The 72,089-nt window shown below is 38.8% G+C and overlaps 3 protein-coding genes across 4 annotated transcripts; 2 read left to right on the forward strand and 1 right to left on the reverse strand.

The window, feature by feature from the left end:
• The first annotated feature begins 27,134 nt into the window (after positions 1-27,134).
• LOC147631094 (uncharacterized) lies at positions 27,135-30,934 on the forward strand. The gene is made up of 12 exons (XM_086809139.1): positions 27,135-28,167; positions 28,469-28,936; positions 29,015-29,110; positions 29,219-29,356; positions 29,430-29,530; positions 29,611-29,733; positions 29,818-29,988; positions 30,084-30,221; positions 30,295-30,388; positions 30,463-30,564; positions 30,641-30,715; positions 30,809-30,934. Exons 1-12 carry the CDS (start codon positions 28,162-28,164, stop codon positions 30,932-30,934), a joined length of 1,638 nt encoding a protein of 545 aa, XP_086665265.1. The 5' UTR covers positions 27,135-28,161.
• Positions 30,935-32,425: 1,491 nt separating this feature from the next.
• LOC147631095 (uncharacterized) lies at positions 32,426-36,312 on the reverse strand. Its single transcript, XM_086809140.1, has 4 exons — positions 34,665-36,312; positions 34,086-34,577; positions 33,612-34,002; positions 32,426-33,513 (listed from the first exon to the last, which is right to left on the reverse strand). Exons 1-4 carry the CDS (start codon positions 34,701-34,703, stop codon positions 32,426-32,428), a joined length of 2,010 nt encoding a protein of 669 aa, XP_086665266.1. The 5' UTR covers positions 34,704-36,312.
• A 1,840-nt stretch (positions 36,313-38,152) lies between these two features.
• Positions 38,153-49,574, forward strand: LOC147631096 (leucine-rich repeat receptor protein kinase HPCA1-like). 2 transcript variants are annotated; one of them, XM_086809427.1, is made up of 19 exons: positions 38,153-38,371; positions 38,895-39,024; positions 39,322-39,393; positions 39,542-39,616; positions 39,765-39,836; positions 40,615-40,782; positions 40,943-41,017; positions 41,200-41,271; positions 41,464-41,535; positions 41,814-41,882; positions 42,015-42,089; positions 42,584-42,658; positions 42,771-42,899; positions 43,275-43,762; positions 44,339-44,488; positions 47,556-47,698; positions 47,800-48,019; positions 48,463-48,701; positions 48,791-49,574. In XM_086809427.1, exons 1-19 carry the CDS (start codon positions 38,227-38,229, stop codon positions 49,262-49,264), a joined length of 2,943 nt encoding a protein of 980 aa, XP_086665553.1. In that variant the 5' UTR covers positions 38,153-38,226; the 3' UTR covers positions 49,265-49,574. The 2 variants fall into 2 exon arrangements, with proteins under 2 accessions (XP_086665553.1, XP_086665554.1); XM_086809428.1 differs by having other exon boundaries at positions 40,699-40,782.
• The last annotated feature ends 22,515 nt before the right edge of the window (positions 49,575-72,089 follow it).

Raw genomic sequence — 72,089 nt, forward strand, 5'->3', positions numbered from 1 at the left:
ACTATCTTTTATTGATATTGACAGGCCTCAAACATGACTAAGAGGACATCTGACTCAACACAAGCAAGAATCCGATTTTATGATGGAGTTACTGATGAGACAGTTTTTGGGATTGGTACTTAGATTTTCATAATAAAGATGGAAAACGAATGCAGAACATCTAACTTTTTGTTCTTAAGCCTAACATTGAAACCTACAAATGTGAAGGGTCTGTGATTGGATTACAAGAAGGATCTGTTGGACAGCAAGGTGTACCATGTGTCTATGTGGATGTGGGTAAAGACAAGGTTTTTTTGCTTCATCCTAGTAATTATGATGATACATAAATGAAGGCAGACAACACCTACAATATGACAACATTAGGATGGAATGTGGATGATGATGGTGAGGAAGCTCCAATCCAGCAAATAATTGATTCTTATGCTAAAGTGAAGGCAAAGCTCAAGCCCGATACTCATTCAAGAGATTCACCCAACCCAACAAAGAAAGGACGGATAGGACATGAAATATATTCCAGTGCCAAAGGAGGTGGTGTTGAAGGAGGATATGGGTCAAACACATCCATGCCAATAACTATTTCTAACATTGTGTTGTCCGTCACCTTTATCAAATAAAGAAAAACTATCTTCTAAGAGGAGTGCCTGTAGATCAGGGTTGGTAGAGTATGAGAAATACTACTTCATGGAATCAAAAGCAAAATTCCACATCCCTGTGGTTAATTATTTCCAAGCACCTGCACAATATGTATGTAGAAGGCTAAACATGGAGCATGTGAAGAAGCTGGCTTTGGATTTTGGCATCAATTCTCGATCTCTAGCTTCTTGTGCAGATCTTATGCCCTTTCATAAAGTTGATGGCAAATGCATACCCTTGGACAATGTAGTCAAGGAAAAGCTAGAGACATATCACTAGTATTGGTGGTCAACATTCTATCTTTGCTGCAAAGGTGTTTATCAGTAACCCAGATCTATCCATGGATGAACGAAAAAGTTACTACAAGACCAGGGAATCAAGGATTATTATAAATTGTCCACCTAAAGAATGTGTTGAAATATCATTGATGGCAAACTTGGAATCGTAGGACATTATGAGGCAATCAGCCTATATAGATATTCTAAAACAAGTAAGAGATTAATGGATAGGTTTTGAAAGACCACCAAGAGCACAACAAGGCTTGGCAAAGGGGAGTCCACAATGAGCACAATGGGATGTAAGTTCACTACTTTTTTTTAAACTCAAGTTTAAAATCCCCTTCTGGCTTGAAGATTTAGACTTAAGTCCAAATCTCACTTCAAAATCTCTCTAGATTTGGACTTGAGTCCAAATATTCCTTTAATCCCCTTAAATTTACCAAATTTTCCTTCATTAAAAGATTTGAACTCAAGTCCAAATCTCCTTCCAATGTCTATAGACTTAGACTTGAATATAAGTCTATTTAAGCACAAGAGATTTAAACTTGAGTGCAAATCTACATGGATTGAAATAAGATTTAGACTTGAGTCCAAATCTCTCGGCATTGAAGAAAGATTGGACTTAAGTCCAAATCTTTTACAAAATAGTTTGTAAACAATCAATATTCATGTAATAGTATGGTATTTTTGTAATAACAGAGATTCTTGGAGACTGGAAAGGTGGCTTTTGGTGATGGCTTTGCTACAAAGGACTCACACATGATCACATCTACTGATGATGTGTTCCAAAATTGGATCATCATAATAGAGGCCTACATGAAAGGAGACCTTCCCTCACAAAGAAGTCCAAGTGGTGCTCGAATTAAGGGTGGGAGGCAACCAACAGTCATAATGTTCCGATGCTTACAAGGGTTGGATGAGGAGAAGATTAGAGTAATCCAAGGGGAGATCTTTGATGGAAAAACTCTATTGGTAAAGAGCAAATCAGACATTGATAACATTGACATGGCCGATAGATCAAAGCAAATGAAAGAAGACAAGGTCTTGCAAGATGAGCTGGTGCCATTTATTAATGCAAATTTAGTTGATGGAGCTCAAAGGTCTTGGAAGGAGTGTGAGGAGTATTACAACATCACACTAGAACTATATGAAAAAATTATTGGTTGTTGTAATACTTGCATAAAGAAGAAACTAGCACGAGGAAAAGAGGCAGGACCATTGCCAGAAGCTGTAAAGGGTTACATTAGATGGATAATGGGATAGAAAGAAAGCCTAGGTCGATCTTCTGGTACTAATGTTTTGCCATGGAATATCTTTCAAGTGGGACCTAACATGGAAGGCATTGAATTCATTCATAATATTTACCAAGATCCCATGGTAGTTGGAATTGTTGTCATGGATGCAGTACATGGTGCACACAACATCTCTTGGGACACTGAGAAGTTTGAGCAACTACTCAAGGGTCTAATGTCTATTGTCTCTGATCTGGTGCAATTTATTCTACTTGCCTTTTTTTCAAGAAAACAGATGTATGCACTGGAGAATGCTTTAGAGGATGTGGCTGGCAAGTATGTGATGGAGACTAGTAGCGTGGACTTCAAAAATGAAATAGACACTTATGTAAGACTTTTGAAACATAGTTGTTTTGCTTATTGAAACACATTTGTCAAATCCAAATCTCTTCTTTATACCTAGAGATATGTACTTGAGTTCAAATCTCCCATCTTGGTAAATTTTTTTGAGGAGAGGAATGGGCTTGTATCTAAATTTGTTGTAGTAGAATACAAATCAATACTTTAAGTTAAATGCTATTGCTTTGTCTTTAATCCATTTATTAAGTAAGGTGTGCATGTCAATCCATATTAGTTTGAGAAATTATGTGCAATTATTATATCAAATGAAGTTTTGTAATGGGTTTATATATCATACTATTCAATAAAGAGAGATCACCTTTATTATATTTAGTACATGTATTTAGTATTTTGTATTTACATTCTCAAAATCTTTGTAATAAGAAAGTTATCTCTGTGTGAAACATATCATGTCTTGTTAACTTCTCCACAAGACAAAATGGGAGATCTTGCACCGATCGAAACTAAACCAAAGATGGCAATTATCTTGGACCTGAATGGATTAATTTTGCAGCATTGCTTCATGGGATCAAATAAATTCACAAGCCTACGTTGTGGCAATTAATGGATTGTTCTTCGTCCAAGATGCATGGAATTTTTAAATGAATTGTTTATGAGATTTCATGTTAGGATATGGTCAACAGTAATGCAAAAGAATGTCTTTAGTGCAAAAGAATGTCTATAGTGCAAACTTTAACAAAACACACAGGAAAGGACTTGGCCATTTTTCATGGTTTGGGGACAAGAAGAGTGCTACAAATATGATAAAGAGAAGATTTACAAGCCGGATAAGATTGGGGTTGAAGCAGTGTTTAAACCTCTTCTAAAGGTATGGTGCCAATGGAGTGGAAAGTGTTTTGTGGAAAGGACTATGCTCATTGATGACAACCCTTATAAAGGTTGTTTGAATCTAGCAAAAAATTGTATCTTTCCTACCACTTTCAATATTGATCAAGGAGATAACATTTTAATTGAGGATATGTTGCAGTATCTATTGTACTTAGATGGTGCAAAAGATGTGCGTGATGTTATAACCTTCAATAGATATGGGCAACAACCAGTGCAATATGGTCATTCATTATATGACTATTTTCAAAAGGTGATTCTTAAATGGGATGAGATGAACAAGAACATAACAAGGGAAGAAGGACAAGATGCTCATTCAAGCTCATCAACTACACAAACTTCATCGGGTCGATGTCAAGGACACACAACATATACTGATTTGGAAACAATAAGTAAAATTTGTGCTCCATCTGTTCATCTAAGTAGTAGACAGCTAGTGATATTGCAAAGAGTTCCTCCAGTGTCGACATAACATGGAAGCAATGCTCTATGCTCAACAACTAGGGTATAAAAAAAGCTTCATCACAGGAGCTGCAGCTAAGAGTTATATATTGCAATTAAAAGATTTTTATCAACGTCAGCCAGGGGGAAACTAGGTTCTTTTTTCATGAACCCTTCAAATGTGTAGGAGGAAGCATGTAACATTTATGCTATATATGGTATGTAGTTTACATAAAGACTAACTTGTGTTTTTTCTTTTCACAGAATTCAAGGCTTTAAGAAAAATCAAGATATCTTCAATATGTGAATACCATATCAAAGATGATGAAATGCGACTACCGCATTCACCTATCAAAGTTGCAGAGATCTTCTACATTAAAGATGTGGCTTACATGGTTAAACCTTCATCAATCCAAGGGGATGGGCTTGGATTGTTTATACATTCAAATGTGCAAGCTGGAAGGACCTTGTTGCACTATGGAGGGTCAAAATATTCTCATGATAATTGGATAAAATTATGCATAGAGAATCCTAGAGCACAAAAGTACTCGATCATTGAGGACCCTAGTGTGTGTCTAAGGAGAACAATGTTTACATTGTCGGTGATGTTCAAGATGGAAATGTGGCTGGTTATATAAATAGCTCTAAGGATTACAAAGAAAGAGAGAATGTGTGTTATGTATTCTCACCATCATTACCTCCATGGTACAAGCATAGAGAAAGAAATGTACATGTAGATGATTATCGCTACATTTATGTAGAAGCATTGAAGAATATCACTGCTGGAGATGAACTTTTTGCTGATTATGATTTCTAATGTAATCTCAATTATAATTTATAGTTTTTTTCAACACTACTACTTCTAAGAGGTTTTTAACTTTTTTCTAGTCGATTTTTACTTCTTGAATAATCAAAATTTCCCATCATGCTATATATCATTGGAAAGGTCTTGATTAGTAGATTCCAAATGTGCAATCTTTGCCAACTTTAACTTGATTTGCAAAAATTTCACCATGAGCCCATTTTTCTAGAGAGAGGAGGTGTGAAAATGAAAATCCTTAAGGGGCAAAAATGAAAGTCCATATTTCACCTAATGTAGAGCTCTCATCCACATGCTCCATACACCCTTGTGCCATCCATGTGTTCATAAATGCCCACATCCTTGTGCACCCTTGCACTTTCCATGTGCCTAAGTTTTGACCATTGACTCCCTTTTTACATTCATCCATTCATATCCTCTAATAACCTTAGCCTTCATCCATTCTAATATCATGACATCCTAAGCTCCATCTACCTTGCTCCCACATACATGTTCCCTATACATGACATGATGGGCACCATATTTTAACACCCCCCCTTGGTGCCCAAATGGGTCTCATCCCAAGAAGGTAATGTGGCATACATGGACATGACAGTTTTCCCCTCTTAATGGTGACACACACATACATTACTTAGCCTACATCATCGGTGGCTAGAGGTGATTACATCATCATGAACATACATCAAAATAACTGCCTATTTCAAGCTTGTCTCACACTAAGCTCAGAGGTTGGCATACATCAACCATACATTATTGTGATAACATCATGGATATGAACATAGATAGCATCACATCCACATACATATAGGCACATCTTAACCAAGAGTTGCCCAATCACAAAGTTGATCATACATTGTCATAAACATTGTTGTTGATATCCATCATAGTATCATCATGGCATCAACACCCATTTGTAACACCACCATATCATGGTACCACCATCATAACATCATCTACATAGGCATAGACATGGCCTACATCTTGACATAGGCTTTCATGGAAACATACATTGGAGCATTACATACATTGCTTCACCATAACATAGGGAACCATCATCCTTGAACCATATGAGCCTTGCATAGCCTCTTGATCCATGGCTTCATTGGAAAAAACATCCATTAAACATAGCGCACAATCGAGGTATAACATCCATAAGATAAACCTACCATTAGTATGGACATCTTCATGATGGAGTAGAACATTGGGTCTTCACACTCCATCTTCATTATGAGGCATGATATTGGTAGCCTTGTTATCATCGACATGCATCATCAACACAGTAGCATTATTGACATTGACATGTAGCATCCTAGACATATTCATGACATTGACTTCCATGGAGCCAGAGACATGTGCTATGCTGGCCATGTGAACTACCTGTTAAGGAGGGACTTTTTACACTTAAAAAAGATATTTTCAAGAAACCTTATCCTTTCCTTTTTGACCTCTCAGATTGCTGCGGGCCTATGAAACGACTACCGCGTGGCTGTGAAACGATGGCGATCGTGATGGCGCGCTATGCTGACAAACTCGATGCTGCTGAAGCTGGCGTGTGATGACGATGCTCCTCTTCAAGCTCTCCTCTCTGCCGGCTACTATTTGCGTAACTTTCTAAGAGTTGCTGCTTTGCTTGTGTTGCTGTCATTTGTGGTCTGTGCATTGCCGTTGCATCAATTGCGACCTTTGGAGCGCTCCCTTTGCTATTGTCGCCTGGCTTTTTTTTGTAACTGGATAGTCTCTTTGTATTTTCTAACCAAGAGTTCTTTGAAGCTTGCTTGTCTTCTCTTTTGCTGCTTAGATTGTCGCCTACGACAATCTGTGCTGGTTGCTCTTGTCGCTGTTTTGAGGCATTGTGTGTTGTCACCTTCTAAGCTACAAGAGTAGAGTTTTTTGATGAGGAATCTCCCCCGCCCCGCCCCCCTCCATCGCCCCTCCCCCAAAATTAAGTCCTTGCATTCTATGCCTTGAGCTGCACACGGAATAGGGCTTGGGAGAGCCGTTTTGTTATAGAAAGTTTACTCTCTTCTACTCAAGGGATTGTTAACTCATTTATAGGGTTAACAAGAGCTATTGCCATTATCTTTCATCGGCGAGGAGTCAAGGTAGACACACCAAAAGGTTATACATTCAATACATGAAGCAACGATGTTAAGATGAAGTCCCAAGTGATGTACTTCATGGATATATTATGAGAGTAGTCATTTTAATAGCATTAGGCCTCTTATGGGCCTAAAGTACCCAGTCGGCTACAGTTTAAGTGAGTGTGAACACTTATGGCCATGTATATAAGTGAAAATCTTCCATAATACAAAGAACTCTTTCATTGAACAATTGAGTGTGTGGTTTGCTAATCCTCTTGCTTATCTTTCTCTAATGCATGCTAGTGAGTGTGTGAGTGAAGTGAGGTCAGAGGAGGAACTAGTGCACGTAGTACAACGTGGCGGTGTGACAACGCATGTGGGAGGCTATGTCAAAATTGCTACTCAAGGAGTGGTGGAGCTTGGAGACCTCAAGGAGGGTTATGAGCTCCGCCATCGAAAAGATCCCCACGATAGTTGCAGTTTACCAAGTAATCTTCTTGTTGGATGTATTTCGGTGAGGGTTTGGGTGAGCCATAACAGGGATTGCTTGCAGAAATGATACTCTCTTCTCTCACTAATGAGGCTCATTATGAAGAAGGCTAGAAAAGAGAAGATAATGGAAATTCTTACTAAATACTTACTAATGAACCACCCATAATCATGGCATAACCTAGCTCTGATGCCATGTTGAATAACATGAATCTAGGCTATTCTCTAATCATAGTCATATTATTTTATTAACAAACTAATTAATAAGTAAGTATAAATGATCAAGAACAAGAGGAACGCATAAGATGAACACCAAAAAATCACATAATCTCATTGTATTAGCTTGATCAAAGCTTGTGCTACCTATGTGTTCATAAATGCCCACATGCCTTGTGCACCCTTGCACTTTCCATGTGCCTACTTTTTGACCATTGACTCTCTTTTACATTCATCCATTCATATCCTCTAATAACCTTAGCCTTCATGTCCATTCGAATTTTATGACATCATAAGTTCCATCTACCTTGCTCCCATAAACATGTGTCCCATACATGATATTACAGGCACCATATTTCAAAATCACGTACTATTCACAAAAAGTTTTTAAGTAAAACATTGATTTTGAGCACCTCTCAAGTAAAATTCTAGATAGGGGCCACTGGCATGAGAGAATGGAAGGAAAAACTTTCTTTCTTAACACAGCTTGCTGCTTATGATCCGGGGGAGCACATCTGCGTAAGATCTAGTCTATGCCTCTTTTGTAGAGCTACCTAGTAATCATGGTGAAATTTTTACTTCTTAAGGCAATTCTCTTTTTCGTGTCAGTGGGTATCTTTCCAGAAAAGTCCTATCTTCCAGAAACTGCATCATGTCATAATACTAGTTTTCTTCCACTTCAGTTGTGCTGCTACTGTGAATAAGTTGGTGTCTAGGAGTTGATCTTCTACACCCCCCAAGGCAGGTTTTCCAGAATCTAGTTTGGACAAAAAATCTACCACTGCATTTTCTTTTCCAAGTGTGTGCTGGATCGTGAACTCAAATTCTTGAAGTAGGAGCATCCATCTTGCCATTTTTTCCACTAGAAAAGCTTTGTTCACTAGATAAATGAGAGCTTGATGGTGCACATGGAAAACAAATTTGTTTCCCAAGAGATAGTGCCCGGAACTTATTCACAGCATAGATCATTGAAAGGGTTTCTCATTTTGTTATGCTGTAGTTCCTTTCTGCCCTTGTTTACTAGCATAATGGATGGGCTACATATAACCTTTTTGTTTTTCTTGCATCAATGCATTGCCCCCACTGCTTTGTCTGAAGCATCTACATAAACATGGAACATTAAATTCCATTCCGGGTTGATCATCACACTAGTGCGGATGACACCATGCTTTTCAGCCAATGGAATGCCTTCTGACATTCCAGGCTCCATTCATACTTTGCATCCTTCTTGGTAAGTGCATATAATGGGTAAGATATATGTGGATACTTCAAAAATCTCACATGCCACTTCACCTTGCCAAGAAATCTTTTAAGTTGCTTAATGCTCTGGGGAGCAGACATTTTGGATATGGCCTCTACCTTAGTCATATCTATAGCCAATCCTTGGGCTAACACAATGTGTCCTAACAGTGTTCTAGATTTTGCTCTGCAAAAGCACACTTCGTCAGATTCAACTTCAACCCTGTATCTCTGCATCTCTACAAGCATAGCCTTAAATGATAGATGTGCTTTGCCTTATCTCTGGACACAATGAAATCATCCACAAAATCTTTCATGAAGTCTGCCAGATAGTCATACAAAATCTCCTTCACCATGCTCTCTTGCACCATTCTCTGCATCAGAACTATGATGTCTGTTAGCAAATGGGTCAACCTAGAGATTCTGATATATTGCCCATCTCACCTATACTGTCGCTATCTCTTGTGGCTTACTGACTATTTTACCAAGTGGCCGGAAGCTAGAGCTATAAAGAGAAACTCCACAGAAGAGGTGGTGAATTTCTTCTTCAAGGACATTATTTCTAGGCATGGATTGCCGGTGGAAATAGTCAGTGACTAGGGCATGCATTTCATGAACAAAGTAATGAAAGGGTTGATGGAGAGATACCTGATCAATCACAAGAAGTCCTCACCCTACTACCCACAGTGCAACGGCCCCAGGCGAAATCAACCAACAAGGTTTTGACCAAGATTCTAAATAAAATTGTAAATGTTAACAAAAATGATTGGGACCAGAAGCTAGATGCGGCCCTATGGGCATTCTGCACATCCTACAAAGCCTCAGCTAGGTAAACACCATTCAAGCTGGTTTATGGGTTGGAAGAAGTTATGCCCACGGCATTCGTGGTACCCAGTTTGAGAGTGGCCATTCAAGAGAAGCTGTCAATGGAAGAATCCTAGCCTTGCATTTCATTGGCAAAGGATTTCCATGAACTATCTCTGCTCCCTTATCAATCTAGAAATAGCCTCATTTATGCAAGAGATAAACAATTCATCCTTAAGAAAAAGGTTATTCACTCAGAATTTCCTTGTGGGGAAATGTCTAAGTTTGTCCTCCCCCCAATCATTCACATGCCATCCCCATTTCAATGGGGCATATGATCACATAGAGCTGAACAAGAATCGATTTTGATATTCAAAGTGTGGGGAATCCACGTAGCCTGTTGGCTAAAGAAGACCTTGCCAATTCTTGAGGAAGCCCCAAAATACTATAAACTAAAGTAGGTGCAACTAGGTTGAGAACCGTAGGTCCCCAAATTTCAACCATCAGCGAAACCCAATTTCCCTCTAAGATTCTCCCATTTCCTTTTCTCATGCTCCACATCTATCCATTTGTCTCTCAACCATATTAAAATCCCCCAAGAGAATGCAAGGACATTGAATATCCAATTATGCAATCCACTCCCACATCTCCCCTCTCACTTTATAATTATGGGCCCCATATATATTAACCACCCATAGCCTCTCCTCTTCTATTTGAATCTCAACTACCAAAGTCCTACCATTTAGGTGATTAGATATAATGCTCAGGTTTAAATTCTTTTTTTATAATAGTTAGCACCCCACTATATCTTGAGTTTACTCCCCCTATATAGAACCAACCAATCCCAAAATCTATCCCTCCTATAGCAACTCTGCCCAAAATGGTTATGTTCTTGGATATCCATAATTGCCATCCCCCATTTCATTACTTAACCCCAAAAGGTTGCATTCTTTTTCTTATCCCTAAGTCCCTTCACATTCCAGGTGCAACCTTTCATATCATTTTTTCTAGTCATACTAAGGCAGTCTCAAGGACCATCTCCACCACCTCCTCCCCTTCCACTTATAGAGCCCCGAACTGAATCTCCCACCACATTGTATCCACCTACAAATTAAATTTTCTCATAGAGGAAGTTTCACTTTCATCCTCCCCTCCTAATGGACTAAATGGGTTTGAGTACATCAGAGGGCTCAAATTACTGTTGGATTTGTTGCCCCCAACTTCTTTGTGCAAAGATTTGTTTTGCATCCTTCTAGATTCCTCCTTAATTTGCCTCACACTATCTATTCGTCAAGCAATGCCGTGGGAGACATGCAGTCATCCACCAGAGTTTCCGGGTATGAACACTAACTCTCAGATGGTCATGGGGACACACACAAGACAACTCTACTAAGCAAACCTTCACTCTCACTCTCTCAGTTCTCACTCTGCATCTATCCACTAACTATCTCATTCACTCTCTCATACATGGACAGCATGTTTAGTAGAATAGAGACTGCATACTTAATCCACATAACGTAGAGAACAAATCAGAACAACAATGAAATGGCAAGCTTGCTCTTAGTTATATTCCAGAAGCATTTCAAACTAATACAAAGCAATTTCCAAACACAGACTAGTACTATCCTGAGTACTATCACTATAACAAGCTTCATGACATAACTGTCAACTATCAGTTGAGAGCATACAATGACTGTACCCTTCATACATTCCTTCTATCTGAGCATCTATATCTATTCTTGCCTACTAACACTGCATTATCCTCCATCACTATCTTTAGTGACCAGTTGCCCTTTTACATTGAGTCTTCTTGTTCTTGACCAACGGCTCTTGGGTGGTTACAGTTCACCACCTCCACACGTGATACTAAGGTGGTGCTCATGACGTGGGGAGTGGGTTACCAACGCTTTCTGCCACCACTGAGCTATTGGGCGCAACAGCCCCCCCCATTCCTTAGACTTTAGAATCTCCTTCCCTTTCTCCTCTTTCCTCATGTTTTTAGCATTCTTTTCCCAATCCCCAACTTTATTTCCCCTGTTGGATTCATCTTCCTTCCTTGCCTACTTCTTCCCAAGTCCGCATGCTTCACTACCACGATTTCTAGCGATATGGCCGAAGCTGTGACACCTAAAATAGGTCCCAGGAAAGACAGCAAACCTAAGTTCCAGTTTCATCTTCCCTTGCTCACCCAGCTCCACTTCTAGGGTTTTAAGAGTTTCTACCAAAGTATTCCACATAATACAAACACTATTTGATTGCCGACCACTATCTTCTTCCCTTGGGATATACAAAACAAGGCCTAAGGCACCAGTCATCTCTGCGAGTGCCGGTCTCAAATGACAAAAGGCCTAGGATTTCTACCCAAAATGGGCAAGCCTCTTGTAGGCTTCTATTTACATCAAAAAGTGGGTCAAAAGGCAATGCATGCACCAACTTCTTCCCCAAGAACAGTAGAGCCCTTGTGAATAAATCTGCCACAATGTTTCCTTTCGTGAACAAGTCATTAAAGAAACCTTTACCAAGGTAGAAGATTTGTGAAACCACCTTTTCGTTAAAAATATCATCTTGCAACCATGTCCCCTAAATCCGCCTTACTCGGTGGTCTGCCAGGACAAAAGAGAATAGCACTGCACATAAAGAATAAACCAATCTCTCTCCTCACCAGCTCAAAGGAGATGCTTCCACATACCTTTCTTTGATCAGTATCCTTTCTCGACATCTGTGCATTTAATCTTGCCAAAATCTAGCCCAGATGAAGCTTCTTCGATTCCCTCTCTCTTCCTTCCCCCTCACAAGTTCTCTTCATTTCTTTGTCAAGATCCCAATCCCCCAGTCTCCATCACCGGCCTCCATGCTTTGATCCTAAGCACGAGCCATCTATCAATAATCACTGCCCCGCCCACCTACATGCGCAAGTGATACGACGACCACTCACCAATATGCACATATGCATGAAATAGCACCTGTTGAATTAACTGTTAGTAGCGACCACCCTTTCCCCCTTATTAAATTGTAATATCATTCTTTTATACAGCTCTCCCACAAATAATTGAGGGTTTGAATTCCACGACCCCATACTATGAGAAGAGAGCTAGCCACTCATAGTTGTAAGTTCTTCTCGTCGAGCCATATGCTTACTTTAAGATGAATTTGTGACAATCCCTCCATGACTTCTTACAATTGGAGGACATTTCTTTTAGCCAGTTTGAGGTGTTTTTCCACTGCTTCTAAAGTTCTTTGAAGATGGACTTATCTTGAGTCCATCTCCTATATTAGTCATTGTTGATAGAAGTATGGTTTTCACAAAAAAAAAAAGTGTACACATGTGTGTGTGTGTGCGTCACACACACACACACACATACATATATTTGTATATATGTATATATGGATGTATATATGCATATACACATACATATATACATATACATACATACATACATACACACACACACACACACACACACACACATATATATTATGTGGTGAAAAAGGTATACTTATGTAAAGGGCATCACATCCATTATAAAAGGGGCATTGAACCTTGCCAGCTGACTTATCTAACTGGTGTGGATTGAAGGAGAGGAAAAACTAGATATAGGTCACACCACTCCTCAAAAGTAAATAGTCATTAGTCCAATAAGACACACACCACATCTTCTCATGCACACACCACATCCTCATCAAGTATATATGACCCTTCACAATATACACACTTTAATCCCTTAAATAGGTTCTTGCATATAGTGTGGGAATCTATACATAACCCTTCTACACAAAACTCATGTACATCTAAATCTCAAACTTTTACAGAAGTATATATGTGTGTAAAATACCTTCAAGGTGGTTTGAATACAAAGCGATATTGTTGGATAGCTCAATGGTAAGCATGATCAGGAGAAGTATGTGAGATGAAGAAGAGAACTCTCTCTCTCTCTCTCTCTCTCTCTCTCTCTCTCCTTGCTAGACCTCTATGCCCATCAACTCCAATTTTCTCTTAATAACCCAATAGCACTTTAAAAAATCTCAAACATATGTAACCTTTCCATACAAGGCCCCTTGCTACTATGCTTCCTTCAAGAAGGATCTCTCCACTTCAAGCACGCCACCACCTTTGTTAATCACTTTCATGCACATAACTTGAGCTACAAACCTATGCATCTCAGTGCCTTGCTGAATATCTAAAACTCACGCTCATGATACACACTTTCTCCTCTCTATTGCATAGATACTTAGGCATTATTTCACCACATAAAGTTTTATGTTATGGATATACCCTTCAAGATGTTCTTCTTGATTCTCCTCATAGCATCTGACTCACAACAACACAAGATTTTTATAGCTTCTTTTCTCACAATGCACAAACTCTCTTCTTCATGTTTGGCTATGATGGAGGTTATAATGGAGGTTGTCTTCTCTCCTTGGCCATGAAAGCCACCACCATATTGGCTTTCAACGGGGCGAACTCACATCATCTTTGTTGAAGTGTGCAAGCTCAAGTATAAGAGTATGTGAACAAAGTTTGAGACCTTGGGCTAAAAGAATACAAGCTCAAGTAATATTTGGGAGGAGCAAGCATGGGAAAAAACTCTAAAAGTTTTAGGATTAATTTTTTTGGCAAAAATACTTTACTATGAAAAGCTTGCTTTAGGATTTTTTAAGGAAAGCTATTTGCTTTTGTGAACATTATTTATAAAGGGCTTAGACCCAAGAATAATAAACAAGTTCAAGTTTTGAGCTTCAAGTTTTTTGTTATCATTGGTATTCGAGCAAGGTAGCCGACACAGAGGGGGAATGCTATCCTCGAGGGATTCACTTATAAAGTATGTAACCTATCACCTAAGTTCAGTAGAAGGACTTTTTTTTGAGAAAAAATTGTTTATATAAGGGCACCATTAATAGGATTTTGGGAAAAAGTTACAGATTTGTATTGAAAAAGGGTTAGTTTAAAATATGCAAAATCTACAAATAAGGAGTTTTAGATATAGGCCCTGAATACACGTGATATACTAAATTTACATGTAGTAGTGAACTCCCCGAGATGCTATCGTGTAGGTTTTAACATACTTTTTACTGCCATGGGAGTTAGTGCTAAGTTTTTCTTTGTTTAAAGCTTTTGAAAAACTTTAGCAAAAGCTTTTAAGTTTTCTTAAGTCTTTATAAGCCTTACATTGTGAAGTGTAGCATTTATATGGTTGTGATGTGTGGACTTAGGCTAGTAATGGGCCAAGACACTTTTTTTCTCTTTAAGAGGTTTTTTTCCCTAAGCATATGTACGCACTCTTATGAGTGTGTAAGTGACCTTATCATGTCACTTCACTTGTACTTCACTCTTTCTCATCAATCTACTTTGAGTGTTTGTTATGGCTCACCCTAACCCTCGTTGAAACACATCCAAAAAGAGATTACCTACTAGTGCACCGCAACTGTCGTAAGGATCTTTCCAATGGCCGAGCTCGTAACCCTTGAGGTCTCCAAGCTCTACAACTCCTTGAGAAGTAATTCCACCGCGTCTCCCGCAAGCGTTGTCAGACCGTCGCGTTGCACTACGGGTCCTCGTCCCTCCTCTCACCTCACTACGGGTCCTCGTCCCTCCTCTCACCTCACTTCACTCACACACACTCACTAGCATGCATTAGGAAGAGAGATTAGCAATAGGATTAGCAAGAGCGAGACTCAATTTCACAATGGGAGAGTATATTAAATTATGAGAGAAATTCACTTATATACATGGCCATAAGTGTTCGCACTGACTTAAACTATGGCCGACCAGGTCTCATAAGAGACCTAATGATATTACAATGACTACCTTCATAATATATCCATGAAGTAAATCACTTAGGACTTCATCCTAACTTGCTACCACATGCTCTTGAAGCAGGAATCGCCCCATAAATACTCCGTCACACCATTACGGGTGCCCATCCATGTTGTAGCTTTGGACACCATTGCTTTATATCTTGAATGTATGACCCTTTGGTGTATCTACCATGACTCCTTGATGTACGATAAGGGCGGTAGCTCTTGTTAATCCTAGAATTGGATTAACATTCCTCCCTTCCTGATGGCGATCGCGTCCGTGTATTCGCGTTGAAGACCTTTGTGTGGGGAGAATGAACAAGCTTGTCAATGGCGTTGATGTTGAATGACATTCAATGGTCTTTGTTCCTCCAGAGGAAATAAGAAAAGCTAGTTAATGAATGAAGAGGTTAGTTGTGTATTGGGAATTCCTAACGGGATGGGGGGTTTGCGAATGATTGCATTTTTATATTTATGTGAGCCCCCTTTTTTTTTCTTTTTTTTGGCCCACTTTGTTTTTGGCAATCATCGGCAAAGTTACATGTGATTTTTGTTAGTGGGGACACTAAGAGATGTTAATAATGGGAGAGAAGAGAGAGAAGGATCCGGAGGAACGTAGACTTAATCATCAGAGCGAGATGGTGATTCTCAGTTCCTCATTTGATTCATTGAAGCGACATTCATCATTTGAAGTAGTTGGCTTGTGATGATGTCCCTTTGTGTGGTAGGATTCTTGTTAAATGTTGTTGATTAGGACCTGATCATGTCTTCTTCTGTCCATGTGCTTTTATGTTTTTATGCATATTTAAGTGCTCTTAGAAGTAGATTTTCATGAAGTATAAGAATTGAGTTATATAGACTCTTATTGAACTGCTCTGTGTGGGTGTTGAAGTAGCCACTTGTTGGGTGAGGATTGAAAGAATTACGTTGACTTGCGAGGCCAATATAGATATCTTCACTAAGGATTGAAAATCATTGATTTGTGAAGATGGTGGCGTCGTTTGGAGAGGTTTGTAATTTGAAGGAAAATGCCAGGTGATGGGTTGTACCATTGACCAGGCTTTCGCCCACCATGGTCCCCCCATCCACCAGAGATATACCTGGAAGTTGTCGATGGTGGAGCTTTGGTGTAAATGTTCTGCAGTGTATGAGTATGGAAATGTACTCATGGAGTAGCTGCTACATCAATTTGGCCAAAATAATAGTAAGGAATAAGTTTAACAAATATATAGTGGTTATTGTGTGATATGGCTTAATCCATGATGAGGCTTAAATGTGAAAGTGCAGGTTCTTAAGCCGTGAGATGGAACTCTGTGAATTGTAATTCTGTGTGAGATGGAATTCCGTGAATTTGTAGATTTTGACCCTCTCTTTTCTTTTTCTTTTTTTTTTTCATCTAGGTCATGATTTGCAAACAACAGCTTCTCATGCGCTCATTTCTCATTTCTAGAGGAGTGACAAGAGCATTGTTATTTTGTTCTTGATGTGCTCTTAAGTCTTCATATTTTATCTTGAATTTGTTGCTGAAGTGATATCGAGGAGGCAGTAGGGAAAACTTCTGATTGTTTGCTTCTTGAACAGACAAGCTCTTGTGTTGGTGTTGAATGCACGAGAGTGGTTGAGTGATTTGCTTGCTGTTGCTTGGGCCTCCATTTTTATCAAACTTTAGGTGAAGTTGTTGGGGTTGAAGTCGGTGGTGAGGTTTTCTTCACATTGTTCGATTTTAGCAACCATATGATGGAATTACCATCATAGTATCCTTGTTGTTGGAGTACATGCACAGGCACCCATCTTTGATGAAACACTGTAATTTGGTTGTCGATGTGCTTGGTGTTGAGGCTTTCTTCTTTGTGTAAGCTTAAGGAACTTTGTGATGCGCTTGGGGACCCAAGCTTTAGTAGTAGTGCCCTTGTGCTTGCAACAGCACTGTTTTTGGTTTACCCACACTTGTTGCATTGGTGGAGTTCTTTGAGAAACTCGCATATAGGCTCTTGTGGATGGTGTTGTGGAGTATTGTTGATGATGATGAGGTTAGAGTCTCTTGTGGAGTGGCTATCGATGACGAGGCCTTTGAGCATGTGGTTGTCTCCTATGATAAGTTTTGTCGATGAAGATGCATAGGATCCGGAGCCTTTCTTTTGAGTTCCCTATTAGAGATAAATGTTTGGGCTTTGGAAACTTCTTCAGGAATAGCTGCTGATTGCGAGGTTTTAACATTGAACTTCGTAGGTGAGGATGGGGTTGAAGGAGTATCGCTAGCAAAGCAGCACAGTGATGCTTGGGCAGTAACAATCCATTTATGCCCCAAGATCAAATCTGCTTCCAACACATACTGAACCACAAAAAACTTGCAGGTGAGGGGGTTAGTTTCAATATATAGTGTATGTTCAAAGTACCCCAAACATGGCATGTTCAAGTCTTGTGTAATGGTAATCCTTTCAGGATGTGTTGTGAGTGTTGGTTGACCTAATAAATCCCATAGCTCGAGAGTCATGAGATTATGTTGTGCTTGAGCTATGGTGATTTTATTTGAAATTTCCAATCCAACCAAAATTTCAGGGATTTTTTCAGTAAGATATGTTGGAAGTTCTAGCTCCTGCAAGGTTTCTTCCTCCCATAATAGCAATTGTACATTGCATGCAGGAGTGTTCAAGGTGACTGTTTGCATGGATTCATCTAGTGAATACAATGATTCACTTATCCAAGGTCCGCCAATGATGACATCATACTCAAGGGAATCTAGGGTGACATGAAATGTAAATTCCATATCGTCCGAGTAGTGTATCTAAAGTAACCTGGAACTTCAATGTTTTGTTCATTGGTTCCTTTTGCAAGACTATTGCTTGTTGGGGTGAGTTTAGGTTGTCCCAATGATACCCAAGTGTCTATTGTCATGATGTTATGAATTGCTCGAGGGCTAATCAATACGCGTTTGCGTTGAACATCATTGCCTGTAGGGAAATCCAACCATACCATGATAGAATCTTCCAAAGGAACCATGGGTGTTTTGGTTATTGTTTCAGCTTCAAATCCTATGTTTGTTTCATATTCCCATTCACTTTCATCCTCTGTTTGGTCTCAGCTTTTTCAAGAGTACCCAATGTGTCCAATGGCACACTTGGCCCTCTGACAATTCTTAATGAGGTCTGTTTGCAAACTTGCAAATCCTCATAGAGAGGGGTGCTACCAGCCCATGGACCGTTAGCGTTGGCACTTTTGACATAAAAAATGACTTCCAAAAAATCGACTCTAGAATTTCACTTTTGACATCACACTATATGGTATACCTTATCCAGCTAAGAGGATAGCTCAATTTGAGACAATCAAAAGTCCAACTCAAAGAGAAAATGGTAAGGGTTGAGAGACACGAGAACCTACTCTAATACCAAATGTTATAGTAGAGATCAATGTAGTAACACACACATAGATGTAGCAAGCAATCATCAAGGAGAGATAGATGGAAGCATAACACTGTTAATCCAATTCTAGGATTAACAAGAGTTACCGCCATTATCTTACATCAAGAAGTCATGGTAGAGACAATTAAGGGTCATACATTCAAGATATAAAGCAATAGTGTCCAAAGCTACAACTTGGATAGGCGCCTGTAATGGTATGACGAAGTATTTATGGCGATTCCCGGTCAAGAGCGTGTGGTAGCAAGTTAGGATGAAGTCCTAAGTGATGTACTTCATGGATATATTATGAGAGTAGTCATTGTAATAGCATTAGGTCTCTTATGAGACTAAAGTGCCCGATCGGCCACAGTTTAAGTGAGTGTGAACACTTATGGCCATGTATATAAGTGAATTTCGCTCATAATACAACATACTCTCCCATTGTGCAATTGAGTCTTGCTCTTGCTAATCCTCTTGCTAATCTCTCTCCCTAATGCATGATAGTGAGTGTGTGTGAGTGAAGTGAGGTGAGAGGAGGGACGAGCACCCGTAGTGTAACGTGACGGTGTGACAACGCCCGTGGGAGATGCGATGGAATTGCTTCTCAAGGAGTTGTAGAGCTTGGAGACGTCAAGGGTTACGAGCTTGGCCATTGGAAATATCCTCACGAGACAGTTGTGGTTCACCAGGTAATCTCTTTTTGGATGTGTTTCAACGAGAGTTAGGGTGAGCCATACTCAAGCGTTCCCATGTGGACGCTTCATCCTCACTATCCTTACACTTAACAAGTGCCTCTCGGTACACACTATGTCTCGTCTTCCTTTCTATAAACCCAAGAATTGTTCCTGGTTTATGTGGAAGTGACTTTGACTCCAAGAACTCAACCAAAACTTAGGACAAACTACATTTTCCTAATGGATCATTGTTTTTTGCATTGTTAAGAAAAACTAGATGCACTTGAGAAGAGCTCTTTGGCAACTCAAGTTTGTAGACTACGCTACTAGGTTTTGCTACCATATTCTCCTTTTTATAGCTCTACAGCCATAGGAGATGTAGACTAGAATCCATGCAACAACCTAAATGGAATAAATCTAGTGATAAATGTTTGAATAGCAAAAACTAAATTCAATATGTGACACGTACTCCTCTCAACCTGATTGCTTTTACTACCATATGCACAAGCATACTCTCTAGAACTTGGTTGACTCACCATCAAACTCAAAATGATCGGCCATATAATCAAATTAATATCCAAATTTTGAAGATTTCCCTTCAAAAGTGACTATCAAACCTCCTATCTGTATCCAATACTATATCTGTGGGCAGGCCATATAGTTTGTAGAAATGTTTGATAAAGAGCCTAGCGAGCTCAGATGTTTTCACATTGTTTTTTCTGGAAGAAACTTTATCAACCTATTTAGTCTTCCCTTCAAGAAGAGTTTTCGTCTGTGAAAGCAATTCAAAAAGTTGTAAACAAGTGTCTGGTGTGTAGACCATATGGTCATCTATGACTGTAACTTCCCTAAGTCCTATGAGAGACAAGGAAAGCAAGACACACAACACATATTTTCCTTAAGTACTACGACCAAGGAAACATGTAACACTCGTGTTTCATGGGTTTTTGCAAGATCAGGGTGTCTAGTTTTGTACAGTTTATGCTGGACTGGGACAATGCTTGGAGAGCAAATTCGCGGGGGGGGGGGGGGGGGGGCAGGTACTTCAAATGAGATCAAGCAACTAACAAAAAATACACATGCACTCAAATATATAACTTAAATTAATATAAATTAGTCTAATTAATATAAATTAATATAAATTAGTCTAATTAATCAAAAATCTCAGGGGGGAGCGGGGTCACTCATAAATATGTAAGCATAGCACGTGGGTTCAACAGAAGGGGTCTTTTTAATCCCTTTTTTACACATTTTTTACATACAGAAGGGTACCATGTAAAGGGGCTTTTTACAGATTGAATAGAAAAGGGTGTGTTTTATTCATGAAAAATTTATAGATAAGGGGTTTTTAAATTAGGCCTTGAATGCATGTGATATAGAGAGTTTACATATAGTGAACCCCCCAAGTCAAAAATATGATGAAATGATTTAAAAATGAACTTTCCATACTTAGAGTGATCCAATTTTTTTTCCATAGATGCACCATTATAAGTACACTAGTCCTTATAGGTTTTAGATGATTTAGAATAAAAATATAATTTTACTAATTAGATTATTAATATTTATAGGCCTTCTAACATCTTAGAAGAATGTTGGAAAAGAGATCATTAAAAATCCAACCATTGGATTTGCAATTTTGACTAACCACCACATTCTACTAATGTCTCACTATCTACAACTCTTTTGATCTACAAGATTGAGCATTATAAGTGGTAGTTATTGTGGATACAAAAAGTGACATATATTATAACACTTTAAAGACCTTGAAATATTTAAAGAAAATTGAAAAATATGTTAACAATTTCTCAGAAAATCGAGTTAAGATCTATATTATGTGAAGATCTAAAGTCCAAAGTGGGAATCTCATATGAGTTTATATGTAAAAGATATTAGCATTTTATGGAATCAGTCGTCTAAATTTGGGACAGGGTGTATACATTGACTTTGTACCTAAGGAAATGAGGACTTTGGAATATCTAATGATGATTAATCAAATTATGCAACTATATTCCTGACTTTGCATGTGATGTTCCAACAAAATAACTTGGCATGAAATTCCCTCATTAGCGAGGAGAGATTAGCCACTAAAGGTAAATACATGCCTGTTTTTTTACTATTTACAAGTGGACAAAATTGGGCACCCTGATCTTGCAACCACCCTCATGTGAAACACCAAACCATAATTGCCACTCGAAACTATGAAAGATGTCAATAAAACACAAATTACTATTAAGGCATCGAATAACATCATGCCTTAGTATACGCCAGAAGTTCTCAAATCCTCAAGAACTTCATAATGAATGTTCTTTTACATTCAAGAAATTCATTTGCATGTTCTACAACATCAAAGATGTTTTTCTCTTGTGGTGGTTAGAAACCACATGGACTTTAATTCGACAAGTTTTTTAGCAAATTGTTCTATATTGTGGTAAAGTTCGATTGACCTCTTACACATAGTCTAAGGAAAGCTATACTTTCCTCTCTCCAAAAGCTCTTGTATTCTTCCAAGAACGATTTACGCATCTTGCAATGAAGATGATTTCCACATAGACAACATTTACGTGATGTATAGTATCTACGCACTATTAAACCATCAAGAGTAACCTGCACCAATGAGAGTACCACTCCCAGCCCACGAGTAGATACATGCCTATCCACATACTCTAGCAACCACTTTGGGTGCCTAGAAATACATCCATATGCCTCTACTGCCAGCCATGTTTCTATGAACATGTATATGAGCTATCTATGCTCACATCTAAATGCTAGCAACACCGCCCCAAAACACCCTACACGTGTGTGCCTCTGGATGTCTGTACCGGGTCCAACAATACCTAAATAAATTGTAAGCCATTCCAACCAGGGACAATGATTTACATGCATATGCTATGATATATACCAAGGTATGCCTCCAACACCTTTTACATTGATAGAATTAAATAATAATAATAAAATCAATCTCTATACTTCGAGATTGCTTTAACATTAACAACACAACATCCAATTTGTGTTCAATACTAATATGAAGTCTGATGTATAATATTTCTTTGTTGCCTCCTCCATTACAGTGGCAATGCACTACCTACCCATAGGTGGCAATATACTACCCAACTATAATCGATGACCAACAAATAATAATGGTCCTCGTACGCACTTCATAAACATATTACAAAACACAAATATGTACAAGTTTGCTTTTCTTGGTGAAATAAAGAGGAACGATATCCACTTTACTTTGTCTACTATCAAAACGCCAAACTTTACTTTGTCTACTATCAAAACGCCAAATATTTCCCTCTATTTGGTTGAGTAACTCCATACTCCTCTATGAGTAACTTTGTACCCGTGAATATACTTTTCGCAAGTTAAAATATGCTTGAGCCACTCATCTAGATTGACCTAAAACCTTCGGCACTATGGCACAAAGTTAGAGGCATTCCAGCACCCAATCCTTGTTGATCCAATGACATCTAATTTCCATCTAATCAACAACTATGTCAATCTCTAAACTCTATGGTTCATTATCTAGCTATAAGTCCTCCTAGGCCATGATAGTAGTTGTAGACTCAACTTTCCGTGTGAATAAAAATGGCAAAGTCCTTCAAGAACTTGCCCCAAATATTTTGTGGATCCACCTCATGGCCAACTACCATGCCTGAGCATAACGTGAAAATACTTCCATGCCTACCCAACATACACACTGAACACGTTTGGCAATTTGGCCAACATAAATTGACAAGGTCAGGGCTTTATCTAGAATATCAAGCACTTAAGTTATGTGACTTTCCATAAATTTGAGCTCATTGGAAGTCAAGATACTATCACTTTTTTTTCGATAAATTTTATCACCCCTATTTGACACAAGGTTAAGTGAGCATGAAGGGTCCACCCGTGAGCACTTCGTCTCAGTACATAACCCAATAGATTCATCTGACCAATCCGGATCAGTGCTCGCTCTTCTTCTCCCAAAAACCTTGGCTCATCTCTTCGGATTAGCATAACTTTTTGATGAGAAAGGCAATTATTGCTGAAAAGTGTGCGCACATACTGTAACATCATGCCTAAGTATAACAAATGATCAAGATAATTGCAAAGCACCACATGCTAGCATCAAGATCAAGATCTACATAGTATAATCACTCTGGATTATCACCAAATCTACCTGCGGTTTGCCACTAATTTCTCCAAATTAGCTCCAAACCTAGAGTTTTTTTTGAACTATATTCATGTTCAACCTTAAAACTCTAATATCTATGTCAAGAGACCCATCTAATCACTCCGGATTAACATCCTACTTGACATAGTAGTAGTGACTACGCACCACAAAAGCAAAATCCAGGAAAGTCCATTTCTAGTGTTTTGCCTTAATGTCCCATACCACCAAGGTCACAAGAGTTTGTGTAAAACAGTTGATGTCCCATACCACCAAGTGATCACAAAAACTATTGTGACACAAAATGAACCTTCTTTCTTTTGGTTAGATGATTCCACATCGCAAAACCCCAAGAGTGATGCAAGATATCACCATTTGTATAAGGCAAAAATATTAACCATGTGTTCATCGTTTAGAAGATTAAAATTCTAATCTCAAAATTCTATAATACTCACTCTGGAGTATACTTATAGATTAATCCAATAAATCTTGGGCTACATGTAACTCCAACTACATGGATTCCAAATTTGATGGAGGTACAAAATGAACACGCGGAAATTCACCCTCATATTTCCAAGATGACATTACATGTCATGCACTTTCCAAATTTATTGAACATATGAAATCTAACCTTGTTCCACCTAAACTAGAGCAACTATGTACTCAACTTATGCATGGCGATGAATCCCAAACACTAAATGTCCTTATACTTGGGTTTTACATACTTGAAATCCCTTGATTTCAAGCCTGGGCTTACTCTACGAGCTCCCGAATTTAAGATCACTATGAATCTTTAAATATATTGACCCATACATCTTTGCAACAAAAGATTTGTTCCACATTGGTTCCACCTTCAAATTTTTATTATATTTCACATTTCTTGCAAAACATAAACTCTTTAACATGTGAGACGCCATGCAAGAGGGCATGAATCTCTACGAACCACATGCATGAGCGCTTGCATCTCTACGGACCAAGTTTACAACACTCCAATTGTTAAATAACATAACACTATGGTTGTCAATCAACAAAACATTGTAGTTGCCATACTCCCAAGATGATTATTTGTTGTCTAGAGATAAGATATGTAACAAGCACAAGACCACTACAGGCACAAGTTTATGGCAGCTACGGCCATGAATCCAATCCAAGCGTGTGCACATGTGTTCAGTAGTACTGTGGTGGCGAGACTACCCCAAAGTGATGTGCAAACATGTATCTGCAAGCATGTGCATCCATATATGCTTGGCAATTGCAAACTGCATCACATTCTGCATATTCAAAGGAGAATTACATACATGTATCCATGCGTACACACAACCATGCTGGTTATATCTCAAATTCTGTCAAGAATCTCCAAAGCATGTACAAATGGAGAAATGGCATTTTTGCTAAGAGAACCCATGCACAAGGGCATGCATCCTATGCCCCGCATGAGGGCTTGCATCTCTACGGACCAAGCAAACAACACTTTGGGTGACAATTAGCACAACGCTACAGTTGCTAAATGACACAACGCCACTATTGGTAATGTACCCAAAGATGCTTTCACGTCATTGTCTAACAAGAATAGTAGGTATCTTTGGTCTATGGTGAACCTTGCAAACACATGCAAAGCCACCTTATTTAGGTCCAAGCAGGCACATTCCCTCGGCCATAATTTAGATCCATACAAGCACATTTCCTCGGCCATAATATTTGCAAAAGATGTTTGCAAAAAAATAAAAACTAATTGACAAAACTATCAATTAGAATAAAGAGACTAAAAGTGCAATAGGATATCCATCCTTCAATTTGCAGAATCTACATCCACATACACAAAATTGTAATAAGTCATGAAAACTTTTTTGGAGTACCACGGAAGAGCAACGGCAATTCCAAATTGCCAATGGCCACCCAAAGGTGCCGACCGTTGTCGTGGATGTTGTGGGTGAGTTACGGTTACTAAAATCTTTCAGTTTATGCCGGAAACTTGCACTTGATCAAGTATTTTCCAGGATACCTGAATGCACGCACATGGGAGGCATGAGTACTCAAATCCCACTCAAACCCTACCAATGCACTACTACACGTGCACGTGTAACAACCAAGATATGAAAAATGCACTACTACACTTGCACGTGTAACAACCAAGATATGAAAAATTTAATCGTATGCGTGTACACCCCCACACACACACACGATTCAAGTGTGCGCGAAAACCTTGTTTGGGCAATGTGTGGGAAACTCCCCAAATTAAATTTTGATCAAAATTTTGGTGGTGTTGCAGTGATGGAGTGAAATTGCGAGAACGACGGGATGATGCAACGGGCTACATCGATGGAAAAGAAACTTGCCTTTGCCCAGTCCACCACATGCTTTACAGCATCTAGAACGACATTGTACGAGGCTGACCCAGCAGCAGCAGCAGCAGCAGCACGGACTACCCGGCGACACAGTCTTAGCTCCAGCTTCTAGGAAAGGGGGTTTTCTTCATCTTTCTTCGTCTCGGCAATGAGGATGGTGACATCATGGCCGCATGAGTGAGTCTGGAACTCATTGACGAGCCAAAATCCGATGACGCCGTGGCCGCTGCTGTTGGTGTTCATCATTGATGACACTGCCTGCAAGGGGAGAGCTCGCTTCTTCTCTTTGTGAAACGGTAGAGCTGAGGTTTGGGGGGGAGACGAAAGAGATGAGAGAAGCTGTGCTAGCTGGCTGGCTGCTCATCTTCTGCTCAGCTTGCGTGAGAGAGATTGGTTGTATCTCTCGTCGTGGCTGTGTGATCCTCTCTGCTGGTTATGTGACGCTTGTCGTTGTTGCTTACACACGGTGACACTGCCGCTTCACTCTCGACTGCCCACGGTAAGGTTCGACCGGGCTTTGAGTATGTACGTTGGACACGCTACGTGACATCCACACTAACTCTCTATGAAAAAGTTGACACTTCCCCACCCTCGTCTTTATCTAACACGGGCTGAGGCCATGGGATCAACGGACTGCAAAGCGGGTTGAATGGAGGCCGTCCGATTTAAAATTTAATCTCGGGACGTTTTGAGGGTGGCCGATCGAATGATGGTCGGGGAGTGTGGGGCGGGCAGTGTGGTGACATCCAAGCTGGAGCAGCGCCATATCTGAAGCCTCGTCTGTGCGCCCGCCAACCACGCCAAGGCACAGTCTCCTGCGACGGACGAACGCCAGCAGCTCGCCGCCTGTATAACCATGTCTGTGCGCCCTTGAAGCTGAGGTACTCGTCTTTATCTAACAGCAGGCATCTGCGTTTTCTGTGCACAAAGGGATCTGCGTTTTCTAATCACGTTTTTGAATATATGCTTGGCCTTAAGTACCCTTGTATCCCTATGATTAGGAATCTGCGTTTTATGTGAACAAAGCAGCAGGGTTTAGGGGGCAGGCATCTGCGTTTTCTGTGCAAGCTGAGGTACTTATCTTTATCAAAGGGATACATGATTAGGAATCTGCGTTTTATCCACATCCTAATCACGTTTTTGAATATTTGCTTGGCCTTAAGTACCCTTGTATAACTATGATAGGGAATCTGCGTTTTATGTGAACAAAGCAGCAGGCATCTGCGTTTTCTGTGCACCATGGCCGACTATATAAAAAGGACTGCCCCCAACTGCGCTTAGCTAGTAGACCTTCCCTGCTGAAGCCCACGATGCTGTAGTAATCCAGAGAATGGGAAATTACAGAGGCGGCAATTTGTGTAAACTTCAAGGGATTGGAACACACATAATGGGCCTCCGTAACAGTATACACACACACACACACACACACGGGAGGATACCTTGCAGGTATTTCGGGATTCATATGTGAAAAGAGGGGGGATTCGAGAATTGAAAGTGGGAACCCCTCTTCATTAACCATCTGCGTAACAGTTTAGGTGTAAGCGTATTATTTATTGTTTGGATGCGAGTTCATGGAAGCACTGTAGTTCCGTAGCTGGAAATGTAAGTCCCTCTTCTTCAGAGTGTTAATGGCTTGTTATATGTAGGGTCTCCAGGTTAGCTGTGTTCAGCCATCCACACATGTACCCATGCAGCTAGAGTGGGTTGCCTGTCTGTGCATGTATGTGTGTTTGTGTCAGGACATTCAGTGTTGACTGTATTGATAGTGCTACATGGTGAGGCTGGAAGGAAGCTCAGCATAGTTGGCATAGTATGTTTTATGTTCTCTTATGGTAACCAATTGCTGTTGGACATTATGTTTATGTTGCTTCTGAGGTGTGTATGAGTGTATGATTGTCCTTTGGAAATCTGTTTATTAACTTGTTTATTCATGCCATCTATGTCAACTGGACATGAGAGCATGTGTTCTTAGAAAATTTCCCACTATGGATATCTAATGCTCACTTTTGTGACATGGGCATGTAAAAATGTGACATGCGCAAATGCGGATGCTATAGCAGAACAGTGGATGCTAGATATATCTATTCCTAATCAAAACGTGGATCAATATATTGTTGTGTACTAGTTTGATCATAAAAATACTTTTAGCTTTTCAGTGTAGGTCTTCGCCATAGCCATGTGTCTTGAACATTTTAAGGAAATTGAATCCATAGCTTGAGGCCTAATGTATTGAAGCTTTTGTGTCAATATAGTTTGCATACACAAGCCAAGGAAGAACTTGCACGAACAAATACGATCGATAACTCTTCTTCGAGCCATGGAGGTAGGGATCTTCATGTATACACGATACACATAAGCGTGTGTGTTTGCCACGAGAGAGAGAGAGAGAGAGAGAGAGAGAGAGAGAGAGAGAGAGAGAGAGAGGTGATGTTTAAGGGATAATCCGCAGGCTAGCATACTCTCTTTGAATTTATGAAGAGATACGCATAGCCTTGCATATGTGAAATGTTAGGACATATGCACGCGTAACTAAGGATTTTCTCTCAAAGTTGGTAGATTTTATGTGTTGTAGATAGATTTAGGGTTTAGGGTTTGTTTGATGTTAGAAGCTTGATGTATTTTAGGAACATGCTCTATTCAAATTGGTACAAGACGAGGATGGCAAATGGTGGCGACATTGCCTTGCCTCTCAAGTATGCATAGATAAAAGTCAACGTTTCGAGAAAAGGGTGGATATGAAACGCCACCTTGAAACAAAACATGCGTGTACTAATATAGTACTCCCGCCTCTTCCAATGGGTCGCCCAAAAGCGCAAGAGAGACCGACTAAATCAAAGTCGGATAGATCGCGTGTCCAAAGTGAGGCGCGGTTTTACAACGAGGAGCTAAAAGCAAAAAATGCTAGAAAGGCGCACGAGAAGAGCAAAATAAAAGAGGGAGAATGGAGATGGAACCTCTTAAAGGAGAAGACAGGGTCTAAAGAGGAATGGGTACATAACTATGTCAAAATCAGGATGGCGACATGGGACTCAAGGAATGAATCACGCAGAAAGTTGGTGCAAGAGCGTGTTACAGAAGGATACGAGAAATGGGTAGGCTATCATTGCATTTAGTTATACATGGTTATAAACTACATACCTACATTCTAATACACCTAGTTTTTATGATAGAGACGCAATTGTACTACAAAAACAGATGTCCCTGATGTAGAAGAAACAGATGTCCCCGATGTAGAAGAAGAAACCAAAGAGGAGCCAGATACACCTGTAAGTTATTATGTGTGCTACCTTTTCTTGCTCTCTCTCTCTCTCTCTCTCCCTCTCTCTCTCTTTTCTTAGTATAGGACTTATAACCTTGTTTTCATAAAATAATAGCAAATGGAGACTAGTCCAGTCGAAGATCCACCTTTAGCTCCTCGTAAATTACGAGTGAAAAGAAAGCGGACATTAGATATGTCTCTACCATCCGGATCTCGTCATTCAAAAGAAGACATCATACATGAGTGTCAGCAGGTACCTAAAAACCTTTAGTTTTCTATGTTGTAATGCAAAGACTTTTAGAAATCTTATATAGACATTTTGGTAGCCCAAGTTTCCCAATGCAAAAGAAGATGCTCATGTAGACATCAAAGTTTGTTTTGGGAGTTTCGACTGCAAAAGTCCCAGTCCCGATGCTTTTGCAGAGAGGTTAGCTCTCTTTATTATTCAATGTTTGAATGTTCTCTTGTTTGAGCTTAGAATCTTATTTTCTTAAAATGGTTATTTAGTGGAGGAGTAGTCTTTCACATGAAGTCTACCCGCTTTAAATTGGCGGTCGATCTTCATGCGTCAATTGTGCAAGACACAATTAATGTTGAGGCGTCTACAAATACAATGAATGTTTTTGCCTTGTGAGTATCTCTTACACAGACCTTATGATTTTTTCTAAATAATCATCAATTTTTGTGTATAATAGTGCATTGTATCTTATATAGATGGATGGAAAATACATTGTCGGTCAATGTGCTAGAGCAAACGTGGTTTGTGGATAGCCTATGGCGAGCGTTCCTTGGCCGAAAACAAAAAAACGAGAATACAATGGCTAATTTTTTGGGTACGCCCGATCTTGGGCGTAAAGTCTTCACATTCTTTCCTGTCATTGATAGGTAAAGTAATATATTTTGTGCTCAAAGTATATATCATTTAGGCACAAAGTATCTAGGTGGAAAGCTTTGTTTTTCTAACGCTATGAAAAATTTAGGGCACATTGGACTTTGCTTGTTCTCTACAATCCTCATTGTATGCGATTGCCTAGCCTACCAAGGAGGCGTTCTTGTATTTTAAGTTTTGACTCCCTTGGTATGCGCTCGTCACAAAAGTATCACGACCATCTATACAGGTATGTTATGATATTTCAAGCATTTATAAGTTGTACCTATTACACAGATCTCTAAAAAGTGGCATTTTTTTAGGACACTTGTCCATTTTGGTAGTTTCTGTAGTGATCCAATCGTTAAAATGGAGCTTTTGAATCCAACAGAAGAAATAGGATGCGAGTCTTATGAGGTAGATATCTCTTAGAAGCAATTATCTATAATAACTAGCTATAATTAGGAACTCATATGGTTGTTTGGATGCAGATTCCACAACAGCCAAATGCGTATGACTGCGGATTTTATGTGATGGCAGTCATGTGGTTTCTAATCAAAGGAGGATTGGATGATTGTCGACCCAAAACTTGGGTGGGTTTAAATAATCATTTATATTATGAAGGGTGTTAGCTTGTGAGTAATTAAAGACTAACATTCTTTTTTTCAGCTTTTAAAAGGATGGTTTAAGCATGAAGATGTGGACAGACTAAAGAAGAACCTTTTTGAGTGGATCCAGAGTGCTGTAGAGAGAGTGCCGATGTCGAATTCTCCCTAAGGATGGACATATTTTACACTTTTATTACGGCTTTATAGTTTATGGTTATGGTCTTTTTAGTGGTTTTCCATGGTTTTGTTGGATTATTATCATAGTATTGTTATGTCAATGACGATTCGGGATACGGTTGATGGTCTCAAGTATGGTTATGGTTATGTGATCATATATGGTAATGGTTATGGTTAATGATCTCAAATATAGTTATGGTCTTGTTGGTTATGTTGTAAGTCTCAAATATGGTTATGTTCATGATCTCAAATATGGTTATGTTGTTGGTCTTAAGTATGGTTATGGTTATGTGATCAAATATGGTTATGGTTATGGTTAATGGTCTCAAATATGGCTATGGTTATGGTCTTGTTGGTTATGTTGTAAGTCTCAAATATGGTTATGGTCTTGTTGGTTATAGTTTTGGTCATGAGATCTTGTTGGTTATGGTCTCAAATATGGTTATGTTCATGATCTCAAATATGGTTATGTTGTTGGTCTTAAGTATGGTTATGGTTATGTGATCAAATATGGTTATGGTTATGGTTAATGGTCTCAAATATGGCTATGGTTATGGTCTTGTTGGTTATGTTGTAAGTCTCAAATATGGCTATGGTTATGGTCTTGTTGGTTATGTTGTAAGTCTCAAATATGGTTATGGTCTTGTTGGTTATAGTTTTGGTCATGAGATCTTGTTGGTTATGGTCTCAAATATGGTTATGTTGTTGGTCTCAAGTATGGTTATTGTTATGATCAAATATGGTTATGGTTATGGTTAATGGTCTCAAATATGGTTATGGTTATGGATACTTTGCTTGCATAGGTCTTGTTTAATTATGATTATGGTCTCAAATATGGTTATGGTCTCAAATATGGTTATGTTGTTGGTCTCAAGTATGGTTATGGTTATGATCAAATATGGTTATGGTTATGGATACTTTGCTTGCATAGGTCTTGTTTAATTATGATTATGGGCTCTCTACAACTATGATTACGATCCCCCTATGACTATGGTTTTGTTTACTTATGATTATGGTCTCTTTAGGACTATGATTATGGTCTAGTGAGGATTATGGTCTTTCTGGTTAGGGTAATAAGTGTGCACATGGTTTTGGTTATGGTCTATAAGTATTAAACTTGGTTCTAGTTTTGATGACTGTTCTCTGTGAAAACTAATCTCGGGATCCCGAGTTTAGTTTTTCCAGAGCCTTAATGTTGTGCTCTGGAAAAATTAATCTCGGGATCCCGAGATTAATTTTTCCAGAGAATAGCCTTGAACAACATTTAGGCTCTGGAAAAATTAATCTCGGGATCCCGAGATTAATTTTTCCAGAGTCTTAATGTTGTTTAAGGCTATTCTCTGGAAAAATTAATCTCGGGATCCCGAGATTAATTTTTCCAGAACCACTATAATGCTCATGGCTATTCTCTGGAACAATTAATCTTGGGATCCCGAGATTAAGTTTTCCAGAGAACAGTCATCAAAACCAGGTCTTGTTTAATACTTATAGACCCTAAACCAAAACCAGTTGTAGAGAGGTCATAATCATAATTAAACAAGACCTATGCAAGCAAAGTACCCTAACCAACGATGAATTAAACTTGTAACCTTTGTAATAGAATTGAAATTAGTAGAGAGACAAAAGATGCACATATAACTTTAAAATTGAGATCAAGTCAAATATATGTTTAGATGAAATCCAAAATTTGAGGTACATGTCCAGTGTACATGAGTATGATTCTAAATTGAGATGCCCTGATTTGTTGCAATTGTGCAACATTAGAACTTAATATGAATATTCTCTCTTCATCTTTGGAAGACCCATACTGACATGAAGAAATGATACCCATAAAACTATCATTATCATTACATACTTGAATAGATTTTCCAAGAAGACACTTCTCTGCTCCTTCACTAACATGTCTCCTAGACAAAGGTAGTAATGCATGGCAGGTATGGCATGAGAAGATAGCTATAGGATCCACCAATAGTGTTTTGGTGCAGCAATGTGGACACCATATGCGAGGAAATCTATCAAAACGAACTCGACTTCTACCACGTTGATGCCTTTTTCGAAGAACACCACTTTGGCATGTTGGCTTTTTTGGTTGACTTGAAGAGGCTACAACATCCATAGTAATCACATCATCATCTTCATTGCGTGGTTTTCCGTGGCCAAGACGCGTTTGAGTCACATGCGCTTGAATAAGTCGGACATTTCCTCGAGCTGGCATGTTGATTTTCCCTGGTGTCATCACGGATAAGAGTAGATCCTCAGTAGCCCTCAATTGTGCTAGAGCAGCTTTCATCTCCCTTGGATCTTTTGTAGGCGCTACTTGCTCAATTGTGGAGAGGATTTCTTTAAGCTTTCCAATATGCTTGGACAATTCCTCTATTGTCACATGGTCATGTGTATCATGACACGTTGCAGTATTGACATCATCAACCACTTCAAAAGGGTTTTCATCTCCATTATCCACTGTAGGAAGCAATTGCTGTAATTCTGGAAAATGTTGTAATACTATCAAGCGAATACCATAAATGTGCTTGCATTGGGAGCTCCAATCAGGACAATCACAGTAGTTGCTTTGCAAATTCACATGGTACCATAAGCTCGGAGTAGAGACACTTTGAATCTTGAACAATAATGACATAGAGTTAACTACCTCCACACATGATGGATTGTCCTTGAATCTCTGTAATAATTGCTCTCCGGCATGCAATCTTGAGGTATGTCTTTTTGAGGAGCCACGGGTTGAAAATCGACCTGAGTCAGCTGCATAATAAATAAGAAATGGCTTAATGTATGTAAATCATAACATTCAACTCCATGCTTTTGACTAAATAGATGGGACTTCGATATCAACGACTCACCTATTTCTTGCTTTTGCCTAAAGAACCTTGTTAATGTTCCACCCATGCGGTTGCCAGTCTTTGAATCACCGATGAGCGCATGTAGTAGCTCGACAATTGATCGATTAATACGAGCTTCTAGAAGAGTGTATTTGATATATTGCCATAATCTTTCAATCAAATTTGTTGTATCAACATTGCCATAGTTGAACATTCGTCCAAATTTTGGCCACCGTGTTTTCCACATGCAATTAGGTCCGCACCAACCATTTGTGACATATCGAAGCACATTAGGATGAGATGAATACCTTCGCAGGAGATCTTGGTAGCGTCCCTCAAAATCTTCTATGGTAGCACATTGCATTAAATTAGACATCAAAGAATAAATTTCATTTCGCTTCTCTTTTGGGACCTGGATATCAAAATGGGTTAGGATAAGTAAGTATTACTTCAACAAACTCCAAGAGAAGAGCGACGAAAGTTGTGCTTGCATACTTGTGGAAGTAGATTCTCCACCCATGCCTTCTTTGCATGAAACCAACAAAGTAGCACATGACATGCAATTTGTCTTGGAATCCCATTATCATCGAGAATCCAAGAGTGAGGATCTTCATTTACAGCTTGGGTTATAGCCTCAAGTTCTTGTTGGCATTTATCAATAACCAAAGCACTAGGCCTTACACTACCCATCCTTTGCATAATTATTTTTAGTGTCATCTCTAGAGCAATGACCTCATGATGAGACCCTGGATCACATGAACACATCATAAACCATATTGGCATGCCAACACCAAGTTGATTTGGTATTACTGCAGCAAATAAAGGCAATCCATAAATGTTGGTTTTGAAAGTACTATCAATTGCCCATGCATTATTGTGAGAAAATCGAATAGCCATTTGTAACATCCAATCATCTTGAATGATAAGTATGAAAGGCCTTTCTTTGATCTTCTCTGCATGGGGATTATATGGTTGACAGTAAACCACCTACACATTTAGAAACGAAGCGAACTTGATGATAGTTTCAGTATCAATGACTATATTGGATTTAAATATAATAATAGTTAGTGGTACCTTATTTTGTTGCTGTAGAGCCAAAGCCTCCATGAACATTGATGTCCAATCATCAGTTGACACATTAGCTGCAATGTATTCAATTTAGAGAATATCCAAAAACATTATGACAAAGGTTGTAAACTGTAGGGAGAAGATAGTACCTTGGTGACGGACTTGATATGACAACATGGCAATTTCTTGAGGAATCATGAAAAACCTATAGATTTTGCAATCCAAAAGAGAAGCCTTTTCCATATGGAGTCGCTGTTTAGATAATGATATTTGAGAAACATGTCTAGAGCTTCCCACATCAAACAAATCTTGAATGCAGCACTCAATCACTGATGGATGAACTGGAAGGTGATATAAATCACTTCTTGTGCCCGGTGTGTGACCGTTATGTGATGGATATACAAATAAATGAACATCTTCCATCCCTTCTATATACTCCACTTGCACTTTGAATGTGCAACCACATTTCTTGGATGTTCGCAGGCGCTTTTGCTTTCCACTTCTTCTTGGCTTGCCTCCTCTATGACAAATGTAGTCTACCATGGTCTTAGAAGAACCATATGTCTTTGTTGATCTCACCATTATTAATCTAGCATTGTACTCAATCATTATACTCTTTAACTGCTCCTGTACCTTAAATTTAGTAGTGCTTATTACTTTTGAAAGATCCTGAGATTGTGGAACGGTATTACATTTAGGGCGTTTACATCCGCATGCATTGATAAACTCTTTAATGTAGGATTGGGGAATTCCATGCTTTTGAATACCAATGTACCATGTTGACTTGATTTTGTCTATTGTATCACTGAGACTGCGGTGAGCACTATCACTTTCACTTTGATGTGCTCCAACAACAATACTCTCCCAATCCTCAATACATGAGATCCTCAGATTAGGCGTGTCTTTTAGACAAAGACAATGACTATTGTCTTCCTTAGTTCTAAGGACCAACGCATCTTTCAATCTTCGCCACTTTTTCAAATCAAGCAATGGACTACAAACCTTGAGATCTTCTAATGATAGGGAAACATCATGCTGTAATGCTCTTATCATTAATTCATACGTACTTCTATTAAAATATAAATAAGTTTGAGATACATGTGCAAGTGGATCGACCCAATTTTTTTGATAAGAGTCATGCCCATGGTGGGTGTCATTATGAGGACCCTCATCATTTGACACACTCTCATGTTCGTTTAGGGTGTCATTTAACCCAAGCTCTTCATCACTAAAATCCTCACTAGATTCATTTGAAGTGTTGTCATCACTACTCTCCTCTTCAAATACATAATCCATTGTTGCATTTATGTAAACAGAACAACGAATGCTATTTAGTGAAGTACCTTATGAGTATGTAGATATACCACCATAATGGGCCTCTTAGCTTCTTGTAAGAACCCTACAACAAACATGAAGAAGAATGAAGGAGAAAAAAAGAAAAGCGCAATAGGAAACTTTTTCCTGTAAAAATTAATCTCGGGATCCCGAGATTATGGGATCCCGAGATTAGTTTGGTAGTTCGTGGCATTTACTCCATAGGTCTTGGCATTAAATTCCACCAAATATTCTTTAAGAGAATGAAATCTTTTCTGAATGCTCAGCCTTTAATGATTGTGTGTACCCTTTCGCCGCCTTTTCAACCCGATATTCAAAACTTAAAAATTAATATCGGGATCCCGAGATTAATTTTTATCCCGAGATTAATTTTTCCAGGATCAACGGACGAAATCAAGCGACGGGGTTGTCTTTTGGTGGGCGCCCTTGATCCCATGCCTTAGACCCCGTGTAAGATAAAGCTGAGGCCCACCCACCGCTCTATGACTTTCAAGTTGCACACGTGTTGAATTCAACTCTCTATGAAAAGTTAAAACATTTTCACAACTTGTGTTGGAGCAGACCCACTCTCCATCTCCCTGGCCTCTACCACATCCCCTAATAGTCCCCTTGTTGTTAGCGACCCTTTTGTGCAACCCCTCTATTCTCTCTTGCACCCAAACATGACCAACATCACCCTTCACTTTGTTCAACACCTTTTTCCTCTTTTACACTGTCTCTACAGGGCCTTCTCGAAGAGTCGTTATCCTGCCATGCTCCTCTCATGCTACTTCACGTCTCTTGCACTTGCTTTTGGAGTTGCACAAGCCCATACTTACCTTAATTATCTCACAAGGGGTGTTCACACATGACCAAGTAAAACCATCCAAACTAAGGCTTCACACCGCATAAAACGTCATCACCCTTTACACATACCTTTAAAAGCAAAACATCTTTGAAGCTCCAATTGAAATGATATTTGCCCAATGAGTCCTCCTACATATGTCCATCTTAACAATTAAAGATAAGCAAACTTTATTAAGCCTCATACTCACATAAGCTCCAAGCCACTTATGTACACTGCCAAAAATTTGTAAGCATAGAAAAGAAAATCCACACATCTTAGGCCTCTTAGGCCCCCTCTAGGCAGGTAAATCTCATCGTTGCCCACCAGCATCCTTGACAAACCTACAAGTCAATTGAGTCGCTTCCCTTCCTTTCATAGTGGAGTCCCTTCCCTTCCTTCCCTTCCATAGTGGAGTCGCTTTCCTTCCATTTAGACATGGTCCAGAACACCAATACTATTGGTCGCTCAAGTTTGCAAGTAGTAATATTGTTTTCTCTCCACTTCTTTCTACAGTTCAATGCTTTGTATTGTGAAGAACATGAAGATCCCGCTTCTGCTATTGTGTTTTTTTTAACATAAACTACCCCTTCTACATGTATTTTTTCATTGCGTGAATTAAAAAACCCCTTATCATGTATTTACATTTTTTATAACTCCACAAAACTTCATCTGAACTTAGGTGTTATCTTGCATACTCTTCTCAGTGACCTCCTTGGGTAGCAAAATTAGCGATGCTTGTGATGATAGAGCATAGAGAATTTGCATCCTTCCTCCTCCACACTAAAACAGGAGTAAGATCTGGCGAAATTGTTCAAGTTATGGATTTACCAACCACCCTGGTAACTATCTCCCACATTAAAAAAAAAAACTTTATCTTGGACTTTCCTAGAGTGGTATTGGTACCATGTGTATACGAGCGTGGTGTGCACTAATGCCTAATACACAAGTTCCACATGGCCGCCTAAATATTTGGATCTTAGAACGTTCAGATTTATATCTTAGAGGGTTTTGAAAGGCATAGTTTTGAATTTGATGCTATTTTTTAAATTTCTTATTATCATGTGTCTAATCCTTAGAATTTTAAAATATCTATAAGCAAAGTTTGAAATGTGATTCTCACATGGAATAGACATTTAATTATTTGGAAAATGTCAAAGAGGGATTATATGCGAAGCTGACAAGTTACCAAGTACATATATTTATGGTTTTTTCAACGTTTGGTAGCCCTAGTTGAGCTGGTCTCCCTCTCCCCATCCTCACATCTTGTGTGTGTGTGTGTGTTTGTTTTTGTGTGTGTCTCTGTGTGTGTTTTTGTCTCTCTCTCGCTCGCTCTCTCTCTCTCCCCCGCCCCCCCCCCCCCCACCCCTTCAGCTATCATATCTTGCTTCCATTCCCTTACCTTTGGCTATGATTTCTACTAACCTTGTAATCAAGCAGCAAAAATTAGGTTTTTCCTGTTGGTCTCAGCAGAAAAAATCTCTCATTTGCTTCTCACCTCTAATCATCGCCTTTCTGCTTTTGTCTGTGGAGGCAACTACCAATCAACAGGACGGTAATCACCTCTCATCGATCTTCATCCTACATAATGTCTCTAATTATGTTGTACTCGTAATTAATCCTCTTCAGAGTAATCACGAGCAGTGAATTATCCAAACCTTACAAGCGCTCAAAATATAGGATTGTTTTTATTCAGTAGTTAATCACAACAGTAAGTGACGATTAACGGGAGAAAGATCAACACGTAGCTGCGATAATCCAATAATCAAAGGACTTAATCGGGTATTAATCTACCCAATGTAGGAATTAGCACACCCAGCTAGAAGTTATTACACGTCCAGTCAGGTTGATAATTATGATTAACGGCAGAAAGATCAACACGTAGCTGGGATAATCCAATAATCAAAGGGCTTAATTGGGTATTAATCTACCCATAAAATCAGCCCACAATAGGTCTTGAATCAATTTGAGAGCGAGATATGTATTTCAAATTTAAAGATTTTGATTCTTGAGTCTTTTTTATTTAAAAAAAACAACTGATTAATCTGTTTATTTTCGAAAAAATAAAAAAATTGCAGTGGATGCACTGGTTTCTTTGCATAGCGCTTGGTCCCAGAACCCTTCCTCGTGGGACACCAGCACAGACCCATGCGACGACCTATGGCTTGGCATTCGCTGCGACGCCACCAACACGCGTGTGACCCAACTGTAACTCCCCTAATCTCCGAATTAATCCATCACTTCATTGCTAATTGCCCACTAATCAACATGTTTATTTAATACTGTTTTTTCCTCAAACCTTTTTATCAACCTCCAACTTCACAAACCAAATCTCCACATTAATCTCCAAATCAATCCACTAATTAACCCTTATCCAAGTTAATCTCCATGGTTTATCCGCTTATCAGCAAGTTTAATAAATTTCGACCTGCTGTTTTTTGCTCTTAAACATTGAAAGCATGATCAAATCAAGTGTTAAAGTTTGCTGAATATATATATTCCCAGGCTTCTTATCAACCAGGAATTGGCTGGGACTCTTCCTTCTGCTATTGGAGACCTTACAAATTTGACAGATTTGTGAGTGGCCAACATTTTATTTAAAAATCTGAGAAAATTAAAATTAAATTAGAAAACGAAAGATAATATTTACTTGACGCCCATTCTTTAAAAAAAATTTCCCCATGTATATTTTATTTATTTATTTGGGCAACTGGAAAAATCACAGGGATCTCTCATCCAATCCAAAGTTGGGAGGCAGTCTTCCTTCAGAGATAGGCAACCTGAAAATCATCCAGAGATTGTAAGCACATGTTTTTCATTTTATTTTTATTTTTAAAAAAACTTCCAAAAAAAAAACAGACATGTAGAAACACTCATTATTTTCTATTTTTTTAATACTTTTTTTAGCAAGCTTTTGTGGTCATAATACAGCATGCATTATTTTGCAGTTATGTGCAATTTTGTAATTTTTCGGGCTCAATTCCATCAGAGATTGGAAATCTGACCTCACTCCAACATCTGTAAGGACACATCTGTGCTAATAATTTTCCTTAATTCACTTGACAGTTTTTTTTTTTTGGGTGTTAATGAATCAATCAACAATCAAAATTTTATACAACGTTTGGCTCTAATCCTATCAATGAATTGCACATATATGTGTATATATTTCAATACCCCATGATTAATGACTGCACATACATGTTTGCATGTTACGATTAACTGTTCCACATGTGTGCATACATTAAGAGAAGATAAGTCTGTATCTTGAGGTGATAATGCATTACAGGTTTATATGTTGATGCTTGCCATGTAAACGACTGAAAATTTATGGACTTCAAACTATGGTAGCAAAACCTTGTACATTTTCTGGTTGGGCCTTACTTATAAGTTTTGTTTTTGTTTTTCGAGCTGGGGTCAGAGACGAGGTCTCTGAGACTCGAGCAGAGAAACGCTTTTGTCATTAGTTTCGTTGTCTCGATCGTCCTCACTTATAAGAAACCCCTCATAACACCCAGTGTAGATGGTTAAAAAAACAGGTCTATTTCACACGTGTAGGTGTGTGTGCATGTGCGAGTGTGAGTGTGTGCCATCTCTTTCATCTCTTGTGACCGCGCACAATACACCTTTTGTACATGTAAGGATTGCAAATAGACCTTGTAATGTGAACTCAGATGATATCATACGTATTTTTCGGCGCTGTCTTGACTTGCTTTCACATGAAAATCTATGTTTTTTCCAGTTGTGGTTTGATGGGTTACTTGATCTAACATACTAGTTCTATTGCCTATTTTCTCTCAGTGGTTTGACTCAAAACGCATTTTTGGGAGCTTTACCTGATACCATTGGTCTGCTGAAGGATTTAAATTGGTTTGATGTATCAAGCAATCAACTAAGTGGACTTCTCCCTGATTCTACCACAAGCACTATTGGAAGTGGCTTGGACAATCTTACAAATGCACAGCACTTGTAAGTCTTGTATAAAAACCAAAATTAAAAAAACCAAGTCATGCTGCACATACATTGTTACCTTAAGCTTTGCATAATTTATTAAGCCCTCACCACACAAACCATAGTTAACTGTACATGTGTTTTTTTCCCATTAATGAATGGCATTTCTTGGTTGAAGCCATTTGGAAAACAACTCGTTTTCGGGGAGCATTCCATCGTCCATCTTCAACTCACGGATGAACCTGCTACATTTGTAAGATAATCTTTCTCATAATGCTAGTTCAAGCCAAAAAAATAGGTTTGTTTAAACCCATTTTAGTATGTGTAATTCATGCATGTTATATCTAAATCTTCAAATTATGCAGCATGCTTGATGCCTTAATTCAACCATTTTTTTTTTGCTTATCATTGGTGACTGGAATTATACTTGATAAGGTTATTGCACGATAATAATCTCACTGGGAGCATTCCTTCAAACATTGGAGATTTGCTTCATGTGGAGATCATGTGGGTACATTCAAACCCAAAAACTATTTATGTATGCCACACTTTTCTGTTCAATGAATTGGGATGATGTGGGCACAGTCAAACCCATAAATTATTTATGTATGCCACACTTTCTTTTCTCTTTTCTGCTAAATCAATTGCAACCATTGATAATTCTCCTTTTTTCTCATCCCCCTTTTTTCGTTTGGGCAGACGATTTGATTTCAATTCTCTCAATGGATCGGTTCCTTCTAATATCAGCACCATAACAAATCTCACCACATTGTAAGCTCTCAAATTTTATGGGACAATGAGAATATGTTTTCCTTTATTACATGCAATTCTCAATATGTATACACGCATGCGCGCGCGCGCGCACACACACACACATATATATTGATTGTGTGTGTGTGTGTGTGTGTGTCACACACACACACACACATATTGATTGTGTGTGTGTTTACATTTTTTCTGCTAGATTCAAAAGCTAATGGAACTTTTAAAATTTCTGAAATTATATTTTGAGTTTTAAATTTTTCTCAATTTATATTTTTGTAACACAGGCAGTTAAACAACAATGACCTGAGTGGCCAGCTGCCAGATCTGTCCAACAACACAAACCTACAAATGCTGTAAGGATGTGGATCTTTCTATATTCAATATGACTTACATAACCCTTTTCCCCCCCAATTTTCAATTTCAGCAAGAGGCGTTAAATCACATCAATATCTGTAAATATATATTTTTTTAAATCCATTGTGCAGGTACCTTGGCAACAATCAGTTTGATGCTGCTGAAATCCCAAGTTGGATTAGCAAACTCCAAAAACTTTACTTACTGTTAAGCACCTTGCCCGGAAGTTTATGACATTTAAATCTTCTATCAATAATCAGCTTGCATTGTTTTTGACAATATTATTTGGGTAAAATGGTTATGTAAGTTAGTGGCCTCAGTTTTATCTGTAAATATAAATATAAATGCCAATCGCGCGTTAGTGCAGTGGTAAGGAAAGAGTTTGAGAGTCCCTAGGTGACGGGTTCAAATCTCCCTCTGTGCAAGCGATGGCATATTCAAATTTCCAGCCAAAACCCCCCAAAAAAAGTAAATATAAATATAAATGCGCGCACACACACGCACATGCATGTGTCTCCACACACATATGTGTGCGTACACCTTACTATACATCAAATACATAAGAAGCTTATATAAATTACACCTTTTGTAAATGTTAAGGCTCTATTTATTCTTTATAAAGTCACCATCTCCTCTGCACTCAGGTATCATACATTCTTCTTCTTTTTTTTTTTCCTTAACAGCTTTCCATTTTACTCAGGTCCATGGACTCTGCAAACTTGACTGGCAGCATACCTGCTGATTTATTTAGTTTAAGCCCCAATATTTCCAATGTGTAAGTCTCGACTTGTCTCTACTTCTATTATTACTTTTGTGGAGGGTTTAGTATATGTGTGTAAGTCATTGAATGAGAAGCTTATATTCCTCTGTGCATTGGCTCATCGCAGGACACTTGCTTCAAACAACCTCAATGGCACATTAAACCTTACTTTGGCGTATTCAACACTACTACTTGTGAATGTAACAAACAACAACCTGACTGCCCTTGACAAGAGCAACTATACACTCCAGATACTGTGAGTAGTGCTAAGCAATCAGAGGGCTAGGTTCCATCTAGATAAAGATTGAATGTATTTTTGGGTCTATCTAGTTGAGTTTGGTTTATATTTTTTGGAGGCTTATCATATATTTAGCTATAGGTGTCCAGCGGTTCGTACTCGACTACATCCCTTTACCACTGAGCTACACACCTGTGGACATCTACTTAAGAGTTATTGAATATCAATCTTAATAATGTCTGAATGGATTGTGTTTGTATGAGTGATATGTAATTGTGATGTTTTGTGTGTCTTAACCCTTGTTTCTTCATTACAATCCAGCTTGTATGAACTGCTCCTTGTGTAACCTGTGTGGTCATACTGACTTCCTACATTTTGATTTCACACAAACAGACTGGATGGAAATCCTTATTGCAACAGCAATCCAACTGAATGTGACACACTGCAATCCAGCACACCACCACCCCCAAGCCCTACAAATGCATCAGAATGCAGCAATGCATGCCAAGATCAATATGCAATCAACACCAAAGCGTCAGCAGACTGCCGGTGCACTCGCCCTGTGGTGGGCAATGTCACGTTTCTAGCAACCAAAATCGCCCTTCTCAGTGACTATGGCATCTCTAATATTGAGGATCTGTTTGCATTGGGGCTTAACACAAGCAGTTTTCTTGAAAACCTTACATTCTTGGACGACCAAGTGGTGGTGGACGTCATCTCGGTTACCCAAGTCAAGGTGTCCGTCTTTCCACCGAGCAGCGCCGATGTATGGCCTTCTAGTGATGCAGCTCGCATATCATTTGTTCTTAAAAACCAGGAAATCCAATTTCCTGGAATTGGACCTATGGTATGTGGGTTCACTGGGACCCCTTATGACACAGGTATATACTTTGGCTTGATCATATGGTTTGATTTGAGGTTTGTATTTAAAGATGTTATTGATGGTTTTGTAGACCATTAGAGTAGTGCATATAATGGCAACGACATAATTGAAGCCCTAACACATGCATTTGTAGGGTAGTGCATACAATTATAGGAACATAATTAGATCCCTAACACATGCATTTGTAGTGTAGCGCATACAATGATGAGAACAGTATTTTCAGCTGTAAAATTTTGCAGCTGAAAATTAGATCCCCTAACACACGCATTTGCAGCTGTAAAATTTTGTTATGCGCTAATTAATTGCACCCTTTCGCATCCCAACTTGTAGTGCATACAATGACAAGAACATATTTGGATCCCTAACACATGCATTTGCAGTTCTGAAAGTCTATGTTACATGTTAGTTAATTACATCCTTATTCATGTTTATGGTCATAATCACATGGCTTATTTTGAGGTGTAATCTATATACAAGGGTAAGACGATAAGAAGACCTCTAACATGCATTTGCGGCTGTAAAAACTCATGTAATGCTTTAGTTAATCAGAGTCTTCTTTGTGTTGATCATGCAGTGATTGTGGTAAACAAGCTCAGCACAGCTGCAAAAATTGGTATTGGAATCGGAGTGGCGGTCTTCGTGATCGCAATCGTGGTCATTGGAGTTTTTGCTATGCAGCAGAGGAAAAGAGCTCAAAAGGCAGAAAAGTTGAACAAGCCTTTTGGTTAGTAGCCTTGCAGTCTTCGTTTTCACATATCATAAGAAGAATGCATGCATTGGACAACCTTGGCATCTCATCTAGCAAGGTCTTGGTTTTGTTGTATCATTAATCAATAAGAAGATTGCTTGCATTGGACAACCTTGACATCTCATATAGCAATATAAGGTGTTAGTTTTGATATATTATGAATCGATGAATTAATGAAAAGTATACATGCGACAGACAAGGTCTTAGTTTTGATACATCAATAATTATTGAAATTAATGAGATGAATGCATGCAATAGACAACCTTTGATGTCTCATTTAGCAGTGCAAACTCTTAGTTTTGATTTTATGATTAACGAGAAGAATGCATGCTTGGGACAACCTTGGCATCTCATATAGCAGTGAAAGGTTATATATATATATATGTATATATATATATATATATATATATATATATATATATATATAGACACACACACACACACATATATATACACATATGTGTGTGTGTGTGTGTGTGTGTGTGTGTGTGTGTATGTGCGTGTGCGTGCCACACGCGCGTATATTTTGTTTTTTCTTAATGAGATAGTGGTTTCACTAAAAAAAAGTGTGCGCGTGCGTGTGTGTATATGTAGATGTATATATATCTATATATAACAACATACACATGTATACATAGATAGATACATATACATACATACATACATACATAACAGATATTTATATATACTCAATGAAACAAATGCATGAACAGAAGAACCTTGGTAGCTAATCTAGCAATATCATGAGAATGCATGCATTGGACACCCTTGGCATCTGATCTGGCAATGTAAGCTCTTTCGGTTTCAAACAATTTGCCTGTGGGCATGTAGCCTACTGGTGAAGGTGTTGTACCCTTGGGAATGAGGACCTGGGTTTGAACTGTAATAATAGATGACAACAGAGTGATTGCAACAAGATCAACACCAAGATTATATTGCTGACAAAAGGTTACAATGATCTTTGGGTTGAAGAGCTCCACGGTGTGCCTAATCATGAGTGAATGGTGAATACAAGACCCTGGGTTTCTATTTATAGGGTCTGGATTGCCAACCCTGGTGCCAACTGGACCAAATTAGGTCCATGCCGACACTAGCCAGTCCATGGCCCCCACAACTAGTTCCACATACATATACAAGCTAGTGCCCATGTGCCCAAGCTAAGCCAGGGTACATAGGACCAAACCCGGCGTAGTCAAGCATATAACCGACCATGAACTATCTATCTCCGGACTGTCTCCCGAGGGAGCTCACAACATGAAGATGTCCGTCACATCAAGCACACTAAATCTAACACCCCCTCTCATTTTTATGGTTGTGAAGTCGATGTCAATATGTCGATGCCAAGGCTCCTCGTAATCTCCTCACCAATCAGAGAAAGATCGCGTACATATAAATCTGCTCCAAACCTCCAAATGAGTAGAACTCCATGTCCTCCTCTAGTACAATCTTCTTGTACCTTGTCAACACCTGCTTTCAGTGGCCACTAGAGCTCTCGAGGAACTTGTAGAAGAAGGGACAAAACCATGTGAGCAATGGCATGCTCCAGAGGCAAACTTCAACTTTGAGCTGTTCACATCCGATCAACTACCTAGGTCATGATGAACAACTCTTGTCCTCTGAATACCGTTGCTGCACGGACTTCCACCAAGAACAAACTTGACTAGGAAGTCACCCATGGCCAATCCATGGGCAACTGCATAGCATCCTGAGGTCCTAGCCCTTTAGTTGCTCCAGCGGTGTCACCATCTCCCATCTTCCCAGCCATGGGCTTGCATTCCCACCTTGGCAATGAAGAAAATATATATCAAGACCCTCTCAAACCTGTTCTGTACCAAGTACTCACAGTCCCCCTCTCGATCTCAACACCTGTCAATGACAATGTCCAATTGTCTCAGACCACCATGATCCAACATGCCAAACCTCAGGTGACACTTCCCCCTCTGTCCGAGCAAAACATGAGCAACCTGATCATGCACATGAAACCTGTATGATCCCACATCATGGAAGTCTGTACCTTGTTCCTCTGCCATGATCCCAAAAAGCTCAACGATTCCACGCAAAATCATCTACACACTGCCATGAGCTCAAATGCTTGCCCGGTCTACTTACATGTGCCCACCGAGGACATAGAACCACAGCATTATGGCCAGCCATGCAAATGATCTTCTCCGTCTCCCCAGTGTTGACTACCCAGCAGACCAAGCCACCACAAGTGCATCTGGCAAGCACCAGCACCATCGTAGCCACCCAAACGGACCATCCAACTGCCCAAAGAAAGCTCCCGGACCAAACAGTCTCCAAGCATAGAGATTTGGCCCACCTGCTCTCAACTCTTGGCCGTTCGCTCAGTCAACATCCTGGCTCTAGTGGGGAATGCCCAATCTCAGCTCGATGGCACCTCCAACATGCCTCCAAGCATTCGCACCGAAATATGCAGCTCCTGCATCATCACCCCCACCACCAGGCTGGTACCATGGTTTGAACGCCAATGCTCTGATACCATGTTAGAATAAATAGATGACAACGGAATCAACAAGATCAACACCAAGATTATATTGCTGACGAACAAGCAGTTAACAAGCGGTCACAACAATGATATTCCCTCTCCACCTGCAGTGGGCCAAGCCCTTCAGTGGGTGGAAGAGCTCCAGTGTACTCTTATGAGTGAATGATGAACAAGACCAGGAGTCTGGACTGCCAACCCTGGCCAACTGGACCAAATCAGGTCCATGCCCACACTAGCCTGCCCACTGGACAGTCCATGGCCCCAAAACTAGTTCCACACACATATACAAGCTAGTGCCCATGTGCCCAAGCATACGACTGCCCATATCTCCGGACTGTCTCCTGAAGATGTCCATCACATCAAGCAAACTAAATCTAACATGAACTTTGCTAGCTACACCCACTGGACATGCCTTTGTCTTTCACTAACATATTATCATCTCTCAAAAAAAAAAAGTTTCAAATTACCTATAATAACATAAAATATTGTAATGCCTAAAGACACTCATGAAGCCTCCTTTGTTTTCCTTTGTGGCAGCTGCTTGGATTGTAGATAGTGAAGGGGGAACTGCAGATATTCCTCAGTTGAAAGGTGCACGGTGGTTCTCGCTAGACGAAGTAAGTAAGTGTACCAACAACTTCAGCCAAAGCAATGAGATTGGTGAAGGAGGATATGGCAAGGTACTACATTGCAGCTTAACTAGGAACCTTCATATTTGTTGCCATTTATTTCTTGATGTACCTTCATATGTGTTGGCCACTTCATAATTTGATTTTTGCAGGTATACAAAGGCTACCTATTATCAGGAGAGAGGGTGGCCATTAAAAGGGCAGGGACTCACTCTTTACAAGGTGCCACCGAATTCAAAAATGAGATAGAGCTTTTGTCTAGAGTTCACCATAGAAACTTGGTGGGTTTGATAGGATTCTGCTTCGAAGAAGGCGAGCAGATGCTTGTATATGAGTACATGCCAAATGGAACATTAAGAGAATGCCTCTCAGGTACTATATGCAATTGAATGTTGATCCAGATTAAGCACTAATTGACTTAGTTTGTTTGACTATGCAACGTAGGTATTGGTTGCATTTTTAAGGTGATATGAGTAGGTGGATAAGTCCTCTTGTTCAGTGGCAATCGGTCAGAGTTATAAGCACTTCATCAATCCCTTGGCTAAACTTAGGCCCTTTACAAACAAGATGAGCACCCAGACTGGGGGCCCATCTTGACTGCCTGTCAGCCTTGGACAGGGGATCTCTGCCATCCAAGTGCCTCCCAATCTGACAACAAGCAGGCATTTTCTGTAAAGAGCCTTAGCTTGTCCTTGAGTTTCATCGGGTGATACATGGAGCAGGAGATTGCAACACATGGCATAACTCACGTTTTAGGTGACCTGTGTTATGTAAGTTAACACGGCAAATGTTATGCCATTGTTGTGTCTTGATAGGTACAACTGGAATACAGATGGACTGGGAGAGGAGGATAGCACTTGCCCTCCATTCTGCAAGGGGTATTGCTTACCTGCACACAGAAGCTAATCCACCCATCATTCATAGAGACATCAAGTCAAGCAACATCCTTCTTGATGACAAACTGGTGGCCAAGGTTGCAGACTTTGGGCTCTCCAAGCTTGCACCTACCGAGGATGCGGTGGCTCCTTTGTCCACACAGGTCAAAGGAACACTGGTAAGGGAGACATACCCATTGTTGTATCAAAACCTTGCCTTAAACATCATGCTGCAAATTCTTATGCAGCATTTCTTCATTCATTGCAGGGATATTTGGATCCAGATTATTTCATGACCAACAGACTCACAGATAAGAGTGATGTGTACAGTTTTGGTGTGGTATTGCTTGAAGTGGTGACTGCTAGGCTGCCAATTCAAGGCGGCAAGTATGTGGTGCGCGAGATTACAACAGCCCTTTCACAAGGTGGGATGGGTTTAGTGGTCAAATCCATGGTGGACCCTGATCTGAGAGAGTATCCACCCAAGGCATTGGAAAGACTAGTGGAGTTGGCATTAGCTTGTGTGCAAGATAATCCCGAAGCTCGACCCACAATGGCACAGGTGGTGAAGGAGATTGAGTCTCTTTCAGAAGCGCCCTCTGTTAACATGGATGTGAAGTTGGGAGAAAAACATGCACAACCATATGGAGAAGACCTACCACTTATGCAACAAAAGCTTGGAACTTCATTTGAGTACAGTGGAACCTATGTTGGGATGAACACAAGGTTAGAGCCCAAGTGATGAAAGTTGAAAGAGGTGAGGTAAGTGGTGTGGGTGTATAGAGCTCAATTAGGGAAGGGGGGGGGGGGGGGGGGGGGGGGGTGGAGGGAGGAAGGTGATGAGGGCAAGCTTCTTGAGTGTTTATTGAGCTCAATAAGGGGATAGCTGGCCACCCACCTGTTGCCCCCTCCTCCCCCCCTCCCCCCACCATTTTCACTACCTTTTTTTGTAAGCTACTATGGCGCTTGTTTGTACATAACATGAGTCTACATGTTTTCATATGACTGTAAACATCCATTTATCCATATGTTCATTAATACATACATTACACACATATGTTCCTTTTGAATCAATAGACTCCAAGGACCAAAGTAATGTTTTAAAAAATAAAAATAAAGTTTTAACCAATCATAACATTAACAAGTAAACCTTGTTGGTTGCAACCGATGAGCCCAAGCATGTCATAATTCATTGTTTGATGTAGTTTTAGTTTAACTTCCACCCCCTTTTTCCTTTCCTATGTGTGTTTGGTTGCTCACCATTAGACCCTCAAATTCGAAACACTTTAAAAGACAGCTTTTAGTATGCTCTTCTTAAATTTGAATTTTTGTTTGGCCCTCAGTTTGTAGTGTATTTTTTCTACAGTTGAAATTTAAATTGTTTGATTGAAATTTGGCAGTTTCCTTTATATTCAACGAATGAAATTTAAACATTTTAGTCAAATCTTGGTATTTCTTTTCATTTTCAGTGCTTAATTTTTAGCATTATCTTTATTTTTGAATGATTGGACAAAAACTTTTTTTTTTCGCGCACTTGGGCCCTTGGTAGGTCATGCTTGGTCCAAGTGGATACTTCAAAAAGTATCTTACTTTAACTAGTCTTAGTGACTCTCCTGTTGCCATGGCCCACCCTCTCTTCAAAGTCAAATTTTTATATTATTCGGGTGCAATAGGCTTGATTTTTTACAGGCACCCTTGCCCTTCAAAATTGATGAGCTTGGTGAAATATAACAAGTTTTTTGGTATTTTAGTGTATTTCTTTATGGGCGTTTTAAAAATTTGCGAGTATTTTACGGCCAAAATGCTAGAAAACGAGCATGACACCCATCAAAAAGCAACTATGAATCAGGCCTTTTGAAAGGTCTTTGTATCAAAAGGAGGACTACAAAAATCTCTCCATCCATGTCTGCACACTTGTATGAAGAGGACCTAAGGTTGGTTCACTTACAGCTGCTCGTGCTAGAGCTCGATGGCATATATCAAGTAGCTCTTTAATGACAATATGGTCTATATAAATTTGGTTATCCTACTCCTATTTATATCATGGCAAAAATGTTGCATAGCAAAAATATGTAAGGCAGAATGTTGTTACCTCATAATGAGAGTGATTCTCATTTTGAAGATGTGGAAGAAGACCCTACAAACAAAAAACATTTAAAAAAAAGACAAGAAAGGGAGCAACAATGAAAGTTAACATAAGAGGTATGCTTGCATGCTAAGAGATGTGCATGTTGTATGAAAAGCTCTTTATGCTTGTAGTGCATAAGAGCATTGCATTGCATACTGTATGCAATTCATGCTTTTTGATGGTCTATGCAAACAAAACCTAATCAAAAAGCCTGTTGTATTTGGTCTAAACAACACACTAGCAAGAGGAGGGAGAGAAAGAGAGCAAGATGAGTAGACGACTACAACACATAAAACAACGATTATCTACAACACCTGAATGTTTGATTGTTAAGAGTCTTTAATGTTAATGTGATTGGGGATAAACATTAGCGATTTAGAAAGAGATTAATGATATGAGAGTTTAGAATTAGGATTTTTAAAAAGTACTAATGCTCTTTTGGTTAACTTAAAATCCTAATAGTGTAAGGGTTAAAAAAACACTAATAATTTATTTAAAATTAAGGGTTTACAAAAAAAAGCTAATAGTATAGGGTTTAGAAAAAACACTAATAGCAATAGGGCATGCAATTGGAATAAACCCTATTGCTTTTAGGTTTTTTTCCAACCCCTAATGCTATTGGAGTTTGGAATTTAATCAGGATTTATTCCCATACTTAATGCTATTAGGAGTTTGGAATTTACTAGTAACTTTTAGGGTTTATTCCCATACTTAATGCTATTAGGAGTTTGGAATTTACTAGTAACTTTTAGGGTTTATTCCAATACTTAATGCTATTAGGATCAAATAGCACTAGGGCAAGAGAAGGAATAGCACTAGTGTGTATTGTAGCATAAAGTGTAGAAAGAGAAACCCTATGAGTGAAATAGAGAGAATGTATATAAACCTAAGAGTGAAAAACAAAAAGAATGAAAGAACCAATAACTCACCTTCGCTTCTTTGTGAAATGGAGATGAAGGAGCACCTTGATAAGGAGAAGGAAGATAGTGATGTGAGTGGGAGGGACAAGAAAGTGCAATAATGAGGAGGACAGGGGAAATATTTGAAAGGTATAGAAGCACAAAGCATAGCGCGGGCTACATAGCACATCACTACTATGCTTGTTGCTATATTCACTACTATATTTATAGGAATGACATAACATTGCTATGGGCAAAGACACGAAAAAAAAACATCAAGATGCATAAGCTAGGAAATTTTAAATATTTTAGTATGCATGGATGAAAATATATGATTTAATGGATGAAAGCATAAATATCTTTAATGCAACTTTATGGATAAGTCTATTGTGGACCTAATGACATGGCATGTGGACCATTTCTCCACTCATGGCATCATATAAGGATCTCGATAGATTCATAGGCTTGACAACATGTAGAGCATGAATGCCTAGGGCTCAAAGCGAAGCCCCATCACTTGTGGCTTGGCTTAGGAATGGATGGTATGAACTCATTTGCTTTTAGGTGTGGTCCACATGGCTGGTCATGCTGGTCAATTACAACATTCCTCCATGGTCCACATGCTAGTCATGCTAGTCAATAACAATATTCCTCCATGGTCCACATGGCTAGTCATGATGGTCAATTACAATATTCCTCCATGGAAGACTGCTTGTAATGCTTGATCTCCTTATACTCGAGAAGCATAAGGTAAAGAACATGGGTGTGATGGGGTTTCAAAATATATGATTTATCAAGGCCAATTTCACAATGCAACGTGTGGAGATAAAGGGTGTTTTGTTATGGACTATGCACGACTTTCCATAATACACTGAGTGCTTAGGTATTTCTTAAAACTTTGTACTCTTCTAATTTCAAGATAATGAATTGCTCTTACTGTTTTCTAATTGAATTTACTTGATTATTTTGTTAGGACTCAATCACGACTGTAGGGTATAGTGCATATCCAATTTGTGGATCGTCACTTATTTCAAGAAGTATAGTGCATATCCAATTTGTGGATCGTCACATATTTCAAGAAGATCAGATGTACTAAAGAAGGTGGTATGTGATAACCATCATTGATTTCTTCCTCCTCCTCATCCTAATAATGTCCCATGTATTCCTCTACTTCGTATGAAAAGCAAAGATTGGGAAGAGTTACGGAGAATGACTCCCATCAAGCCACTATACGAAATGTGCAAAGATGGAGATTGGTTCGAGAGTTGGAAAGTGAAGACACCAAAAGGCATGAAGAGGTACTTGATCTTCTATCGCCTTTTCCATATTGGACCAAGTTAAATATTAATCATCTTCTAGATTCCATGGAAAGAGACTTCCATGAAGACACTAGAAGGCATGAAGAGGTACTTGATCTTCTATTGCCTTCCATATTGGACCAAAAAGATCAATCTCATCTTCTAGATCCAATGCATATCAAATGTTGCATCAATAATTTAGGACCATTTGATTGCTAAAAGTAGCATTGAGTTAGTAAGGGATGGAGATTAGGTGCATGGAAAGAGTATGGCCAAGGGTATTCGACAATAAGGTGGTTTTATCAAAGGTGCCATAAATATTCACATGGTAAGAGGAAATTAAGGATTAAATTGCATCCTCTTACACCCACAAATTTAATGCAATGATGAATGAAGCCATGCACCAAAAGGTCAATACATTTTGTATTCTCAATAGTTCAATGATGGGATAATGGATTGAGGTATAAGGATGCAAGGAAGATACGAAGAGAGCAAATAGATACTTGCCTTGCCCACCTGTCCTTGAGGCTCTTCAAAAGGATTACAATATTGAATGGCTTCAAGGTGTACTCGATCAAGAAAAAAAGGGGTAGATCGTCATGAGGGAAGAGTATGATCACGCAAGCGGATGCAACTTTCATGTAAGGAAAACTATTCCCCTTGATGATAGGGTTTGATTGAAGATTTATGTGTTGTATGTATATGCTCAACATGTATATTATTTTATACTTTTATTTTATGGAAGTATAAAAAAATACAATGCAAAACATGGTCAAAAGGGAGGCACGTTTGCACCAATGGATTCTAGGAAGAACACATGATTGTGATCAAAGACAAGTTTGAGCAAGACAATCAAGATAATAGACGTGATATCATATTATAGCCAATAAGATTGATTTAATGCGACACTTTTCTATGAAACTATTCAAGGTATCTCAAAAGTTAAATTTGGGCACAATGTACATATCTTTGATGTCAAATGTTTCAAGGTAGTAAATAGAGGTGTTTAAGCAATCAAAATGTATTTTTTGCGATAAATTTCACCAAAATATGGCAAGATACAAGTGACACATTAGTACTACCTCAGCATTGTGAACAAGTTTTTTTTAATTATCTACATGAAGGTGATATCGTAGTGAAGGTACAAGTTTTTTGTAAATTCTACATGGTTGTTGTTACTTGGTTGCATTTCACTTTGACTAAATACATGCAAAATGGTGGTATATTACATATAAGTTTCTCCTCGGTCAAAATGATCAAGATGTTGAGGAGACAATGGATGAAATAAAAGTGGATCATGCCATATCAATAACTAGGCAAGATGAGAATAACCATGCTCAAGAAGAGAACGATGAAACCATTTCACAGTATGGGAAAATTTGCACCAACAATGAGCACGTTCTCATTTTATTAATTGAGAACAATAAGCCATGTAGTGATAATGATAATAATGCATCCACCTCATCATCACGTAGTGATATAGGTGATCTAGATATACAAGATCTTCACATATACCATTTCACTTAGACCAAATGGGATGTATGGATTTATTGCAAGAGATAAGAGTTTTTTGAGCTCACCTTAAAATGTTTCGAGATGAAGCTTATATATTTTTCATGCTAGTTTATAATTTTATCCAACATCTTTTTCATAAATTTTAAGTTGCTCATATCTCATATATTTGGTCTCTAGAATAGTAATCATACACAATAGTTCACATCACTGTTATTTTTGCTATGATATGTGTTGTTATTTTTGCTACGATATGTGCTACTATTTTTGTTACTATATTCATTTACCAAAAATGTCAGGACATTTAGTAGTGCTTATAAAATGTTGCTTAAATGCCACCAAAAAACACTACTAACAGTGGTCATCCTTTATTGGTGGCTTAAATGTACTAATAGAGATCATCCCTCTTGTAGTGCATTATTAACATATAAGGTAAAGAAAGTAACAAGGAGATCGAGATCGATTATAAATTATCCATGTTTATGAAAATGATTGTATTCTCTCTTATGTTGAATACAAACATTTAGGAGCATACCGTAAATGCAATAAATTCATTATAAAGATGAAATGAATTCCATGCCTTTTGTATTTTTACAAATATGTTTTCCATATTACAAGATGTGTACTCTATATTCTAATATAAGGTAAGGGAGATCAAGTTCGATTATAAATTGTCCATGTTTATGAAAATGATTGCATTCTCTCTTGTGTTGAATACAAACATTCAGGAGCATGCCCTAAATGCAATAAAATTCATTAGAAAGATGAAATATTTTATAAATATTACAAATATTTTTCCATATTGCAAGATGTGTACTCTATATTCTTCCTTCTCACCAATTTTTTTGTAAATCACGTTGGTAGGTTTTCTATTATTTCAAGTTACATGAGGCGGCATACAAATGTAAAGAGCAAGGATGGATTATGGTGACATCTTATTGGCACAAATCCACTTCTAGGAAAATACAGAAAATAGAGACTTCCAAGAAAATATATTATTCAACCCAATCAACTTGTCAAAAATCACAAGTTCAACATATTGAATAAATAACATGTAAAACGCTTTTACTTGCATGGCACTCTATGCTTAAAAATAGAGTGCCCATAAATTGAGGCTATGGTTAAAGCATATCGTGCTCTACAAAAGTATTAAAGATCAAGTCTAAGCTTGATAGACCTAAGCTTTCAGAATAAATCAAAATGTGCATAAGCTAGCACATTTATTTACAAAGCTTGTTTACAAAAATGTGTGCCAACAAATAATATTGTGCGCATCCTCCTTAATCTTCTAAATCCTCTTCACCTATAAAATATCTAAACCAACTATAACAAACGCTGGAGGCCCCAAAAATATATCAATGTATGTCACCAAACATATTAATATTTATAATGGCATCACCCCCCATGATATTAACATGATTTAGCATGATACAAATATAATCCAAGCATACCCAGATTATCTAAGAGGGTAGAATAATATTTTTAAGAGAGCTTAAAATACATTCTCATAACATTCCGGCTTGCTTAAGTTTGCAATTGCCCTCAATTACAAGTTTGTTGAAAAGAACGGATGATCTCAGGGAAGACACGAAAATATTTCTTAGAAACCCACCTTGCATCTTCACGAGGATGATTTTGAAAAGTCACCAAGAATTTGATATATTAATTTCCAGTACGAGTCGATGTAATCTATTAGTCAATGATAGTATCTAGAATCAAAACGTCTTCCTCACCCTCAATAATGAGTCTAGTGATCCCCTGAAAGGTTTTAACAAACTAACATGAAATGAATTGTGAATCTTCCAAATGAGAAGATAATTCATCTGTAAGACACATCATTAATTTTGTGAATCGTCTTAAAAGGTCCATAAACTCTTAGGGTGAGCTTAACAGCTAGGATTTTTTTAACACTCTTAAGTTTGCATTTCTCAATTCTCAAGAGTACATAATATCCAATTTTAAAAGAGATAGCTTTACGTTTGTGGTTTGCTTTCTTAACATATTGCTCTTGAGCATGTACAATAGAATGTCTTACATCATTCAAAATGCTACTAAAATCGACAATGAATTCGATAGCTTCAATTTTGTGGGAAAGTCTAGTAGTTAGAATAGGCAAAGGCTTTCCATACACAATTTTGAAAGGTGCTCGACCAGTAGGCCAAATGAGGAGTATTATTATTAGCAAACTAGAGAAGATGAATGTACTTATCCCATGAATTAGGTTGTTGGGCAACATAGGCTCTGAGTAGATCCAAGATAGTGCTATTATTAACCTCAGTTTGTCCATTTTTTTTCGGATGGAAAGTTGTGGAGAAATCTTGGAGAAATCTATCTTAGTGCCAAAGTTGGAGAAAACAGTGATCCAAATATTAATGTAGAATCTAGAGTCTCTGTTAGAAACAATGACTTTTGGTAATTCGTGATACATAAATATTTCCTTGATGAACATAGTCACGACTCAATGTTTTCTTATAAGGTAAGAAATAAGCTTCACGACTCAATGTTTTCTTATAAGGTAAGAAATAAGCTTACTTAAATGGTCAACTATAGTCTAAATCATATCATTTATGACCGAACGTAATAGGTAAACCTGTGATAAACTGTCCATTGATATATGTTCCCAACTATTTTCCCTTATCATGGTTGACATAGAGCTAATTCTCTCGAAGAAGTAAGAATACTTTTTCCAAATGTTGTTTATGCTCTTGACGATTGTTACTGAAAACTAAGATATCATCAAAGAACACTACAACAAAATTTTGATGTTTCAAGAATATTCTATTTGTAATTTGTTGCCGGGAAATTAGTCAAACCAAATGGCTTAACTAAAAAATCAAAGTGACTGGTTTGAGTTCTAAAAGAATTCTTGAAAATTTCCCCTTCATCCATTCGAATTTGGACTTGAGGTGAATTTTGCTAAAAACTTGTGCTCCCTTAAGCTTGTCTAACAAGTCATCCTCTTGTGGTACTGGTTGGTTCTTGATAGTAATCGTGTTTAAAGCATGATAATCGATACACATTTGATATGTCCCATTCTTCTTTTTAACGAGAAGAACTGGAGCACCAAATGGAGAACTATTGGGTGTAATCAGTCCTTTCTCTGACAATTCTTCTACTTGTCTTTCTGAATCTCTTTTTTCTCAAGTATGTTAACTCCATAAGGAGATTTACATGGAAAAGAGCTTATAGGGATTATTTCAATTTTATAATCTTATGGATGAGGTTTAGGTAAACTAGGAGGTAGGTCATCTATGAATTAGTTAGAGAACTTAGAAATGAAAGAATCATGAGACACGTTTGGTTTAGAGTTAGCCTGAGTAATAGGCTGGTTAACAAGAATCAAATATGTCTTCTCCTTCTTCCCTATAGCTCTTTTAGCTTGGGTGTGAGTTAAAAGAGGACCTAAGTCACCCTTAGTCTGACATTGGAGACAAATTTCGTTGTCATCTTTCATTAACCATATTGTATGGGTGTCATAATGAATCTGAGGATTATGTTCATGTCTCCATGGCATTTCTAAAATGTCATCAACACCTTGCAAAGGAGAAACAAAAAATGTTCTCTTTTCTTTCAATGAATCCATTTCTAGTTCTAGATTCTTAACCTCTTTAGTGAAATTGTACTTAGTTCCTTGAAATGTAGCTTTCGCTTTATAACTAGAGTGTGATGCATCTACGTTAAGTGCTGAATGCCTTTTCGGAAATGAAGTCATGGGAACTACCATCATCATGCAAAATAGAAATTGGTTTTCCTTTTATTTTTCCCTGAATTCTCAACAAAGCATGGATTGGAATTTTACCTTGAACTTACCTTCATTCAAATAGTTAGGATTGGAATTACCCTCTTGCTTGAAAGAATCGTCGTCAACCACGTTGAGACGATCCACAGGGGGCAGAGTTCTTTTTCTTATATGGACAGTTTGGTGCAAGGTGACCTTCTTTGTGAGATAGTATGATTCTTTAGCCAACTATTTGAGGGTTTGTTATTATTGTCTTTCCAAAAATCTCCTCCTTTGGCTACATATTTACCCTTGTGCATCCTGGATTTATCAAAATTGCTCGAAGGAAAAGATGGTTTAGAAGACTTTGTAAACAACTTTTCCTACATTCTAGAATCTCTAGAAATAGAGGTTTTGCATTCAAAATTTAGAGCAAGATCCATAGCTAGCCAAGGGTGAGAGGCCGTGCTATTTCACTCTGCTTTACCTTTACTATCCTTTAATTGCTAGTTTATTGGCTTGTTCTTTGCTTCAGACTTAGAGGCTTTGAGCTTGGTCTTCTTGTTTACGAACACGAAGACCAAGCTTTGTTCCTAGAATTTCTTGAGAGCTCTTTCCTTGCTCTCACATAAGCACACTCATTCCATTTGTGCTCATTTGGCTATGAAATTATTACAACACTTTTCAACTCATGGTTGATTCTCTACATATTCATATTGGCGACATTTACAAAGGTTATAAATTTTTGGTGAAAAGATGTTGTCAATGATGCACATAGTGTCTTGGAAGCATTTGATGAAGCATATAAAAAATCATGCATGAACAAATGTATATAAGACACGTCCTCCATGTGAGCCCCTTTAAGTGTCCTTTACACTAGTAGTTTTCAAGCCTTTCAGGTTTTACAAAGAAAATCACAACCACACAAACAAGAATTAGATTCTATTATCTTCTTCTCTCTACTTACCACCAAATGATGCACTTGAGGATGGCGTCTATGTTTTCTCTCTGATGATTTTTACGCTGGAGCTACTTTCATGAGCAATTGGTATCACTGTTGAAGTTGTTATACTATAGAGGGAGGTTGTCAACTTTCTATGTGTGGAGACTACTCTTCTGTGCATGCTTCCTATGCTCGACCTACAATCAAAAGATTTTCAAACTTTGATTTGTGTTAGAAAAAAAGGCTTTATGTAGATTATTTTTCAATTGGAGCTATTGTGGAGCTTGATGCTTGGTTTTGTTGTTACTATGGTACCTTGGTCTCCACTAGTCCATTATAGTCAACTCTCTCTCTCTCTCTCTCCCTCTCTCTCTCTCTCTCTCTCTCTCTCATTCAAATGTAGGTCCTCTATTTGTGGCATTGTTGTGGGGCTAGCTTACTCCCCTCTTCCCTACATGTTGTGTCTAGTTGGACCCTGTCTTTCTCTTGAAAATCAAGTGCATGTTCATGTACAGAGTTATAGGAATTTGTGCTGCTCAAAAATACCTAGTCTCATGTATCTTGTTCTACTTAGTGTTGTTGAAGATGTGCCTATAGCTTGAACTTGATGAATCTATGCAAGGGCTTTGACATGTGTTTTTGCTCCCAAAGGTCATCGCCTCCAGAGTCAATTGAGAAGCTTGATGTGGCACCAAGGAGAGAAGTTTTCTAAGGTTGAAGACCTAGTTGGTGTCTATCTCCCTTACCTCTCTACCTACTAGAATGTGAGCTATTTATAGCCAATGAGGGGATAAGCTCTCAATATAAACTCTCTAGCTATTAAAAAACACCAATAACTTATTAATCTAGTTCTCAATCACAAATTAATCACTGTAGAAATTTAGTATTACTAAGGAGGCTCAAGCAAGAAATAAACTTCATGATTATATAATAAGAAAATCATTTTAGAAAGGAATAACTAAAGCTATCACATGATGATTACATTAACCAGGATCTTAAAATGAGCCAAGGGCTCTCAAGAGCCCTCATCCTTGAGATACATACACCCTTGTGCCATCCATGTGTCAATAAATGCCCACACTCCATATACCTCCTTGTGATTTCCATATGTTGCATTTTTTATTATTGCCTTCACTTCCTACAAGTAACCATATAGATCAACATTTAAGACACTTAGTCTTTCTTCATTTCTAATGTGGATAATCTTCCCCTCTACTTATGTTATACCCTCACACATGGCTATTTTAACAATGGCTTTGTCAACCTTGTGTGTAGGGATTAAGTCATTACTCTTAGTAGATGTGTAGTCATTTTATGTGAAGTGCAATGCAAGGAAGAGGGCTACACATAGCAAAAACAAGACTCAATGGGTGTTAGAAGAAATATCACAATGCCATTTGTGGGTACAAGGTAAGGGTGGGTCACATGTGAGCTTGGAATGGACTATGTGCACACAACATGCTCGAGAATGTTTTGGTTAGGTACGTTGGGATCAGGGATGTCCATAGGCTTCGGTGTAAGTTTTGGACTTTCTAGTTAGAAGCTTTTGAACTTTTTGGGCATATACATTTGCACTATCCAAGCGTTTACCTGTAAACGATCCTAGGAATGTGTGTAAACTTCAATGTAGGTTTTTGGACTTTCTAGGTTATTCCTTTGAACTATCCGGGTGTGTAGCCTACAAACAATCCTAGATAGTAATAAACCAGCTCAACTCTCCATGGTGTTAAGATATCAAGCTCAACTAGTGTGGATTGGTTGGTGAGATTGTTTACTATGCCACTAGTGTGGTTTACAAGCTATGTGACACGACCACTTTGGTATATTAGGGGTGATGGCATAGCTATTTTTCCAGCTCATGTAGTCGGGTTCACACTGGACTGACCATTGTACGTTATAGTAGGAGAGTAATTTCCCTTATAGTATGTACTATCTCTTTATATTATGGTCCTAGATGTACTATCTCTTTATATTATGGTTCTAGATAAGAGAAAATAAGAAAATTCAACCATACATCTCTCTTGTGTGCTTGTCTAATCTTGTGTTGATGTGTTTTCTTTGTTGCAAGGAGCTCAAGCTCACCCTCTCTCATGCATTTTTCTCATGGTATTAGAGCATCAATTCGTGTGAAGAGCTCAAGAGGCAAGCAAGAGGTAAGCAAAGGAAGCAGTACATAGGTAAGGATAATTACATCTCTTTCCCTCTCTCATTTTGGAGCAACACCTTTGGGTAGTTATGAGAGCTACAAGCAGGCAAGAAAGTCACTATTCATGCATCTTCCTTGATGAAGGAAGAAGACCCTATTATGTGCAATTTAGCTTTGTTAATTGTTTACTTTGTTAACTGTAACTTTGCGTATTTAGAAAAATTTAGGCACATTTGGCTCTACAAGTTTTTCATAGGCACTCTATGAAAGTGTCAATTTTGATTGTGTATGCCCAATTTTTGGTTCAATGAAAAGTTGTAGCAGAAATTCGGTTATAGGATAGTTAGTGGTGCCGAGAATCTGAGATTTGCAAGTTGCTGGTGGATGTACATTTATGTGATTAGTTCACATATTACAATTGCAATATAATATGTTTATAATACTGATGTGTTGGAGATTGTATGTCTGGTATAAGCACATAAGTTTTTGCAAGCACTATTTTATAAGTTGTGTTTTATAAGCTGCAAGTAATCATGTCGACAGTTTATTCTAGATTTATGAACAAGAACCTGGACAAGAACAACTTCCAAGCATGGACGATCATGATGGGAAACTTCCTCATGGGAAAAGGATACTAGGAGTTTATTTCAGGTGATGAGAGAAAGAACCGAAGCTTCCAAAAATAAAATGTCACTTTTCTTAATAGGCATGGGCTTTTAAGCCATGGCATGAGAGAGCCAGTAAAGTAATATATTGGCTATTTATTACTGTAGAATTACATGGTAGTGATGTGTGTGAACACACTTAGGACCGCCGGGGGCACTTTTTCCCTCACTAGGAGCTTTCTCCCCCGCATGTATGTACACTCTCTTATCTACTCATTTTGGGGTGTGTACTTATATTTTTGTATCTGGCACACATTTGTTCATTCTAATCTTGGAATGTGGTAAGTGGTAGTGAAACTCATCCTGTTTCACAACTACCAGTGCAACCAGGTGCTATAGATATATCTGAAGTAGAATATGATACAGATGTGGCTACTCCACATGCACCACCAGTACCTCCCACTACTGCTCAAACGAGATGGGATGGAAGAGATGCACAAGCACAACCATTGCGTGCACTTTTTGTGAAGCGAAGCATTATCTCTCATATTCGATCATGTAAGACTTCAAAACAGGCATGGGATGCACTTGCTGCATTATACCAGGTGTGCAATGAAGCACGTGTTGTATATCTACGTAAACAGTTGGAGTCTGAGCACATAAATGAGGGAGACTTAATGGACAACTTCTTGACCAATATCAAAGATATTAAGGAGCAGCTTGCTAGTGTTGATGAGATATATCCTGATAGTACATTGGTGTCCATAGTTCTCAATGCATTGTCAGATTCTTATAAGAGTTTTGCCTCTACCCTTAGACTCATGATGAAGTGAAATCCAAATTCCCTTACATTTGATGAGCTGGTTTTAGTATTCTTGCAAGAAGAGCAATCTAGGCAAAACAGATCTATTATGCAAGTTGGTGACCAAGCTTTTGTTGCCAATTAGAAAGGCAAAGGTAAAACTTTTTCACATGGTAGCTATAAGCCAAAATCAGAATCCTCAAGTAAGGATGCATAGAAAGAAGGTAAAAAGTCTAAAAAGAAGAAGGGCAAGTGTCACTATTGCAGGAAACCAGGGCACTACATAAATGAGTGCAAGAAAAAGCTAGAGAAGGAGAAAAAGAAAGAATCGGGCATGGTTGTAGGGTTGATGCATCTGCACCAAGTGCAAAGAAGAAGGAATCTGCAAGCCTTGCTCAAGATGATTGGGCATGGATTGTACATTGTAACAGTTATGACCTGTCTGTTCATGATGTATGCATGTAAGTGGTAGAATCAGATGCTTGGTACTTTGACAGTGGTGCTAGTAAGCACATTACTTCACAAAAAAATTTATTCTCATCTCTAGAATCTGTGTCCCAAGTACAAGAACTGCCACATGTGCAAATGGCTCCTAATATCCTATCAAAGGAGTTGGTAGAGTTGTGCTCACTTGTGCAAATGGGGGCGCATTTACTCTTTCTAAAGTTTTATATGTGCTAGCATTAAGAAGAACTTATTGTTAGTTTCAGCCTTAGCCTGGTCACGCTTGCTGATGAAATTTGTGGATGACAGATGTACAGTTCAGGATAGAAATGATGGTTATTCTATTATTGCCTCAGGTACCTTGTTTCATGGCCTATACAAGATGGATGTATTTGAGAAGTTGCAGCATGATGCTTGCTTTGCCTCTACAACTCGTACTATGAGTGATGCAGAATTATGGCATGCACAATTTGGCCATCTGAATTATGGCAGTTTGTTATGCCTTCAAACGCATGTAATGGTGTATGAGTTGCCAACTCTTGAGACCCCTACTAAACATGTAAGTGAGGGGTGTATTCTTGGTAAAATTCATCGGGCATCATTTCTAAAGGATGGATCTGTGAGAGCTGTTAAGAAATTATAGCTTATACATAGTGATGTATGTGGTCCTATGAGGACACTATCTATTGGGGGATATCTCTACTTCGTCACTTTTATTGATGATTACTCTAGATATAGCTGGGTGTATCCATTCAAGCAAAATTGAGAGGTTTTTATGTGCTTTAGGCACTTTGTATCCATGGTGGCTGAAAATGCATGTGAATGTAAAGTTGGCACCCTTCATTTAGATCGAGGGGGGGAGTATACGTCCAAGGAATTTCATGCATATATGGCTGAAAAAGGCATAAGGCATCAATGTATAGTGCCATACACTCCTCAGCAAAATGGTGTGACTGAGAAGAACATGTCTCCCATGGAGATGGCACGATGTATGGTAAAAGTCCATGATTTACCTCATGGCAAGATATACCTAATGACAGATGATATTTGACAGATCTACCTCATGGCAAGAAGGCCATTGGTACTAAGTGGGTTTACAAGTTAAAACACAAAACAGATGGTAGCATTGATCGCTACAAGGCTAGACTTGTTGCAAAGGGGTATGCCCAGCAAAATGACATTGATTATTGATGAGACCTTTGCACCCACATCTCATATAACTACCATCAAGTGTCTCATTGCTTTGGCAGCACATCATGGGTGGAATGTGCATCAATTGGACATTAAGATTGCATTCTTGAATAGTGATTTACATGAGGAGGTATATGTATCGCAGCCTCTTGGTTTTGTTGTGAAAGGAGAAGAGTCTAAAGTATGCAGGTTGAAAAAGGCTCTTTATGGACTTAAGCAAGCTCCTAGAGCATGGTATGAGAAGATTCATACATATTTGGTTGCAAATGATTTTTGCAATAGTCCAACAAAGAGTATCCTCTATCTATGTGAAGAGGAGTAAGGACACATTTTTTGTCATCATTCTATACGTTGATGACATGCTTCTCAACAACGAGACCCGATATAGATCAGATTTTAGACTTTAAGGTTGATTTGCAGTCCTCGTTTGAGATGTCATATTTGGGGCCGTTGCATTACTGTTTGGGGATTCAGTTTATGTAGTCCTCATTTGAGATGTCATATTTGGGGCCGTTGCATTACTATTTGGGGATTCAGTTTATGCAGTGCAACGATGGCATTGTTATGCTGCAGTCTAACTATATACAGAAGCTATTGAAGAGGTTTAATTTTGAAGATTGTAAACCTGTGGCTACACCTATGGAGACAGGTACTCGACTTAGTCTTCAAGATGCAGGAGACTCTTTTGATGCTAGTTTGTATCAGCAGGTTGTTGGATCCCTTCTTTATGTACACGAGGCCATATATACAGTATGTGGTCTCACAGTTGAGCATATTTATGCATAGCCTAGGTACAAAGCATTGGCAGGTTGTTAAGCGAGTTTTCTGCTATTTACAGGGCACTGAATATTTTGGATTATTTTATCCAAAAGGGGGTGAGTCACAGCTGCATGCTTTTAGTGATTCAGATTGGGCTGGATGTTATGACACACACGAGTGTCCACTAGTGGGTTTTGCTTTCGCCTTGGTGATTCATGTATATCATGGCTCAGCAAGAAGCAGCCTATAGTGGCCCCTTCCAGTTATGAAGCTGAGTACAGAGTAACTTTAAAAGCTACAATTGAGTGTGCGTGGCTCAGATGTCTTATGGCTTTGGGTGTTGGATGGTCGTCTAGCACTACGATTTTCACTGACAGCTAGAGTGCATTAGTAGTTGTGAGGAACCCAGTGTTTCATGCTCGCACTAGGCACATTGAGGTGCATTGCTACTATTATGTCAGGGAAAGACTCTCTACAGCAGAGATTAGCTTGGTTTATGTGACTACACATGACAACATGGTAGATTTATACACAAAGGCTCTTTCCTCGTGAAAAGTTTGAAGCTTTTCGTAAAGCTTTGGGCTTATTTCCTTTTCAAGATTGATCAGCCATACCCTGCATATGTTCACATCATTTTCATTATATGGTAGTGATGTGTGTGAACACACTTAGGACCACTGGGGCACTTTTCCCCTCACTAGGAGGTTTTTGTCCCCCGTGCATATGTACACCCTCTTATCTACTCATTTTGGGATGTGTACTTATCTTTAATATATGGGACACATTTATTCATTCTAATTTAGTGAGTTTGTGTGCTCTAAAGCTTCTCTATCTTTTGTGTGTGCATTGTTGCAACCCTAACCCTAATTCCAACAGTTATGATCAGTCATATACAAGCTGCAACGACACCTAGGGATACCTTGGTTAAGTTGTATAGTATAAGTACCAAAGTAAGAAAGATGTAGTTGAAGTAGAGCAATAAGATGAGTATAAGTAATTACTCATTGGAAAGCAAAAGGGTTTGCAGATGCCCTCACGCCTATTGGAGCTCTTGTTAGATGACGGCGACGACTTGGTGTTAGTCACATTGAATGGGCTCGGCAAAGAGTATGATCAGTTTCAAACATCTATCTAAACTCGGGAGAACTTCCTAAACTTTGAGTATCTTATAGCCCTTCTTATAACTCATAGGAGATAAATATCGAGAGTAAATCATCTTCTTAAAATATGCAAGAGCAAGCCTTCTCTACATGAACATAGGTAGAGGTAAATTAAGATCTTCACTCAGTAGTGGGGAGCCAATATAAACAATTAAAGGAGGGTTTAGAAATTTCAACCTCACTTACAATTTATTGAGAACATACGTTGATGTTACTTACTAGATTGTTGTTTGTTTTACTGGATTCTTATGCAGTGTTGGCTTCTTCTTTAGGGGCTTTTTTTCGACAATAGAATTGGTAGAATGTTTACATTAGATTTAAACATGCCAAAAGTGAAGCTATAATGTTTGCACATAGTATAGGTGTGATTGCAGACATGACATTTGAGTATATTGGTCATATCAATATTCAGTGCTCAAAAATATGCAAACCCAAAGCATTGTTATAGGTTTGCCAAAGTTTAAAGTGGATGGAATGCACAAGATATGTGAATTGTAATGTTTACACATGGTATAGGTGTGATTGCAGACATGACATTTGGCATAAGCATATTGGTCATATCAATATTCATGAGCTCAAAAAATATTCAGCAGCTCAAAAATACACAGGCGCAAAGCATTGTTATAGGTTTGCCGAAGTTTAAAGTGGATGGAATGCACAAGATATGTGAAGCATGCAAATTGGGAAAACAATCTAAGCACGCATTTTCACATGATAAGAAGGTGAGACATCAACGTATGTTCTCGATAAATTGTAAGTGAGGTTGAAATTTTCACATGTTAGTTACCATTGGATGCGGTGCATTATTATAATGTTTGGGGTCCAACAAAAATTGCATCAAAGGATGCTACTATTATGTATCATGCTAGGATGAAGCACATTGAGATACATTATCACTTTGTGAGGGAGAAGGTTCTAGAGTAGGTGACATGGATTTGGTGTATGTTAGCATAGAGGATTAGGTAGCTAACATCTTCACAAAGACATTAGGTACAGAGAATCTTTGTATGTTCATGTGCTTACTTAGAGTGCAGGATATAGAGTTGAGCTCGAGGGGGCATATTAAGATATCAAGCTCAACTAGTGTGGATATTAGTGACACACCACCATGATACCAACTCCGTACTTATACCACTTGCATGGCTGGTGAGATTATGGGTGATATGCCACAGTGTGTTTAGGCTATGTGATAGAGCAGGCACTTTGGTGTATTAGAGTTATGGCATAGTTATAACATTAGTCTATATAGCCGGATTCACACTATAGACCGACCTTTGTATGTTATAGTAGGAGAGTACTTTCCCTTATAGTATGTACTATTATCTCTTCGCTTTTTTTCAATATTGGCTAGTTGGATGGTTTGCGTTTGTTGGTTATTATTCCCAACCTTTGACTTGGACTTGCATTTCAGTCTTCTTGCTAGTTGGGTATGGGTGACCGCAATTGTTTGTTTGGTGCATTCCTCACCTTGTCAGCTTCTCCCTATCTTTGCTACTTGTGTCTTGGTGGTTTCTTTCCTAGTAGTTTGTGCCTTGCTGCTGGGACTACTTGTGCCATCAGTTTTCTTGTGTGGCTTTCTTATCATAACTATCTCAATGGCTTCGCGACTTTCTTGGTGTGCAGGGTGCTCTTTCCAACTTTGTCATTGGTGTTCACTCTCTTTCTCTCCTTCTCGTGCACAATCCTTCTCACATACTCCCTCCCTCACCCCTTCTCTCTCTCTCTCTCTCTCTCTCTCTCTTATGCTACTAGTGGAATTGGTGTAGATGGGTGGATGGTCGATGACATTAGAGCTAGTCGATGGGGGAGATGGGTAGCCTATTGCAGCTACATCGATTGGGAGGCCTAAAGCCCTTGTGGCCTAAAGCCCTTGTGGCCTTGGACATGGACCTGCATGGGGCCACATGGGCCTGCATGACCATGTGTAAAGGAAAAGCTTTTGATGAGTAAGTACTTAAAAAAAAGCTTTTAAGGGGTTGTTTTTACAATATTAAATAAAAGGAAAAAGAGTAGTAGGAGTTTCTTTTTTGTTTGTGTGTTTGTGTGGGGGATAAGGGAGTTTTAATATGTATGTGTGTGGAGATGGTGGAGATGGTGTGCATGTGTGTGTACATGTTTATGCACGTGTGTGTGCATCTCTGTACATATTTATGCACGTGTGTGTAAATGTGTTGTGTTGGTAGAGAATGTACACGTGTGGGTGCTTTAGGATTATGCACAAGCATGTGTGCGCATGTGCATACGTGTACAAGTGTACATGTAGATGTGTGTACAAGTGTACTTGTGGATGTGTATGTGTAATGTGATGTGCACAACATGAGCAAGAGTATGAGTGTATTTATGAGTGTGTGTGTGTGTGTGTGTGTGTGTGTGTGTGCACATGCATGGACATGCTTTGTGTGTGTACGCATGGGCATGTGCTTTTAGATTATGCACATACATGTGCATAAGTGAAAGTATGCATATGCAACTAGATGTGTTTTGTGTACATGCATGCATGTATGGAAATGGGGATGTGAAGGTGTTTAGGGAGTGTGGACATGTTTAATATTTTAGGGAGTGTGCTGGTGCATTATGTGTGGATACACAATACGGGTTTTTTTAGGATTGTATACAGGTTTTTTTTAGGTAGTGTGCCGGTGCATTATGTGTGGATACACATACGGGTTTTTTTAGGATTGTATACATGTGGGAATATTTTGTGTGTGTGTGTGTGCATGCTCCATCTATGGGTGCATGTCCAGGGATTTGTGTTATATGTGTGCATGTGCATGCAAGTGTAATGAGGGATTGCACGTGTGCGCATGTGAGCTTTCGGGTTTGCACATGCATGTGTTTTTAGTTTTTTTGGTTTGTAGGTTTTTTTTTAAATCATTCATGGTAGATGTGTTTGTACACTTGGTTGGGAGTATTGTTGGTTTTTAGTTTTTCTTGGTTTTAGTTTTGTTTTGGTTTTTAAGTTTAATCATTCCTAGTAGATGTGTCTGTACACTTGGTTGGGGGTATTATGTTACATATGTACAATGGTGTAAGGTTTATGGCCTACCATGTGGGCTCACAATGAGCCAAGGTAGAGAACCACTTACCCATCCACGATGTAAGCTTGGATGCCACCACATGTCGCCTTCGCTGGTGCACTGGTTTGAACTTTGACTTTCTAGCTAGCGAGTTGGTGTTTTGTGGTGTGGTGCACAGGAGGTGTTTTGGGATTGTGGTGATCCGTTTAAGCCTTGGTGTCATATGACAATGCCAAAGGATTGTGCGCGGCTCTCTTTGGGCCTTGGTACCAAGGGTGGCTCTTTTTTGATTTGGATTGATAGGGCCATGGCCATCTCACATGGACTTCATGAACACCTATACAAGATCTTCTAACTGCTTCATTAATAGTGTTAGCACGTAAGTCAAGGTGGCAACCACTGCTCTCCACTCCTCCTTAATCTTTGGAAGTAAGTAGCATCCAAGGTGTGGCTTTGGGTCTCCACACCCATATGGATTTGACATTTGAGGATATGTTTATAGAGACCTAGGACACAATTTTCTTTGAACTGAAATTTAGGCGGTTTTCTTTGACCTTGGAACCAAAATGTAGGGGTTCTCTTTATAGAAACCTTGAGCTTCCAGCAGCTTTGTTAGGATCTATTGAAGTGTTACCTGCTAGGGTGGCATTGGGTACTAGGGGCGTCGCTTGACTTTTTTGGGCTTAGGGGATTGTGGTGTAGATGGTGAGGTTTTTGGGACCCAAAGAGAAGGGGTTCCATCATAGAAGCCTTGAGCTTCTAACATTTTAGCCATGATCCAACAGGGTTTCGGTTTGAGAGTACACCAACACCTTTTCTTGAGACTCGTGCTTATGCTCATAGGTAGGCTTTAGACCAAGTGCTAGCTTCAGAGTTACTAGGTCTTTGCTAGCTAAGGTACCTTACCCACTCCCTCTCTTAGTACACCAACACCTTTGCTTGAGACTCGTGCTTTTAGCAGATTTATGCTCATAGGTAGACTTTAGACCAAGTGCTAGCCTCAGAGTTACTAGGTCTTTGCTAGCTAAGGTACCCACTCTCTCTCTTAGTGACGACCCCCTTAAAGGTCCATTGAGGTTGAGATTTGGGGGGTGGCCTTCATGTCTATCAGCAAGGTTTTGGATCTCCATTTTGGATTGAGGAGGTGGGGTGGACCCAAGTCATTGAGATAAGAGGAGTGCGGAGTGTTAGGGATTACTTGAGCGGACGATGCATCTGTGGGTGTTGAAGGGTTCGAGATGTCCTCCTCCACTAAGGGTATGGTAACCATTTCGTGGGAGAGCTTGAGTGTCATGGTTCTTCTTTGCTAGTTGTCAGTGTGGCCATGATCCAAGGATGATGATGCATTCTTTCATTATACCTGCTAGGGTGGTCACATAAAACTTGGAGGCTGTAGGTTTAAATCCAATGAAAAACTCCACTTCAAAAAAGCTGATGGTAATAGATTGGGAATTGTTTACCACCATGATGGTTGCGGGTGGGTGGTGTAAGGAGGTCCATGTCTCCAAAGATAGACGTTGAGACTAGCCTCGAAAAAGTGAAAATAAATTGAATGATTCGTGGCATTCTGTAGAGAAGATAAATTTTATCTTCAAAATTTCATGCCAAATTATCTTTCCTCTACTTTTTTTTCTTTTATGAGTATGTAAACTTTGTGAGTTCTCTCTCTCTCTCTCTCTCTCTCTCTCTCTCTCCAAATTGTTTGGCTTGTCTCACCCGAGTGTGAATTAGCTGACCAACAGATAACTCTATCGGCTGACCGTCGGATAAAGTGTTCTTGGGATAGTTCCTACAACTTTAAAAAAAAATAAAAATCATCACCACCATCTCCCTCTATCAAGTCTCCGAAAGAAAAAGTCTTTTGCCATTACAAGCGCTCACATGCATATATTATAGTAAGCTTTTTCCTCCACTTTTTCAACAGCTTCAAGTAATGCACACGGTTTTGCTTTTGTTGAAAACGTTGGCGAAGAAAAAGTCCAACAAGATGTTTTCTCCTCTTGAAAATGTTGGCTCTAATCGCCAACCAACAGGTAAGCTTGTGTATTCTCTCTACCCCTCCCACTCTTGCCCACACACGCAGGCACAACGACGACAACAACAACAACAGCGTTCCACTCTTACAAGCTAGAAGTTATGGAAGAGACGCTTGGAACAGAAAGAAAGATGGCTCTTGCAGCTATGGCGATGTTTTTCTGCACCTGAATTCTCATCTCCTCCTCCTCTGCAGCAGTAACACCAGCAAAACGGTAAGTTCATCTCCTCTGTAGTGGTTTGTTTCAGCTCAATCTACACACAATCATCCTCCTTGATCCAAATACATCATGTTTGTTGCAATATATCATCATCACGTAGATCACCACCATGGGATGATCGAATCAAATCTAATCAAAGGTCAATAAGAGGAATGAATATTAATGGTCCCATGGATGCAAGGAACATCTTGTGACTCATATGTTAGTAAGATACAAAAGAAAATAGGATATTCTATGGCCAGCCTTCATCACTAGGTTCTAACCCATGTAAAAACTAGAACAAATAAAGGATAAAGTGAGAAATTATCTTGTAAAAGTCCATTTTACAAAAAGTACCCAGAAGATAAGAGACTAAGGATTAAAGAAATACTTAATTGCCCGATCTTAACTGCAAGATCCATCAGCAACTACAAAGGATTAAAGAAGTGGAACTCTCAAAAACACTCAAGAGCTATTCAAGTGAATGGTTGGCAAGATTAGAATGATAGTGATAATGTTCCACCAGGTTCAATGAAAGGAGAGTGATCCACAAGATGCAATGGCCAAGCAAACCAAAATACTCTTGACAATGGCTAAGGAGACCAAAACACTCTTGACAATGATGCACGTACAACTTAGTGTTAGTAGTGCCAACTCACCTAGGTTACAATCATAATAATGTGATGTTGTTTAGTGTTTTGTTTATGGTGG

This window comes from Cibotium barometz, chromosome 15, assembly GCF_041138505.1.
Source record: "Cibotium barometz isolate CiBa-2024 chromosome 15, ASM4113850v1, whole genome shotgun sequence".
Lineage (NCBI taxonomy): Eukaryota > Viridiplantae > Streptophyta > Polypodiopsida > Cyatheales > Cibotiaceae > Cibotium > Cibotium barometz.

What these genes read in the sequence shown, in the direction of transcription:
- LOC147631096 (XM_086809427.1), top strand. Translation starts at nt 38,227, where the DNA reads ATGATTTCTACTAACCTTGTAATCAAGCAGCAAAAATTAGGTTTTTCC. An exon ending in CGGATGAACCTGCTACATTT is followed by an intron (nt 41,018 to 41,199) that starts GTAAGATAATCT and finishes ATACTTGATAAG; the next exon opens with GTTATTGCACGATAATAATC. An exon ending in TTGCTTCATGTGGAGATCAT is followed by an intron (nt 41,272 to 41,463) that starts GTGGGTACATTC and finishes TCGTTTGGGCAG; the next exon opens with ACGATTTGATTTCAATTCTC.
- LOC147631094 (XM_086809139.1), top strand. An exon ending in CCCGATGCTTTTGCAGAGAG is followed by an intron (nt 29,531 to 29,610) that starts GTTAGCTCTCTT and finishes ATGGTTATTTAG; the next exon opens with TGGAGGAGTAGTCTTTCACA. An exon ending in ACAATGAATGTTTTTGCCTT is followed by an intron (nt 29,734 to 29,817) that starts GTGAGTATCTCT and finishes TATCTTATATAG; the next exon opens with ATGGATGGAAAATACATTGT.
- LOC147631095 (XM_086809140.1), bottom strand. Translation starts at nt 34,703, where the DNA reads ATGTTCATGGAGGCTTTGGCTCTACAGCAACAAAATAAG. An exon ending in TGGAGAATCTACTTCCACAA is followed by an intron (nt 34,003 to 34,085) that starts GTATGCAAGCAC and finishes TTTGATATCCAG; the next exon opens with GTCCCAAAAGAGAAGCGAAA. An exon ending in TAGGCAAAAGCAAGAAATAG is followed by an intron (nt 33,514 to 33,611) that starts GTGAGTCGTTGA and finishes TTTATTATGCAG; the next exon opens with CTGACTCAGGTCGATTTTCA.